This window comes from Glandiceps talaboti, chromosome 18 (assembly GCF_964340395.1).
Source record: "Glandiceps talaboti chromosome 18, keGlaTala1.1, whole genome shotgun sequence".
Lineage (NCBI taxonomy): Eukaryota > Metazoa > Hemichordata > Enteropneusta > Spengelidae > Glandiceps > Glandiceps talaboti.
Genome location: NC_135566.1, coordinates 6,550,484 through 6,612,500, shown reverse-complemented (window position 1 = coordinate 6,612,500; position 62,017 = coordinate 6,550,484). Strand labels below are relative to the sequence as shown.

At 36.0% G+C, this 62,017-nt stretch overlaps 3 protein-coding genes across 3 annotated transcripts; 2 read left to right on the top strand and 1 right to left on the bottom strand.

Annotated features, from left to right (window-relative positions):
* The first annotated feature begins 2,008 nt into the window (after nucleotides 1-2,008).
* LOC144449303 (Na(+)/citrate cotransporter-like) lies at nucleotides 2,009-15,732 on the top strand. Its single transcript, XM_078139821.1, has 13 exons — nucleotides 2,009-2,122; nucleotides 4,904-5,169; nucleotides 8,259-8,406; nucleotides 8,787-8,980; nucleotides 9,405-9,614; nucleotides 10,253-10,375; nucleotides 11,399-11,518; nucleotides 12,194-12,295; nucleotides 12,688-12,785; nucleotides 13,246-13,364; nucleotides 13,572-13,733; nucleotides 14,090-14,227; nucleotides 14,602-15,732. The coding sequence occupies exons 1-13, from the start codon at nucleotides 2,009-2,011 to the stop codon at nucleotides 14,782-14,784; spliced, it is 1,977 nt and encodes a 658-aa protein (XP_077995947.1). The 3' UTR covers nucleotides 14,785-15,732.
* A 7,130-nt stretch (nucleotides 15,733-22,862) lies between these two features.
* LOC144449302 (solute carrier family 13 member 2-like) lies at nucleotides 22,863-31,498 on the bottom strand. The gene is made up of 12 exons (XM_078139820.1): nucleotides 31,248-31,498; nucleotides 29,925-30,078; nucleotides 29,445-29,626; nucleotides 29,019-29,201; nucleotides 28,582-28,695; nucleotides 27,465-27,563; nucleotides 26,671-26,772; nucleotides 25,793-25,890; nucleotides 25,342-25,460; nucleotides 24,591-24,752; nucleotides 23,982-24,119; nucleotides 22,863-23,799 (listed from the first exon to the last, which is right to left on the bottom strand). Exons 1-12 carry the CDS (start codon nucleotides 31,481-31,483, stop codon nucleotides 23,641-23,643), a joined length of 1,746 nt encoding a protein of 581 aa, XP_077995946.1. The 5' UTR covers nucleotides 31,484-31,498; the 3' UTR covers nucleotides 22,863-23,640.
* Nucleotides 31,499-40,471: 8,973 nt separating this feature from the next.
* Nucleotides 40,472-52,297, top strand: LOC144449301 (solute carrier family 13 member 2-like). The gene is made up of 13 exons (XM_078139819.1): nucleotides 40,472-40,582; nucleotides 41,955-42,220; nucleotides 43,643-43,796; nucleotides 44,273-44,448; nucleotides 44,697-44,879; nucleotides 46,200-46,313; nucleotides 46,523-46,621; nucleotides 47,128-47,229; nucleotides 47,841-47,938; nucleotides 48,344-48,462; nucleotides 50,800-50,961; nucleotides 51,707-51,844; nucleotides 52,139-52,297. Exons 2-13 carry the CDS (start codon nucleotides 41,985-41,987, stop codon nucleotides 52,295-52,297), a joined length of 1,740 nt encoding a protein of 579 aa, XP_077995945.1. The 5' UTR covers nucleotides 40,472-40,582; nucleotides 41,955-41,984.
* The last annotated feature ends 9,720 nt before the right edge of the window (nucleotides 52,298-62,017 follow it).

The window sequence follows — 62,017 nt, the reverse complement described above, 5'->3', positions numbered from 1 at the left end:
CGGACCGTATTCAGTACTACGTTAACTTCACACTTATACAATCTAGTCAAGCCAGTGACTCAACGAGTTAATTGTGGTTCAACCCCATGGTCAGCGAAGCGTGAATGGCGCATGTCAGTAGTAATCCATCACAAATTGACGGGCTGATACAGTTGTCCGATGTCCAACCAGGACTGCACCTCCAGTCTGTTTAAACTAAAATCTCGTAGGGACGCGGTGACATCATCATGTTTATATGAGTGCTGTAGGTGGGAGCACACAATTCTGTGTGACTCATGGGCTTGACTAGATGGTATACTATAAGTGTGAATTTAACAGGAACTGGACTATGTGTGTTCCAAAATTTAACAGAACTCGATTGAAGTAGAGAAAGTTTCATGATAACATACTATAGATAACTCATGGTTGGTTCAGATTCGTTGAGTTTGGTTCACAACCACCGACGCCATATTAGGTGATTTCGGTACATACCAGGGATTTTAGAGGTTTATGCTAATTATTTTGGGCAACTGTATGTTTTTCCTTGAAAGGGAATTTGTAACTCGACCTGTAAAATTGTACTTATTAAGATATAGTGTGGTGAATTAATAATTACACATTTTGATAGCGCTCGTTGGTGAATGCTCTTTCGGAGGTACCAATCAAATGTGTATGGGCATGTCCTAAAGGAATATCGCAATAACGTGCGAAAGTTCATTGCGGTAGATTGTTAGTTATCTTTGGGTCAAGACTACCATTTTGTATGGCGGTGTATTTCATACTCGCTGTGAATGCCACGAACAACTCGCGTTAATGAAAACCTTTTTGAATCAGAATGTTCTACCCGTAAAAGTCACTCGGCTTAAAAAAGTTACCAAAATATTGCAAAAGTTAAGTGTTCATAGCTTTGTGACTTCTTGCACCGTTCGACAATGATACCGAAAATGAATTACAACCAGTGAGTACTTGTTAGCTTCTAACATTGTCGCAGTGACAGATACGTTTTCTTGTGTACAAGACGAATGTGTACCCTTTTTGATGAGTGGTTAAAAGTTGGTCTGTTCATGGGAATGTAAAATGAATTCAATAAAGCGATCTGCCGAAATTAAATGTTTGTTTTGTTGTCATTTAGTTGCATTCACATAAGGTAACATGTTGCTGGCGAATAGATATGATACAGAAGAAGGAGTTAACACAACGGGCCGGGTGAAAGATTACAGTACTGTGTGCACATAGATAGATAGCTAGATAGATAGCTAGATAGCTAGATAGATAGATAGATAGATAGATAGATAGATAGATAGATAGATAGATAGATAGATAGATAGATAGATAGATAGATAGATAGATAGATAGATAGATAGATAGATGGGTGGGTGGGTGGGTGGGTGGGTGGGTGGGTGGATGGATGGATGGATGGATGGATGGATGGATAGATAGATAGATAGATAGATAGATAGATAGATAGATAGATAGATACAGACAGACAGACATATACACGTACGTACGTACGTACACACATACGTATATGTACATGTGTATGTATGTATGTATGTATGTATGTATGTATGTATGTATGTATGTATGTATGTATGTATGTATGTATGTATGTATGTATGTATGTGTGCATGTATATGTATCTGTGTGTAAGGAGGGGAGAGATTACTTGCTAAAACTACTATACTATGGTAGACATTTTAAACATTTTGGAATGAGTCAGGCTGCTCATGCATATTTCGGCCCATCTCGATCCCATATCTGAAACATTCCAAATCGTTGCTCGCCAACAAGCTTAGTTGTACGGAGGTGTAGAGAATTGTCAAGTAAATTTTAGTTAATACATACCAAATTATCTCATATATATAGTTACTAATAAACGTTGTAATGATTGGTTCATTCATTCATGCTACACTAGGACTCCTACGTATAAACAAACACAGATTCACAGTAACCCTTGATCAAGTTACATGTGTTGACATTTAACATCGACTTCGTAAGCAGGAGGGTTAGGTGCCGGTTTATGAGCATGATGGGGTCGAGTTGCAAGCAAGTGACGTGCGAATTGTGGTCGTTTTATACCATTATTGTGGTCATTTTAACACCGTTACTATGCCTTCCAATGATTATTGTTATTCCAACACAGGTAAGAATGTCAAAACGATTACTTCACTTTTTTATATATACACTTTATTTTGTTTCTGTATGTTTTCTGTCAAACCAACCAATTACTATCGCCAGAAATTACACATGTTGAAGTTTCCGAAAATGTGATAAATTCGAATCTGAGAAATTGTACATAATATTTGCTTACTACGCACACTATTGTAGTAGATTTACAAACGAATTCAATATCCCGCGTTCAGATATTATCTTGTCTACGAATGTCTCGGCAACGTGGATAAAAATTTATTATGTTTAGAGCAAGAACAAGGTGTAAAAGAAAGTGACTAAAGTCATTGATTATGTTTTGCATGTCATGTTGCTCGAATAATCGTAAGGTGTGGCATGGGTCAACATTTTTACGACTTTTGTAAATTAATATGAACATGGAAAATTCTAAAACATGGCATGCAACAAAAGTTGACGACTTACATGATTACTGAACATAATCTACAACACGCACTTTTTTTCAAACATGGAATAATTCAAACCAACATTTTTTTTTGTAGAATGCAAAATTCATGATTTCACAAACCACAGTGAACACATCTCAACGAATAAATTAATAATGTTGAATCACGTTGTACATGCCGGTGGAAATTTCCACAGAACATGAAGGGGTCCGAGGACACTGTAATTAGCATATGATGACATATTATATACATTAGCATTACACGTGAAAATACATGATGTCACCGTGCTATCATCCGATGGAAAATGTCTTTTTCAACGGTAAACAGGAAGTGTGCCTAAGACGGCGGACTGACAAGCCATTGAATTTCCTCATAATTTTATCATTTGGTGTAATATATCTACTTGTAAGCACTTGACCTACAGGATCATATTTGCTAAAATTGGTTGTATACATGTAGTAATATAGATAAACAGGTACAGTATATTGTAAGGCCAATAGTTTACCTTTTGGGCAAATAATCATGAAAACCAAAGTTGCTGAAGTTGACTTTAGATCTAGAGGCAGACCCAGGAAAATTGAAAGTAACGCAAACAGTATTTGTTCGTCAGTTTATGAGTAAATATTTATGGTATAAATTTTAAAACCTGTGCAGCTTCAAAGAGGACATATACGAAATCGATGTCTGGTAACTCAATCTCCGTCGTTTAAACGTCAATTGATACATTACCAACCAATCATTTACTACATATTTGTATTTTGCTAAGTTACAGCGTCGTACTTGCCAACCACAAGAATCCTAAAACATTGCCAGGGCGGGGTACAAGGTCAAAGGCATAGGGAAGCACAAATATGTGCATTGATAACAAAAAATCACAGTACATGCACAGACCAAGTACAGATCGTGTTCAGGACTTTAGTGTCTAACTAATATATCTCATGGTGTAGTTGATCAAAAGTCGACACATCTCCACGAGGTTAATGGCAAAATTTCTTTTTATTTCGTTACTTTACAGCACAGACAAGTATATAACACAATCTGTGTTTACAGTTATACCTTCGACGAATCGTTATATCTTGTGAAAGTGATTAAATAATCTCAAACATTTCAGCTGAAAGACAATTTTTCATACTTTTGCTTCAATTTATTTTAGCGGATAAACTACTTTGACTACTACACATTACAAGTGTTACAGTACCACATTGCTACTGACAATATTAATTTATGTGTTGATTTTCGATAACCACACCTAGTTTGATAAATCTATCTTTATCACCTGTAGCTACAATTTTACGTTGATTTAATTTGACGCCAACAATGTTTCGGCTAATTTTATGTTTTGGGGCCAAAATACACACATTCACATTATTTTGACGGAAAAATGAGGAATTTACTGAACTCATCGTTAGTTAGAATAATGAAATTTCATACATTTTGATTTGCAATAACAACTGAGACTGCACGTCCATCTTATGTTACATTCTTGGGGAGTTCCACGTGACGTGTATTTAAGACGTATGGCATGACGTCTTTCTCTTGTATGCGGCCTACATGTACATCTTAGAAACACCTTCCTTTCAATCTTCATCAACTCCAAAGCACTGTAATCCGGCCTTCTACCATTCTCTGTAAACACACTTCTTACTACCAACAAACCAGAGTTACTATAGAGTTTCAATTAGGACGCACGGTGCTCACACAACGTTTTTTGCTACGAATTTGATAAACAAAATGTAGACACTGATAACGCTCAGGCATATTAAATGATACATTTAAACACAAAGCAACATCACTGGCGGAAGATTCAAAGACAGAACTGAGATAAAATGTAATGTTCCAATGCCTGTACTTTGTTTTGTGCGTAACTCTAGAGCAAAAAACTCACTGTATGAGATGTAACATTGTGCAGCCTAATTGAAACTCTATAGTCACTCTGGTTTGGTAGTAAACAACACTAGACTTCTCTGAAAGTTTAGTGTTCACTGGTTATGTAGTTATTTTCCCATTCATATCTAGTATTGCAATGCACTACAACATTAGAAACTTATTAAGATTTAAGTTAAAGTGCCCTCTGTTAATAAAGCAGCCGACTTTTGGTTTTAACCCTTCAAACAGACTAAGTCCGAATACTGTTGAAATTGTGTGAGGTAGATATAAAACACACTTTTCTGTTCTGCACGAGCCTAGAATTGATTTAGAACGGGTGCAAACTATCAGAAATTTCTAAACATGAAATGCGTCATCATTGATTCGAAACTACGATATTCACAATATACATTGGAAACGGTAATTAAACTATCTTTAATTACAGATTCAAAAGTAGTAAACTAATTATATTTTCATTTCAACAGGAATCATATTGCGGATATGTGTTAATTGTAATGACTTTGTATTGGGTGTTTGAAGCAATTCCCATGGCAGCCACCAGTCTTATACCTTTGGTTCTCTTCCCATTCCTCGGTGTAATGACGGCAAGTCAAACAGCTGTCAATTACTTCAAAGACACCAGTGCCTTGCTCATGGGAGGTTTGTTGATGGCTATTGCCATAGAAACATGGAATCTCCACAAGAGAATCGCACTTGCTGTACTGATGGTGTGTGGAACTAAACCAAGATGGTGAGTAAATATATTGCGAACTTACAAACAATCAAAGAACTTAGTGAAAATCCACGTAAATTTTTGACAGAATTATGGAATTATGTTGTGTTTGTTAATAGTTTGGAAACTTCGCAAGTTTGAGTTGTGATTTCATTGAATTTACGTACCTTGAATTAATTTTGTCGACATTTTGTCTCTATCGACAGTATCTTGCTGTGGGTGGAAGGTCTAGATGACACGATCAAGATATCGTATCAGTGTTTTTTTTTTTGCTCAATACGACCATGCGTTTGCTTTGCCAAGTTTCCCACAGCTATTGGAATCACCTGCATACCGAAGCTCGTTCACGTGAATGGAAAAATACAGCAATCACTATTTTATTGCATTATCTCTTTAAAATTGAGCTTTAACAAATCCGTACACAAAGTTGAAATCTACGGATGAAAAAATACCCCCCCATGAAAAAAGGAAGGAGACAAAAACAGAAAACCCAACCAAATTCACTACAACAACCTACCGATTAGCTGATGAATAGGTTTCTAAGCCTTTATATACTTGTCTTTGCACATCAAGGAAACCGAATTACATATCCAACTGATCTTTGAAAAGTAAGACAAAACATTTATTTGTGTTGGGTGTAGTGTACCCAGGTATGGTCGATAGTAAACTTTTTACAGGGCTTACATGACTGTAAGAAATGGACAAGACAATTCTAACTATTAAGGTTAAGAGCACATGCTTAAGACATGCGCATTAGAAGCCATATGGTGCGAAAACTTGGTTGAAAAAGAAAATGCAAAAATAGAAGGAAAAATCTAACGAAGGAGGAAAAAATTTCAAATATAAACTTAAGGTTATAGACCACTTTCAATGTCCCTTGTTGATATTTGTTTGCAGTTAAGAAAGTAATGAATATACACATCCATAACTATATATTGCGTGGTCTCAAATCTTAAAAGAATGTTTGAAAAGAAAATTAATTATAGTTTGTAATATTTTGTACATAATTGTGAGGCAAAAATGCTTATTTCAACTGGCAATGCACAAAATATTTGAAATCTGGGCCAGAAACAGTCTGCTTTTTTGTTGAAACAGCTGCTCCGTGGACGTTTGCAAAACAAATAAACCTCTGTATGTACGTATAACTGAAGAAACGATTTTAACGATTTTAAGTATAGAGTTATCTAAAAATGTCATGCTAAAGTAAGATTTAAGTACGTTGTAATATCCTTTGATATGCCTGTGCTATTAATCGATAAGCTTATCATGATCACTTGATGATACTAGGATATATATAGAAATACATTATATACGGAATGTGTCATGACATCAAAGTCTACTAACTGTACTTATGGCTTCATCGTGCGTTCATTTCATTCCCTTTGAAAAACAAGTTATAAAGAATATATAATTGGAACTCGTTTAATAAGAAAAGTATCACACATGCATCGATACAGGATGCAGAGACTGTTTACGTGTACGGGGAGTTTATGACACGGGTTTTGTGTATGATACGTGTATTTGACTATTTGTGTGTGTGGTGGGGTGAGTATGTGTGTGTGTGTGTGGGGGGGGACTTGGGGTTAATGGGCTAGGTGATACATGATTCCACATTGACCAGATTATATTGGAAGAACATTCACAATTATTTTCCTATATAACAAGTTAGGCGTCGTGTTATCTTGTATAACGTGTGTTAGGATCGGGCACACAGTGACTGCCATTGTTTCAAAACGAGTATTAAACGTGATAAATGGGTTATACGTTGATCCTTGCTTACGTGCGCTATACAACGTAATTATAAGCACGATGTCGAGAAATAATTCATTGAAATGCAGGTTAAAAATTAGAAATTACGACAGTGGAAACCAAACTTTCGGCGACATGTTACTACAAGTTATTTTGATGCAGTATACATATTCACAGAAGGGTGGTATTTCTCATGATTTCCACTGTCAATTTTTGGAGACTTCCAGTGTTTACACTATCTATAGATCTTGATTACAGAGTGTATCCGCACAACAAAGGCACTGCTATCACCGACTTCTGTAATATATCACATCGCGAGATTTAGCACAGATGTAGATGTAGATCGCCGGAAAAACAATAAGGTGTTATTAAATAATCTTTATTTATACTGGATAATTCTTTAAGCATATGAACACTTGTCTCCCAAGAAGTCCGGTGAGGGCCATACCTCATGGGTTCAGTGTTAATTTATTAGTGTGTATCTATCTTTAGTAAGCTGACAGTTAAGTTTCCACTGTAGTAACACCAAAAGGGAATCCAGCTGAATACACCAACACTTTATAAGTTTTACTTAAAAGTTAACATGCTAATGGAAAGTCTACGGTTATCAATCATAATACCACGTTGCCTCTGACAACAGAGCAATGTGACCTGGTTTGAGTGTCAAGTTGAATGCAGGTGTATTTATGTGAAAATAAGAGACGGGAATATAATTGCATAATGAATATCATCAACTCATCACCACAAAAGGAGTCGTGGTATCGGTGTTCATACGCCTTGGTGTATATCCTTTATATTACTTGTAGAATGGCCAACAATGTGAGATAATCGTATATCATACATATCACCTCGTGGGATAAGATAAAAAAAATATCACCAGAGTGGCTAATTAAATTGTCATGTAAATTCTAGATTACCTACATCATGTGAGTCTCATTAAGTTACTAACGACAATGTTCATGTTCAAATTAACGATGGTAAGGTTTTAAATATTATGTCACAAATAAGTATTCCTTCTGAACTATTTTCGAGACCGGCTTTGTTGCCACCCTTGCAAAATATATCTGATTTTGCAGAGTTTGGCAATGAAGGTCATTGAGATAAATAGAAAAAAGACAAGCAATTGAACAAGCAAGCCAATTGAACAAGCAAGCAAGTGAACAACCGAGCAAGCTAGCAAACAAACAAACAAACAAACAAACAAACATTTTCATTACCAACATATCCTCCCGTTATACGTTTTCGCTGAGACAGAAGTTCAAAGTATAACTCGTACCTAAACACTTATGGTTGTCTAGACGTTCACTGAAAACGGTGACGTCAAACCGTTTAAATAGTTAAAAACACTTGTCTTATAGGTTGTTGCTGGGTTTTATGTCTGTCACGTGGTTTTTATCGATGTGGATAAGTAACACAGCCACCACGTCAATGATGTTACCAATCGCACAAGCTGTATTATTACGTTTGTCACAAAAACTTACACCGGAAGATGAGGAATCAATACATGTGAGTATACGGAAATCTTGTCGAATTCTTCCTTTTCCTCAGAGTTAACACGGCATTTGGCGGCCATTTTGGATCAAACACGTTAATTTTATACAACTTTGCCTCCTATTTAAATAATTTGTATGGTTATCCCCAACCTCTTCATTTTAAAACAGAATGGTTGGAGCTTACTTGCATATATATTAAAAGTAACATCAAATGTTTACTATTTTAAATCTGAGGCTTACATCGCGTTAAGTGTCTTCTCTGTAGTCGCACATGTAATAAGAGTTTTTGGAGAAAATGTATAGTACTGATTCAAACAATGCATGCATGCATATATTGGAATTCCTATGAAATAAAATAAAATAAAACAAATTTATTCTATTTTCTTTCAATAGCCACCGAGTCATGATACAGTCAATTCAAACCATGTAGACGTTATAGTTAATGACGCTGACTACGTAAAATGTGAAGTCCAGGCTGTCTCTGAAACACCCGGAAAAGATGATGGTGCATGTGTCCCTAATGGTGTAGTACATGACGTAACTATGATAACAAATAATGAGAAAGCTAACCACAAAGAACATACAAGGTATGGCCACCAGTTTGGGTTTCTTTGTTTGAATTTTTTTTTTTTTTTTTTTTTGGGGGGGGGGGGGCTATCGCGATAAGGAAAGATTTAAATCACCCTGTGCTCCAATCAAGCCAGTACAAATGGAGACCTGGTAGGATAAAGACTGCTGCGAGAATGCATTTAAATTACTAATCTTCACTTACAAGGCGGCAATAATTTGTATTCTCCCCTTGGGGTTTAGAAAAACAGAGATCCATTGTGCGTACGCTGAAGTTTCGTGCCAGGGGAATAGTTGTAAAGTGTTTTGTGTTTTTGACTAGTGTGGGAAAGCCTTGAAACTAAACCTATTACACTAGTTGGTACATCAGCAAATGTTGAAAGCCAAAAGTTCAAAGTTGGTGTTGATGTATAATGAACATCCGGGATATGTTTTGACTTTTAGAGATCTAGACAACCTTATCCAAGAGGACTGTGAGATTGAAGAAACGACAGGAGAAAAGAAGAAGGAGACTAATGATAGTGAAATATCGGAGGAATATCGACCAATGGCGAAGGCGTTTATGCTAAGCATATGTTATTCAGCTAGTATCGGTGGAACAGGTACTTTGATTGGTACAACGCCACAACTGGTCTTACTAGGACAACTAGATGAGTAAGCTATATCTATATTTTCTACTCACCTCGGACTCTAACACAATTTGAAATTTTACTGTAAATTTGTTCAAGACAACAAGATGGCGAATCCTAAAATTTCTTCTTTTTTTTCAAAAAGGACTGCAAGTATGACGAAGAAGTTTTCATATGGCAAAGCTTGTAGAGAATTTAAGATATTTGATTTTCGGGGGAAAATTGCCTCCGGGGCGTTTTCTACCTTAATTGGCCATCATACTACCAGCACCAATATTGTGTGGGTTGCATGAGATTAGCCTAAATAAAATAAACATTTCCAACTTAATTTGCCATAATAAAAGGTTGGTAATCAGAAAAATACGCCTGATATCACATAAAAGTATTGCAATGCATTATTTGTCCAAAACGGTCTAACAGTAGATTATAACATACAGCAAAATAGTTATCTTAGACAAAAATTTTTTTTTCAGAGATGAATTTTTTTTCTGTATCCATATAGTCTTCGAGGATAAAATTTTATTCTTAGAAAGGGATAATTGAAATCGTTTAAAAATCTACAGGCTGATCGATTAAATCACTAAATCAAACAGTCATCGCTCTGGATAATTTTAGTTCCTGGCCAAATTTTCCCATCTCATACTTTTTCCCTCCTCTCCACAGTCGTTATGGAAGTGGTGAACATCCACTAAACTTCTTATCTTGGATGATATTTAGTCTTCCAGCTGCCGTCGTATTCCTTATAATAGCCTGGCTATGGCTACTCTTTCTTTATCTGGATTTGAAGTAAGTTATGATTTCCTGTCACCAACACAATACCTTCGTAATAGATAGATGAGGTGTGGAATAAGGGTGGGGGTGGTGTTGCGGTGACCTTGACAGATAGCGCCCACCGATACTATATACTTAGTGGTCTGAGAAACATGTATGAGGTAGTTTATGTTTGGTAAAGCGGACCCCGTACACTTGTACACTCCGTACTTTGAATGATGAACCTTGCCCACTACAGATTTATGCTTGACTATACAAAGTCATGAGATACACACATGTAACAGAGTTGTTCGAAATATTAGACTCCACACTTTGAGGATAAATCACGTGAAAGATTACTTCAATGATATTGGAACAGTAGCGGGAAATTAAAGCAATGAAACGCATCAAGACGAATAAAATGATAATGAAATATTTTTTACCAAGGCAAATTTTACGAAAATGAACGAGTGATTTAAAACGTGTTACAATCTGAATATTTTATGTTCAGAAAAATACACGTCGGATTGACTTATGAAAATACGTAAATAATTATACCGTATCATATCATATCATATCATATCATATCATATCATATCATATCATATCATATCATATCATATCATATCATATCATATCATATCATATCGTATCGTATCGTATCATATCATATATCATATCATATCATATCATATCATACCCTACCCTACCGTACCGTACCGTACCGTACCGTACCATACCATACCATACCATACCATACCATACCATACCATACCATATCATATCATATCATATCATATACCATACCATACCCTACCGTATCGTACCGTACCGTACCGTACCGTACCGTACCATACCATACCATACCATACCATACCATACCATACCATACCATACCATACCATATCATATCATACACACGTTGGGTAAACTGATTATATTCTCATATCTCCCTCTGTATGTTTGTAATGAAAATTGGTATGTCAATTGTATGTTAATTATACGCAAGTATTATGTAAATGAATGCCAATGGGCTAATAATTGTCTTCTTACTTTCAGTCCGAAGACATGGCGGAAAGATGGCAAGTGCGCATGGTCTTGTAGCTGTACAACCACCGAGGAAGAAAAAATTGTCAAAAACGTCATCAAAAATGAATATAAAAAGCTTGGTCCGTGGACGTAAGCAATGCATCATTATCCATAGTTTGCGTTGTATGTCTGTTGGGTGGCCAAGTCTAAGCTTTACGACGACGACAGCCTGGCCATGGGGAACAATTATATTGGTCGTCGGTATGTTTGATGTGCTTTCATGGCCCATAATGATATCTTATCCCAACCGGAAGACAAAAACAATCAAACAGAGCAAATTTATGAAAAAAAATAACAAAAGATGACCAACCGAGCATTTTCTCCACATACTGATATGCCTGTATTTAGAGTTTTTACATGTTATAGAAAATATTTTTTTAGAAAACCGTCTATTTCACTGTAAACGTATACTATGAGAAACACTGAGGTAAAACTCGAATAAACGTACGTAGGAACATGACAAAATACTAACGTTGTAAAATACATGCCTCTTTACGGCAACGTCGCAAAATATTTGATAATTGGAAGATTAGGGTAGGTTGTTGTGAAAAATGTATCCACTACCAGTCATGTGCGAACAAAGACCATCATCAGACGACATTCATAGTTTTTTGAGTATACGACAATAACAACTATCAAGGGGAAATCTTTCGTGTGCCTATTACATTGATTCCCAAGTCCATTGTCAATACACACCTATATCAATTCACTTTAAATTTCTTAAAGGATATTTATTTATTCAAGTTCATATCTTTCTGATTTCAGATGGGCTGAAATGAGTACTTTGGTTCTTTTTATGACACTCTGTGTTCTGTGGATTTTCCGTGACATTGGTGGATATGGTTGGGCGGCTCTCTTTACAGAAGGGTGGGTTATTTATGTTCCCTCCGTATGTCAAATATGTGAATTCAATCAGCACGTTTGCAAAAAACACAATGTGATAGTAATCCGTAGCTATAGTCTTGTGATAAGTCTGTGCTCCAAAGGTTGCAGAACAAAAACCGAAGGATGGGAGTACATGTACTCGGGACCCACAGCCCGATAAGAGTACGCCCTCTATTTCAGGTGCAAAGCAACCCTCGGTCGCTTGTCGTATGAGAAGTAAGTCGGCTCCGAATGTCTACCACCAAAACTAAGACTTATTTGGAAAAAACGTGATTTTCTGTGATCAAACACTTAAATTGATGTGACTGTACTGTCTATCTTATCCAAACGTTTCAGTCAATATTATTATTGTAATATTGATTTTTACCTTCCAGATATATTTCTGACGCAACTCCAGCAATTTTAATTGGATTGATTTTATTTTTTTATCCCGCCGAATTTCCTAATTTCTATGGATTTCGAGTCAAAGAAGGTAAGACAAACCTCCAAAGTCTGAAAAAAATTTGTACAATACATAAGACTTTCGTTTAGAGGACATGTTTAGTCTATCATGAGTACAGCAGTAAATTAAATGCATTGTAAACGTCATATACATTTCAAAACGTTGAGGGCAACCTAAAGAAGAAGAAACCGTTTTTACTCAATTATGATAACATAAACATTCATGAAGTTAAATATGGCATCGACCAACCTAGTCGCAACAACACATACCACTGGCAGAAGCAATTGCTTTTATTCTTGTTTAACTGTTGTCCATCATAGACGTGCCACTCGTGTTTTCATAGCTAATAGTATTGACAATACTTGAGACAGAAAGATTCGTTGGCGCTCATGTTTTATGTAGTCATCGCAAAATGTTTGTAACGGGCGATTGGGGAAACGCCCTCAACGACGAATCATTACATCTAATAATTACACCCTTGTTCTTGCAGATACTTCTCCAATCGGGCCAAAACCATGTTTGCTGAATTGGCCAGTCGTTCAGAAGAAAATGCCATGGGTTTTATTTCTCCTGTTGGGCGGTGGCTTTGCTCTGGCTGAAGGCTGTGAGGTAGTAACTCTTAACTTATCAATGAATACCTTTTCTCGCACAACAAAGTTTGTGATAAACCGTGAGAATATGCAATCTCTCTTAGAATTGGACACGGGAATAGAGGGCTGTTGATGGGACACTGTTATTCCCGTATTACAAATCAGTTGTAATAAAAAATTAAAAATCACATAATTTGATTGATCTGTTTTTAAATTTGCACTACAGGTGTCTGGTTTATCAGAATGGATCGGTGAACAACTATCAGCACTGGACTATCTAAGCGATGCAGTTATAGTTGTCATCTGCACTACCGTTATCTGTTTCTTTACGGAAGTCACCAGTAACACAGCTGTTTCAACCATATTCTTGCCAATTCTTTTAGCATTGGTGAGTATGGTATAGCATTACCCTGACCACTTTGCATTGTCAATCATTCTTAAAAGTTGTTATAAAGCGTTGTCGTAAACCACAGCCTCTTTTACGGCACCGTCCAAGACGCACCGCCAAGTTCGCAGTGTCGCGGAAGAAATAACAGCTCTGACTTGCAAGAATGTGATAACGGTGCTAGTAACAAACAACCACACACACATGGCACATTTGTAGGAAGTTGTGGGGAGTATATTTAAACGTACAAACTTCATGTTCATTGATTCAATTGAAAGGTATAAAACTGGACGAGGCAAGGCTTAGCAGTGACTTATACTAATGAGATCAATACATCTTTTTATCTCATTTTATCTTAGGCTGACAAGATTTGTATGAACCCTATGTATATTAGCATTCCAAGCACTGTTCTTGTGACATACGCTTTTATGTTGCCAGTAGCAACGGCTCCAAATGCCATGGTTTTCGCAAATGGTCAGCTTACGATACCCGACATGGTGAGTAAAATTGAGCAAATGAATGCAACTTTTCAACAACAACAACAACAACAACAACAACAACAACAACAACAACAGCAAAAACAACAGCAAACAAACAAACAAACAAACAAACAAAACTGTATAAGTATGAAACGCAATGTTCAAATTCTTTGTACAGTCAGGTTACTGAGATTATATTAACATATATTATAGACCTGATAAAAAAACAGAAAAGAGAACAGTAAACATTTCCTTATGGGCACAGTACTGTATCAACTTAGAGCCTGTAAATATATCAATTCGTTGGCACCATTTAGACAAAGACAGCGTGGCATATCTAGGAAAAAAGTAAAGTATTAATCAATGGATTTTTATATTTTTTATCCTGCAAGGTTGTGGCTGGTTTTGGACTGAGTTGTATAGGAATTCTATGGATCAATTTATGGACTAATACATACGGTGCCAGCATATTTGACATGAATACATACCCAGATTGGGCTAAAGCGGACAATACTACGTGTACAGTTAACGAAACGATCAATGCACTGTCACTTATAACTGCAGCATCACTTTAGTATTGACTGAGGAACCTTATACAAGCAACATAATATATATAACTGATATAATAGAAAGGAAACCATGCGTGGTTTGAATACATACATGGTTTGACAAGGGTAGCAGTCTATACCCATTCACCTGTTCCGTTTAAAAGTAAGACCGTATATCAGAGATGTTGTCCGAAACCAGTTTTATGAATTCATGAAATGTTTGTCATGAGCTGACATCAGAATGTAGACAGGTCCGAGTATACATAATTAATACCTAATGCTCGTACTGTCGTCAACCAAAATATCAAACTTCAGTGTTGTATATCTACAAATCATACAACACAGGAGAGAGAGAGCGAGAGAGATAGAGAGATAGAGAGAGACAGAGACAGAGACAGAGACACAGAGAGAGATACAGACAGTGACAGAGAGACAGAGGCAGACAGATAGACACACAGAGAGACAGAGGGCCAGACAGACATAGATTCTGACACAGACAGACAGACAGACAGACAGACAGACAGACAGACAGACAGACAGACAGACAGACAGACAGAAAGAAAGAAAGAAAGAAAGAAAAGCAGACATTGACATTCACACCATACATAGAGAGACATAGACATAGAGAAAGACACACAGCGACAAACATACAGCGGGATGACAGACAGACAGAGACTTGGACAGACGGACAGAAAGAGCAGACAGATATACAGAAAGAAAGACAGGCAGAGGCATACATAGACAGAGTGAGGACACAGCGACAAACAGACAGAGAGGGACTGCCAGAGACGGGGAGAAATACGATATTCGTACATTAATCCAATTTATGCGAGAAAATAGTCGTAAGTGGCTAACTTTTGAGTTCAGAGTACATAGTAATTATTTATTACAGCCTAAAGTATTGAGTTTTTCGCTTTTCTATTTGTCGAACAAACTGCGCCAAGTTTTTTTTGTTTCACTTGTTTAAGTGCATTCGCTGACTTTCTAGTCTAGAACTCTAAACTGGTACAGTATTACGTTTTAAAAACTTCATTACTAATACCAGTATTAGTAATGACGTTTTTAAAACGTAATACTGTACTAGTTTAGAATTCTAGACTACTGGCTTTCGGTCGAATGTTCTACTCACAAAGTTAGAAGTGGAAGATGATAATACAGGTATATACAAGTTACTAACTTTGCCAGTAATCCTTGACCATAGTACCGTTATATGACGTATTCTAAAGAAAAGGAAAACTATACATACGTGTACGTGTACGTGTACGAAATCCTGCCACACGTGACACACTGTTATTTCTATCGTTAGCTCAGCACTATGGAGGTGGTATATACCTCAAGACTGCATATTGACATACGCATTGGCATTCAGAAAATAAGGTTTCTGTTGTCACCGTTCAGAAGATTATAGTCTAGAATACATTTCACTTTCCTTTGTTTCTTTGTTTCCCATATTGTCTAATCTTTAAATGTCCCTACATTGCAATAAATATATGCAAAATTACAATCAAACAATATTGCCAATCGCTAACATATAGTGTACTGTCTAAATTGTTTTTAACAAGTGTGTGTGTGTGTGTGTGTGTGTGTGTGTGTGTGTGTGTGTGTGTGTTTGCGGATGACCTACTTATTTGTGAGATATAAAACCACTTATAGACTAGTATAAAGAAGTTTCATTTCCCTGTGTCAGACATGAGTAATCCATTATCTATTTACGATGGAACCGGAATATTTTTATCTAACATCAATACGAGTACCAATCCCAAGCTAACGATAACGGAGACACTAACACAAACAACAGGATCATGTATTTATATAGCTATTCACATTGACAATAAAACATTGTTGATATTCTTTCACAGTGCAGTATAACCATAGACCATACTGTAACCATAGATCCTACAGTAAGGCCTATGGTATAACAGACAGCTGCTCAAATGATTTTAATGGTTTAAATTGTTTACTTCCATGCGGCCCCTAATAACTTTAAATGTTGAGTAAAGAAGTTGTGTATGTTCGTACCAATATGTTGTGAAACGTTATACAACCCCCCCCCCCCCCCCTTTCTGATGTAATGGGTGGGAAGTAGAACTACAACAACGTTACACAACAACGATCGACTGTCTTGTTTCTAATGATGTAACTGCATCGCTGTCCGGTGATCGAGCTATGTAATCGCGATGCAATAAGCTCACACTGTTGCCACGAAATAGTTCCATATACGTCTCTGATGAATGAATACTACATCGTGAATAGTCTTGCTATATTGCGGACGAATCAATTAAAGCTACCAAGTTAGCATGGGCTTAATTTATCCCATATTTGAACTGTTGAGAGCGACCAGTTTTTACAAACGGATCTACAGCAATTTGGGATTCACAAGTGTAATTGAAGACAACAGAAGAAATTACAGGATGAATCATTACACTGTAAAACTAAGTCAAACTATCGCATATGGTTACCAAATAACCACGAAATCAAACTATCAATCCTGACCTTCCGGATCCGGCATTCAAGCTGCATTAGCTGTAACTGCATATTATTAGTTTTTAGATCAGACTTCCAATATTATAATCAATGAAAATATGGTTCATTTAGGGCGTTGGTTTTTGGGTGCGGACCAAAAATTGGATATATTGCACCATATGTGTACCCACACGTGATTCAGTACTGTGCAGGGTATACAATATTACGATAAAGTCATTATATCTGACAAAAACAGTTTCAAAAAATGCCCCAGTTGTGACTAATGCGGCTTTATTGATTCGTGTTCTTTAAGCTTACATAAGTTTTCTTTGTCACTCGGTATCCTGGCATGCCGGGTAACACTCATGGCCGTATGATACAAGAAGCGAAACTCCGTTTCCTAAGACATATCATTTCGCTATTAAATATCTTTACCATTACTAGTTTCAATCATTTTCTAAATGCCAGAACAGTGAAACAAAGATAACAGTGACTCTGGGTAAACACTCTTGTTTCGACATAAACATTGTAAATTTTGAAAAGATGACAGAAACGTCGACCTCCAAAACTTAATAACTGGTTTATTTGCATACTGTTTATCGCTCAAGATAATCGACAGACTACCAAGAATTGTCAATAAATGCGCATGTAAAACTTAACAATGTTCTCTTACCTAGTGATATTCCGTATATATTGTAGTATCATTGCAAGGAGCTTATGCTATTCTGCTTTGTGTGTATATATATCTGTGTGTCTGTGTCTGTGTCTGTGTCTGTGTCTGACTGTGTCTGTATCTATGTCTGTCTCTGTGTCTGTCTGTCTGTCTGTCTGTCTGTCTGTCTGTCTGTCTGTCTGTGTGTCTGTCTATCTGTCTGTCTGTGTCTGTGTCTGACTGTGTCTGTGTCTGTGTCTGTGTCTATGTCTGTGTCTGTGTCTGTGTCTGTGTCTGTGTCTGTGTCTGTGTCAAACGTCTTTTCAAAGTTGAAATCGCGCTCTCGCTAGTAACTTAGGCAAATGTGTTATTTGCGCTCGTAACTTCCATTTGGAAGTCTTGATTCTCACTCATATTTTCTACATGGCAAACCATCACGATATCTCGTTCGCTGGTGGAAAGTCGTTGTACCATGCTAAGATTTTCCTCGGAGGACATGTATTGATCACGGTCCATTGATTGGTTTATCACGGATGTGTTATGCAACTTCTGGACGAAACTCTCCGAATGTTGATATTAAAATCAACCAATGTTCTCATCACGATTCAGTCCACCTTGTCATGTTATCTATTTTATGACAATTAAAACGCTATAAAAGTTGCTTAAAAAGAGCTATATTCGTATTAATCTGATGCCTGTGAAAAACCAAATCACAGGTAACTAGATGATAAGATAAATTGGAACATAGGAATCAGCTGTTCATCGAATTATTCATTATTAAAGCTTCAAATATCTGAATTATTATGGGCAATATAGCTTATATTATTTATAGAATATCAGCATATTTGCGAGAAACGGTAATTCTTAATGTTGAAAAAGTGTTTTGCTCGTCATGATCAATTTCTGAAAACAGCTTGTATTTTACATGCAACCATGCACGAATGAACGCGGTAAAATATACACAGTGGCCACAGTAGGTAAGTGATAATGAACCAGTTTGTTTTTTCGTAAAACCAAGTTTCAATAGGGTTGGTATCTATATAAGGGTTAGCGTCGAAAAAACTATCGTATGTCCATATACCAAAGTTTGCAATTGAAAGGAACTTCAAGATTTCATTCAAACATCTTGAACTTTTACCCTCCACAGGTCGATATTTCAACGCTGTTAGCAGGAATATAGTCTGGAGGAAGATATGTACGTTGTTCACCGTTGAGAAGACGACGATGGTGGTGGACATACCGCTTGGGTATTGACCATCGATGTAATCTGGTGATGCGATTGCTGCAACGTAGTTAAACACGTGAAAGAGAAAAATCCCAGTAGCTGACAATAATAGTAATGTTTCATTTGGTTCAGTTGAGCAGTTTTGGTATCTGTGTTGCTTGATTAGTTTGAATCCGGGTAAGGTTATGACGAGAAGACAGGAATGAAAACATATCTTGTAGATGAAAAATGCATATAAGTAAGTGTCTCTAACCTCATGACCTGGGTCTTTGAGGAGTGCTGCAAGAACGAGCATACCTAACGTAGTCAAACTACCAAGCACAGACCCAACACCAAGACACGATGTAAACCGTCGATAAAAACTGTTCCGGTTATTTGATGCTAGGTCTTTCCGGTTAGCAAATGCCGGTTCTTCTGCGTTTGCATCACATTCAGCATCGACTGGTTGTAAACTGTTATTAACATCTTCGTTCTCGTTTCTGTCACTTAGTGATACATCCTCAGTTTGTCGTTGCTCACCGTCTCTATTTTCTTGGAATGTTCCATACTCGCGACCGACAAGGTCATGGCCATGGAAAGATTGGTTACCATCATCTATACGGCTGTTTGAGCCATTATTGCTCTCTGGTTCGTTTGTCAACAATTGATGGCGACCGTATTCTACATGTCCCTTACAACATGCAGGACACGTCATGAACAAAAAATGTCTTAGTCTATTTAAAGCTGTAGTCCACATCATTAGGTTTTGACTATTCAAATTACACCTTCTGGTTATTGCTGATTTTCGGATGCTGTATATCATAGCTACTGAAAGCAAGGCGAATTCAAGGTGAAATGGTTCGAGAAAGGGCTCTATTTTCTCGATGAGTTTCACCATTGAGTTTTCATACTTGACACACAGTATTGTTGTTTCACTCGTTCCGTTTGTAAAGGCTGGGCTGGTAGTGGGTACCGATGACATATTCTGAGTACCCGGATGGAAATTGGCATTTGTAGTAAAGAAGGTATCAGTAAAATTCAGTAGCCACTGTAGTATGTTAAATGAAAAAATAACAGTGATGGTGTACTGAAACCAGCAAGAATTCAGGAACCGTGCTGCGATGAATCTCTTCAGAAAAATCATTTGGGTGAGGGTGAATACCACTAAGAGTATTTCATACGTCAGTGCTAGATTGAGATTGTGATTGGCATTGATTCTCTCTGAATCTTGGTGGTCATAGTCATGCCAGTTTGTATGCAAACATTCTACATGGCCAATGATGTAGACAACTGTAATGAAAATTTTACCTGTGCCGAACAACACTACACCAATAAGGTTAAGGTATGTATTATGGCAATGAGATGTTACATCTGTACCTTCGCCATGCTGAGAATCACAACTGTCGTTATCAGTTTTTTGGGGTTGTTCCCGCCATTTTCCCGCCAGGAGCAGATACCAAATCATTATACATATTGTAGTCGTGATACAAACTATTTTATACGTCAGACATGCTTGCATGAGCTCATGTTTGAAATCAGTAGCGGCGTGTTGCATGGGTATCCAATACGAAACTTGTAATCCAAACCCACTGGCTATCAAACCAAGCATCAACAGGGATGCTGATATTCTTCCATCTTCTTCAACAAACTCCAGAGTTTCATTGTCTTCATCCCCAGCTGTCTGTATCGCCTCTCCTGCCGTGAAAGGTGTTCTCAGCCATCGGCACGCTGGTCTGTGAAGCGCCATATTTGAGGAGCAGAAGTGTTATGAAAATTATTATTATTGAAATATAGTAGAGGAACTGTGAGTATGGTTGAACCCACTTACTGTAGTCAGATTGAATGGGAAGTTTCGAAGCGTGTGTTGCCTATGATTGTTGTGTTGTAGTGTAGACGATCGCTAAACATGACTCTTGAAAGGACGGTATATCAAATTCCATACATTTTTAATGTGTTGCTTTTAGTTTCATATCATAGTTGGAAAAAACACCAATAAACAATCTCCGACCTGAGGGCGCCCTTCTATATGTACGTTAAATCAATTTGTCCAGTCGTCGACTAACATATTCATAGCACATGGCTAGAGACATATTTTCATTTCCATACTCCTAACGAGTTTCGCCAGAAAGTGTTATCGACAAAGAATATGAGAATTCATTGGAAAATGGTTGTGATGCTTAAATTCATGTCGATAACTCGAACGATATCCCATAATTGTTTATTTATACTGGAACAAATTAATGCATAATTTCATTAAGAAATGTAAGGACTTGACGTCATTATTCCAAAATGTGGTATCTTTGATTTTTAGGAGAAGTAAACCCGGTATCACTTGTAATCGTGACACGTTTATGAATTAATTGATGAAGCAGAATCATTCAGCACCATGGAATGTATTTACCTCGTCGGCTTACCCTTCTAATTTTACAATGTGAGCCAGAAAACCTGAACAAAACGTCATCCGACGTGACAAAATCTTATAGTGCTTCTTTCACAATCATCGCTATATTTTATCGCCTCGGGTGGAGAAATACAATGCTACGTTTTAATATTATGGCTGCAGATCACCTGAAGGGTAGTTTTATCAAAAAACATGCTATGTAGCAAAGATGTTTTTCTATTCGTAGTGGCTTTTTCACGTTAACTGGCGTCTATTGTATAAATATAATAACGGTGAAGTTAGAATGCTTGTAATACACAGTGCAGTCACGTGTGCACTATTTATTTAACCATTACCTTAAAAATTTCATACCCTTTTTGCCACTGTAGATTTGGACATTAAAAGTACACCTTGTTTCTCGTCGAAATAGAATCACCACAAAATGGTTTACTCTATAAAGTTCTTCGTGAATTGTGGATATTTCGACTAACTTTGATCATTATATTCACACTCTTCTTACTTGTCTGTGATTCACACCAGTACTGGTACTGCCACTCCCACTTATCATAAGTAGAACGGTAAGTCACGAACGTATGGGCAAGAGTACACAAACGTGTCAGCTGTGACGTCATATCAGGTTGTCGACATTGTTTTTAAGGGGCTTGTTTCAATCAACTTCTCGTAAAAGTCCATTCCGAGCTAACATAACACTATGCAACACCCAAAAGTAGTTTACACGTGTTTATGTTTTATTTCAAATCGCCCCCCCCCCCTGTTAATCTGCACCAGAAACCAAAATGATCATTTCCGATTAAATGTATTCATAAAAATCAACAACCGAGTCATATAGGGTGACTCTCATATTCATACAGAGAAAAAACATATAACTTTTCTCAGTTGTGACATCGATTTGTCTGTGATTTTCCCCAAGATTTATTACATGTAGTTGTTAGAAATAAACTTCAAGTTATAAGAACTAGTTTGTTTAAGGTGAAGCTACTGCATTCAGCATTCACCTAAATTGATTGACAATTTCACTGATTTATCAGTAGAATCTGTAAGAAAACAAATCTTCACGACAACACACGGAAATATAGAAGTATGCTAATGGAACTTTAAGATTGAGATCTTCTGGCATTGATATCATGATTAACAAGAAATGTAGACAAAGGAAATGTGAGATGTCAGATTAGTAGCATGTCTGGAGTGATATCTACAAATCTGATCCACCAACTAGCTAGGAAATAATAGCATTTGGTAACATTCATGAAACAATTGTCACTGCATATACATGTAATAGACTCAGGAGAGAACTGCATATACATATTACATACGATCCTTAATACTACAGACTTTCTATTTATTGATATCTACAATACATTAAAACGGCTATATTGTCAGCCTCATATATTAAGTAAATTGTGCTTTGTAGACTTAAGCAAGTGTTGATAATCAAGACTTTCTCAGTCTTCGACGTCACTGTGTTTTACTTATAGCTAGATAAAAGTGTCAATCGACGTAAAACAGACCATAGAATGTGACCCGGTCAGATTGTGTTGTGTTGCATAGCATATCGTTCTGTACAATTGAAACTAAGGAGTGTTGAAAACGAAAAGATTCCGAAACAGAAAGACTATTATCTCACTGATGAGTACTCGGCGGTAAAATTGATACTAGGTGGACCACATATACTGATGTAAGTAGTTGCTGAATCTGTTTTTGCAGATGTTGACGAAAACTGTAATTCAACAGTTTGTCTAACATTAAAATTTGAAACCATTCGGGAAATAGCTAACACAATTAATATTGCAATTAGAGGACAATTACACATTGTACGCGTTAATTAGAAGTCAATGTATCTACAAGTAATACGGTAACAAGTTGAAAGTATGATTGCATGGGGAGGCCGATTTTAGGGTGCGGACTCAAAATATATCTGATTGGCTATATTGTACCATACTATGTGTACAGCTACACAACTATATTTACCTACAGGCGCTTCAGTACTGTTCAGCGTTTACAATATTACGAATAACTCATTACATCCAAGAAAACAGTTCTAAAAAATCTTAACTCATATCATGTACAATTTAGGGGTAATCCCCAACAAAGACAGATATGAGATGTATAAAGCTCCCTTTAGCAATAAATCTGGCTATTCCATTGTCTATGTGCTAATCAGTTCTAATTTGTCGTGGAGTTGAGAAATGCGATGCATGTACTGTTTTCACCAGCAGCCCATGTGGGGTATGTCTTCAGATCAAATATGACGTCACCATATATGTTGAGCCACATATTTACCAAAAGGATGCCCAAAATATTCAAGACAAAGCCAACGGTTGCCTAAAAAGAGAAACATAATTCAGTAGTTAAGGTAGGCGGAAAATTTACTTTCATTTTTAAAACACCGTTTGGAGTTTTTTTAATATAAATTTTACGTCCCAATGTTCTGATACTTTTTGATCTGTCTAAAATGACTTGGATGAATGTGATGAAATGTCAGAACTCGTTATGCAACAACATACCATGTCTAACACTTTCAGCTGGCCATACGAGAAAACAATAGCGTTTGGAGGAGTTGCCACGGGTAACATGAAGGCGTAAGAACAGATGATAGTTGATGGTATCATCAGATGAAGAGGATTGACACAGATGCTTTCTCCCTGTAAGATATATAAAAAACAAGACATAATATCTTATGTGTTTCCTATCTTAATGCATAATATGTCAGATGTAATGAAATCTCAGAAGTATCATGAGTTCCTTATAACTGTAATCATATCCAACGCAAGCAAAGTTGAATACATTTGAATGAAAAATATGGAATATATATCTTGATTGTTCTACGTCACAACAATGCTTGTCTACGTCATTTTCCCAATTTATCATAATTATACTTTTAGTTGAATAAGTTTCGTGATGACAGAAAGCATCGTCGCCGCTGCCATGACTGTGGATGACATCAACAGTCCAGACATTTGCTTACTTGCCAAAGAGGGCGCCGTTCCGCAAAATATTAAGGCAGCGAATGGAAATTTCTATAATTTTGACACCGCATTGAAAATGTAGGTCGGTCGGTGCACGGTGATAAGAAATATAAAAAAAACTGGGCTACCATAATATACTATACTAACCAATGAAGCAAGTATTGGTAAAAATATTGTGGCGATTGCCATGTTACTGGTGACTTCTGTGAAGAAGCAAACAATTGTTGTGACTGTTAGAATTATAACTTCGACTGAAAGGTCTCCAAGTACAACCAGCTGATCACCAATCCATTGTGACAGACCTGATGCCTATGGTAAACACAAATATGTATTTATTCATCAAGCAACTTTTGGTAATTTTCCAGTAAGGAAATTAATTTATTTTTGAAATCTGAAAATTAAGATTTAACACTGTGTGACCCAAAACACCGCAACATGATTAATAGACTGTCAAATCGATCTATATGAGTAGCGCTGGAAAGACATCATTAGCATCAACGAATCCAACAAATGACACACAAACAATCAAGCGAATATAACTCTGTTAATACTGTTGTAATCTATTACGCTAATTCAGAAAAAATCAGCTTTCGCTTAGACCTAAACAAGTTGTGTAGTTCCGATAAAGCTCAAAATAGGTGGGTAGGGTAGGTAGATTATATATATATATATATATATATATATATATATATATATATATATATATATATATATATATATATATATATATATATATATATATATATATATATATATATATATATATGAGTGTCTAGTTCAGGTAGTGATGTCATTGTTTTCCGTATGGTCTCATGGTCTGTGTTATTGGTTTCTTCAATTTTTAGGCCTTAGTATTACAAATACGTTATATTTTGGCAAAATATAAACACATTATTACCTTACAGCCTTCAGCAAGAGCAAATCCACCTCCAAACAACAGTACGATACCCCATGGCAGTTTATGGTGAACTATTTTCCAATCTAACAAACCTAGCTGAGGTCCTTTTTTGGAATTATCTATAAAGTCACAGACAACGAATGAAATGAGAAAGGGAGGAGTTTGTATAGCATACACATAATCAGTTCTATAGGAAGATATATTACATTTGATGCAATAGTTCTTGAGATATCGTGTTCACATATACAGACAGACAGACAGACCGACAAGATCATAACATTACCTTACACAAGGTATAAATGGTCAACATTGATACTATTTTGAAATTAATTTGATATTAAGATGATTAATATATTACTAGTCTGATATATGTCAAGTCACTGTCAATTAAATCATACATATTAAGAATTCATTTATGAGGTAAAATGTAATTAATGAATATTAACTTTACCATTTCTTCGTCTACAGCACAGACAATTTGGTGGGTGTGACGGGAAGATGAACAGTGATACGGCAATAAAGATGGCAGGTGTTGAATCCGACACATAACTGTAGGATAGTGATAATAAAGTTATCAGGAATACCAATGGCAAATTATCATATTCTATACTGTTTACACACTATTTTATGTTAAGGGTATTACTAAAATAGGTAACATCTACCTGAGTTCTCAAGGTGTTTTAATTCGGTTACCCACTAAAGTTAAGATACACGATATGGAAATATATGCCTGGTTTGCCTGATTTTTCCCTCAAGAATCGATCTACCTTCATGAGTTTCCCATAATGCACTATTCCGCTCCCATATCTTTGATTCGCATAATGCTTCATTGTCATTTTGACCTCTGTTTCCTAAATTTGTATGAGGTCCAAATAATAATTGTTTGGTTCCGGTTACCCGACCCCACCTAGCTTTTCACTGCTGACCCTAAACTTTTTTTTTACGTATTTGATAAACAAATTAAATCGCAAAAATGTGAAGTCTCACGAGAAATAATGACTGACATCAACTTTAAAAAAAAAAAAATCTAAAACTGTTCTTCCAATCTGTAATGGCTGAAATAGACAAAAATACATCTGAAATAGACAACACAGAGACCATTTTGAAAACAATGGAAAACCTGAACTAGACGTAGAGAAAAAATATGTATAAAATTAAAATAACAAATCTACCTACCCCATCTATTCTAAACTTGGGCGTAATCAGAACCACACACTTTTTTTTATTATGCCTGATGACCCTCCTTTACTATAACTGTGCAAACAATTTGAGTTCTTTGAAAGGCACATACTATGGTAACACAGACAAACATAATTAAATTAGTATTACCCTTCAGTGAATAAATTACCCCATCCGTATCCGCTTATATCTCGTGTCATCCACAATAAAGCCAGCATAATAAAATGTACAAGAACGGCTCCCTCTGCCCAACTGCGATTATGTAGAAAAGCAAAGTGATTATTGGGAGGTAAGATATCTCTGGATAGCCACAAGGGGGTACTGCAGGATACATCAAAGTTAACAAATAAAATATACACAGTTATACTCCTTTCCGACTCGGACAAAATAATGAGCTTTACCTATCTAAGAGTGGTCGATTATTTTCAGTAATAATGGCCTTTGACTTGACCTATACATATAAGTTAACCCGAAACGTCGTCTGTCACGACTACAATCTTATCTAAAACTGGCTTGCAATCTTTTGACTAACAAACCCTAAGTAAAGTTATTACAGTTTAATAACTTTAGGAGTGTGGATCTCCTTAAGACAACTCACGCCGCAGAAAATGCATCAACATTGGTAAGACTTTTGTCGCGCCAGACGATAACATGTCGCAGTGTCAGTAAGTATTTCTGTCAAATCTGACGACGTCCTTTTCAGGTTATTTAGTTTCCGCTTTATCAAATTCTGTGCTAAAGGCTAGGGTTTTAATCCCATGTTTTCGTATAAGTATTGACATATCACTGGAGTCGTAAGGATTACATGGGATGTTCTTTTGTTCTGGTCCAACGTTTTCTACAGTATTGCAAGACAACTGTTTTGTCACACCTAAATGTTAATCCTCGCCAGAAGAGGACCTTTAACCATGTGGGTTTGAATGCAGCTAGATGGGTTTACTTACGTCATTGGTCCCAATTCGTTGTATTGTTGCCTTATGACACGCTTGGCGTTGTCAGCGCGACTAGTGCACGGACAACCTGTATAACACCCACCATTACATCTGTAGGTGCAATGACAAAATGTTGCATCAATCTTGCAAAAGAAATGTTATTTGTGAATTCCAAAGCAAAAATATGGGATTCAGATTATTCACAACCTACGTTTAACCCCATTTTGTTTATCATGATGTATATAGTTCATGAATTAAAGATATTTTGTTCTATAATTGAAAGGCAATTTTACCAATAATGTTCTTAGTATCCTTTATTGACATATGCCGTACGTTACTTTGATAGATATATCAGGGAGGTTACCAACATAACACGCCAAGATCCTAAGATATATCAACAGAGATCTGGACAACGAACTGCCTAACATCTATGCACAGGGAACCTTGCACACTCCTGTAACACTCACATACCTAGGACAGAGGCTGTACCAGCTATATATATAATATCCCTGTAACAGCTTTGGCCAGCACACTAGGTGTAACGTACCTAGATTTGGTGTGCCAATATCAATGTAATATGGTTAAAAATAGCAATGCAGCACAGCCATGTAGTAGCTATGTCAACATTGCTGTAACAGCAGTATTTCCCACAGCCATATAGCTGTGTGAGTAATGCTTGTCATATATGAACGAAAGGGTTCTACAGGGTATTATTCCACCATAGCTGTTACATGTATGTTCACAACTGTGTGCCAGGTGTGCAGTACACATCTATGATATGCAAGCAGTCGTGGCATAGATGCAGTATTCAACATCCATGCAACAAGCATATTTTTCACAACCATGTGTAACAGGGCTGTGGAAACCCTGTAACAGGGATGTGAGACACACAGCTGGTACACGGCTGAGCTCTTCTTCCTAGCACTAGGATGTGGCCACATCCTAGCACTAGGATATGCACATCCTAGTGCTAGAATGTAAATGTTCCCTATGCTGATAATACCACCATCTAGAAGTCAGTTTATAATTCAAACAAGGATTTAGGATTATGTAGACGATATGGTATTTTTAAAGTTTAACTTCATCTATGTTATAACCTTTGCACTTTATTTCACATAGTTAATTTTACCTTAGGAACCAGAACTGCAGCCATAACCACGCAATGAACTCAAATAAAACCATGCCAGGAAAACTATATATGAACCAGGATGCAAAATCTACTCCATGGTCGTTGCCATAGTGACTGAAAGATATGACGATATAAGTATGTTATATGAGACTTTGTTTTACCACAATATTACACACTATTTCCATATATATTTTTCATTCTAAGCAGAGGAAAATATGTTACGTAATTAAGGGGTCCTTATTCTACGAGTCGAAAAGAAAAGAATTAAATTTCGTTAAATTGAACATTTTTGAGAAAACCGAGGACACAGACTTACACATGCACAGACATATACACAGACAGACAGACAGACAGACAGACAGACACATATTTCCATACTATGACCTTCCCTTGGTGAAGGCGAAACTACTGTATCATAAATTATGTGAACGTAATACCCTTCTAAGATGCCGATTAGAACAATGTTGGTCCCAGTTCCAGTCAATGTTGCTGTGCCACCAATATTTGCGGCAAAGGCGATGCAAATAACAAGAGCTTTACTCATCCTCTGGTCAGATGGTGACAATCGATCAAAGTCACTCATTTGGTCATTGCCATCGTGTGAGATTTGGACAGGTTTTCTGTGAAATGAAAACAGTGGCGTTGGTAATGATGGTGTATGATGTATCCGGTATATTGAAGTTTACTACGGTAAAATAATTGGTCATTTTCTGGATTAAAAATTCTCTCTTCTTGCTTAGTACGTTCTTATGCATTTGTCTCTGTGACATGCATTCGACTATGAAGACATATTAATCAAAACTCTTTCTTAAAATAAACACCACACATATGCGTAGTTATATATATTTGTTTGACTTTTTTACCTGTTTGAATTGCTCAGTCCTTCTTTAGAGATTTCTTCACTGCTGCTAGTGGCACCTTCTAGGTCCTCCTCATCTAAAATGTCTTCATGTAATTTGTATTTGCCCCCCACTCTATCGTTGATAGGATCCATTTCAAGGTCTGCATTCATGGTGTGTTGAGTTTGTTCATGTTGTTCCGTTTGCTGAGGTTGTGAATAATTTAAATAAAGAAACTAAATATTTCTAACATGAAATGGAAAAATCACTTAAGCTAAATCAAGGTAAGTAATGTATGCTGTTAACATCGGTTTGTTTTCAATGACGATTTAACTTTTGGGCTCAAGACATAAGTTATAGTTCAGAACATTAATATATATAATCTATAAAATATGACGAGTCCTTCCTCCCTATCAGCAACCACTCACAAGAGAAGGCCGATGAGGGCACAATGCCTCATGTTTTAGTTAAAGGTACAAATTGTACAAACTACTGTCACTTTACCGGGAGGAGCTTTCTGCTAACGCCACCAGCCGCTGGTTTCGTTACCAACTCCGATAATACGGCCTGTGCTATGGGTGTCATCATCGCAGTTGTTGCTGTATTACTGATGAACATTGATAACAATGCTGTTGGAATCATAAATCCTAACATCAACCTGCCAAACATTAAAATATGAAATATTGACATTGGTAACAGATTCTGTCTCCATATTACTGGCAGCTTTATCGTTAATTGGTTGGCTGTTAATTGGTTGGTTGGATAATTACTTTGGATTAGTTCGGCATTTCTTCAATATAATTTGTACCAAACATTCAATTTGAAGCTTGCATTCTTAAGATATAAGCTTAATTTCATTAATGACATGTGGGCCTTGGTTTCGTGAATGCATTTACCAATTTATATAAAACCTGAAGCTAGCACTCTTCAGATATACCATAATTACTCGAAATCATTAATTATGCAAATGACTCATTAAAACTAAAGGCACATCGACAAGTCTTTCAGGACATGTGCTTTGATATGATTGAAGTGTGTACCAAATTATATTGCATTTGAAGCGTGCATTCTTAAGAATAGCCTAATTACTGAATCATTAATTATGCAAATTGTCATTAACCCGAAAGCTACACTATCAAACGTACTTTACATGACACATACACATTGTTGTCATCAAAGTATGTACCAAAATATATCACATTGGAAGCTTACATTCTTAAGCTATAGCATAATTACAGAAAATCGTTAATTATGCAAATGAGTCATTAATGTTCAAAACGAAATCAGTTCTCGCCATTGCCCGAAAGCATATGTACACCAAATTTCGTTTGCATTGAACAAGTCTTTGTTGAGAAAACGATGACACAGAAACAGACAGACAGTCAGACAGACACATACACACAGCACACACATACATCTCATCCCTAAAATACAACCTTCCCTTATTGAATGTAAAAATGCTGTCATAAATGGAAAAAATACAGTAATCCCTGAATCAATGAAATTTAAAAAACTTAATCCAACCCCTGAAACTAAGTTGGAAGGTTTAAAGGCATTGTTCATTTCCCTCTACTACCACGAAGTGAATGTGTGTGAAGGCACTAAATCAGTCAATACCTGGGTTTGGATCTCATTGGTCGAGATGAAGGCCATAACTACCAAAGATTAGATTGACATACTCCCGACCCAACAAGATGTAGCAGCAGTTGGATGTAGAACCGATGGCAGTGGTGGGATGCCCAAGAAACCACACAATAATACAAATAATACTTTTGTCATTCTCCTTGTACATTTTTCTATTTGAATAATTAACATTAATTTGCATACCCTCGTACTCCAGATCCTACCAGGAGAAGAACACGCAGTGCTATTCGTTTATGCAAATTCCAATGTTTGACAGCTACCGCCACCATGACTCCGCCTATGAATAGGACATTGGTATCCTTCAAGTACACTGTGGCTGTTTTACTTGCCGTCAGTACGCCCATTAAGGGGAACAGTACCAATGGCAGTAAAGCTGTTACTGATAAGGGGAATGCTTCCGTTATCCAGAACACCGCCATCACAATCAGGACGTATGCTGCTCTGGACTCCTTGAGAAATAATCAAGTATATTTAATTCATTCAATTTGTTGACAATTTCATGAATATTTTGTAGCAATGGAAAGTTAAGATATACACCTAAAGTTAACAGTCAAAAAATCGTAATATTGGTTACCTTTGACCCCGGATTTTTATGACACCATCCTGTCTATACGTGCATTTCTAAAATTCATCTGGAATTTTGTGGAACTATTCAATTTAAGAATGAGTAGTTTCGGTATATATGTCCAATGTAGTTACCATGGTAACGTGCAGCGCAGGACATATTGGTTCAAATCAAAATAGTGTGACCTCTGCTTTGCTGGGTCAGGTCACTTATAGTTTCTCAAACCAGGCTAGATTCCGGACATGTATGGTCCGAGGTTCCTATATCCTATATCAAATCAGTAAGAATTGAGGTCAACTTGGATCGGGTAAAGTAGTCTGCAGTATGGAGGAAATGACTTAATATTGATAGTCTACCCTAAGGTCAAGGTCAAGATTAAAGGTCAATGTGGTCAAGAAAATGTGCATGTAATTATATGGGGTTAGACATTTGGATGTATTAAAGTTTTGAACTATACACCAAATATGGCCGCCATTCACTAGAAAAGTGATGTGTGCACCGATATATTATACTTGTGTACTACATTTATGTTCTTCTATATTACTTGTGAACATAATTTAAAAGAAATCGCCAGCAAATAAATACTACAAAATGTTCAAGATAGGTATAACAATGGCGTGATTTTGATAATCGACCTTGAAGGTCAAGGTCAGGGTCAATGTTTTACCAAAAAAAGCTTACATCTAATAATATGTGTGTGTGTTAATTTTCAGTCAATTTGCATTTGTCCCAAAATAAATGATTTGCATATGTCCAATATCATGTCACCTTTGTGCCAAGTTTTAAAGAAATCATATGTTGTATGTCTGAGAAATGACATATTAGGGACAGACGGACATACTGATGGACGATGGAAGGACAGAGCCAATTATATTAGTCTCCCCCTTGCGGCACTAAACAACATAACATTGAGAGAAAAGCACTGTGAAGAACGGAAGTTGTGATTGCGCGGAGATTTGTACTTTTGTCCATGGTGCAACATAGAAAGTAATTCAAGCATTAAGTGTGTTGCTTTGTGTGACAGGTATGGATATGAATCATCCTACATGATTCAGTGGTTGATTTTCATGAATATATAATCGGAAACGATCAGTTTGGTTTCTGGTACAGGTGAGTAAGGAGCAATATTTGCAATAAAACATAGACACTTCTACAAAACGCTTGGGTATTGCGTAGTATTACATCGGGTCGGAGTGAACTTTATGAGAAGATAATTAAGCCACACCTTTTTCCAAACAATGTTGACTATCGTATATCACTTTCATTGATTCTAGTTCAACAAATTCGTGACTTACCGTTCCACTGATGAGGAGTGGGAATGGCAGTGCCAGTAGTGGTGTGAAAATAATGATCAAAGTTAGTCGAAATGCCCATAATTCACGAAGAACTTTACGTATAGAGTAAGTCATTTTGTGGTGATTATATGGGGTACAAATTGCATGCAGGTCAGGTCAGGCTACGGGAAGGGGCCATTTCAAGTCATGAAAGGCCATGCCTGAAGTTTTTATTCCGATTCCGATTCAGATCCGAATTTACCATTAACTAATACTCATTACAATGAGATGCTTCTTTGATTCGACTTTTACGTTAATATATTTTTATTAGTTTTCCAATCCACTGTAAGTTATGAATACTTTTTAGTAGTATCTCCAGTATCTCCTGAACTTGGAATAGTATAAATGATTGCATGTTGTGTAAAAACAAACTGCCAAACAATGCCCATCTTTGATGTTAGTAGCATTCACAACATAGATAAAGAGATTCCTTTCACGTGCCTAAACCTGAAATCTCAATAGAAAGCTTTCTTGACCTTTGTCCTTATTTTCAGGGTCACACATTCTAATTTACCGTGGCATGTGCATTGTACCTCCGAGATGAATGTGTCTGGCCTGACCTGCTGTGTGGCTGATTTTACTCAGCTTTCATTATCTTGACCATTTAAGCATGCTGACCCTACTGTCTGACCACTTTAGTGACCTGTGAGGCTCTGTCTACAGGACCTTGTCAAGTAACAAACTGTACTAAAATTAGCAGGAGCCAGGATTGCCATAATCCAATAACGATGTGAGGTGAAAGGTTATTCATGTGATCTCCTTACTCATACTCATTATGTACATAGTCATATACATGTCATCTTTGCAGATATAACACAACCCTTTCTGTATACGTTTAAAGTGTCAGTTTGCATAGACATGTACGCCAATCGCAGTCTTTTTAGTAGTAGACAAACTGTTCCAAAAACAGACACACTCGCTACGAAACCTGCTTAGACGTTGATGCCCATGAATTTACACACGAATCAGTTCGAGAGTACACTGTGAAATTAGCGCTACGGTAAGTAAATGTGCTGCTTATTGTGATGGCCTTCCACCATAATTTTAGGGTTGATATACAAAAAAGACAACATGGTGGGTGTGTTATATCAAGTCTCATATGTTAACCTGGAGTGGACCACTTTGACACCCCAACCTTAATTTATGGTCTAGGATAAAGTTAAAACTGGTTTAACGTATTGCCAGCACGCACGCACGCACGCACGCACGCACGCACACACACACACACACACACACACACATCCTCTCTTTGTTTAACGTTATAGAAGATGAATTTAGAATGTCTAAAAAAATTATGTAAATTAATTCAAACTAATTCAAGCAATTGGTTACAGAATGGATAAAATGAGTCAAAACTGATATTTGTCCTCAACTAAATTCATATTACAAATATCGCAGCATCTATCTACTCTTGGTGTGTGTGTGTGTGTGTGTGTGTGTGTCATTACGACCTTTGTTAACAAAGTTTTCATTATTATATTTTGTTGATCTCACATGTGTCCAAAACCCTATAGATCTGAAGCCGCTCTGTCAAATTTCTGACCCCAAAAGATCCTTATCTTTATTTATTTATTTTGTTGGAAATTATAACATTCATGCATGTACAAGTCAGTGTCAATTTTCAAAATTCTCAACCACATTTAATATTATAATCCTACAATATCTATTGAAAGTTACCTAATTCCAAGTTGTTTGTTATTTCATGGAGCAGGTATTGTGAATACACAATCTTGTTTTTAGTGTAATGAACACTATCATGAACAATGAGAAAGAAGAAGAGGTAAGTTACAGTTATGACACTACCTTTATATACAGTTAGGTAAGAATTAAGTTACAGGTATACCACTCACCTTATATATACAGTTAGTTCGAGGTATCTCGATGTAGAATAATTCTCAGCAGGGTGATCCCATAATTGATATGCAAGTTATTTTAGAAATTCTATTGAGGTCAAAGGACTTCAAGTCAAAAGCGCTTGGCTGATTGCCAAGGACTTAAAAGAAATGGACTTTTTACATTGGATTGGAGTAAATAATCCAGATCAAATGATTAGGTGAATGATCCGTAAATGTGCAAATTTGGAGATTTGTAACATTTGCACAAAATTATATAAAAATTGGGGATCGCATACAATTGAGTCTAAACCGAATAAGATTGTTTTATTGAGGCCAAATGGAGTAAGAGTAAATAGTGATAATGACAACTGCAAACTGCCTCTCTCATGGTACCAGACTGTAGTTCGATATACATTGTTTATCATAATATGGTGCCATTTTCTCTACATGTTTTCCTTTCTTCTTAACTATGTTTTCCCATCCCTGATCTCAATTTGACACCACCACCAACGCCGCCGCCACCACCATCATCATCATCATCATCATCATCATAATCATCATCATCATCATCATAATCATCATCATCATCATCATCATCATCATCATCATCATCATCATCACCACGGCCACCATCACCATCACCACCACCATCAAGTACTGTAAGATAAAATACTCTTTGCAATTGAACGTTTACAGAAGCAACCTCTACTAGAGAAAGAGCATGCTTCAACCACAACAGTCGATGATAAACCATTGAAGACTATATCCAAACTTTGCTATGGTATCGGTGGAATTACATTTTTGATGACAGCGAGTATAATCAGTTCCTACTTGACCCTGTTTTTGTTGGAGGTTGCAATGGTAATGTAGAGACATGTTTCGTCTTTTTTGCTTCAGGCTACTAATTTACTTTCCATTTATTTACAACTATTTATTTACATATCACAAAAAAAAAACGTTTAATCTAGAAGCGAGGCATATGGGTAATTTTTTAATACACTGTTCATTTCCAATCTCTATCCGTCTCGTTACTAAAGTATGTATTGTAAATGCCAGTGCGAGGCGGGCTTATCACATGGGTAACACTACAGGATTGAACACCGGATATGAATGACTATACAGAACAATCAATGTTCTACATGTACTTTCTTGAAAATAGTTTTATTATGATTCTTTATGTGTTCAGGTTGCAAACGCAATGTGTCCAATTAACTGTTACATATGGGTTGACATTTTTGATGCCATATATATGTTATACAACTGGCCATAATGTCATTATGCCTTAATTATTTCAATAATGAATACTTCCATTGTCATGTGAGAATGGTTGTAGCCGATGTGGTATTCGACTATACGAGATAAGTCAAATTTATCATAGATGGTGTTTTCAATTCTATGACACATTTTCACAGTACAATGGTAAGCATTACAGTTGTGTGGTTGTTTTATCTTGTGTACAGATACCGCCTACCTACGCCAGTATTGTGATGTTCGGTGGCAGGGCATGGGAAGCCGTGGCTTATCCAACTGTAGGTGTTATCATCAGTAGATTTGGTAATTTAAAAACGAAACCATGGTAAGATTAAAATGTATGTTACAGTTACATAAAATACAAATGGATATCTGATGATTATTACATCTGCTAAATATTTAGGTTTATAATTTAATGAATTCATACAAGCCCAAAATACTCACATTCAACTCGAACATATAATTTGATACTTCCAACTATGGATAACGTATCAACACCTCCATTATGTGGTCCCCATTTACCAAGACATGAATGATTTCCTCCGAATATACTCCAACGTGACAACCAATAGAAACCAGGGCTTTTTAAGGTATAATTTGCATACATTCATATTTATATTATCTTTATTCCTCATATTTTCCTATTGCAGTTTGTTGTAATTTGATACTCAGGTAATAAATATATATATTATACAATGTATAGAATATTATAAGAATATTATACTACTCAGAAGTATAGGGATATTACATAATTTTTCCATTTACTCTGTTCATTTCTTCTTCTGTTCAGGATAGTTTGCTCACTTCCGTTTGCTATGTTTTCTTACTTCCTTCTTTGGGTTGTGCCAGATATCAGCGATGATCTTAAATTTGTCTTCTACCTTTTTCTATACATTGCTTTCCTGACATCTATGACGGTTAGTGGATTGAATAGTAATAATTGACAACAATGATAACATTTTAATTTATGTCAATCTATACAGTGTTTTATCAGTTAAGGTTTATACTACTAGCAAGAAATAATAAATAACAATATAACGTGATGTCCCAACTAAAATAGGAAAACAAAATTTAATATGAAAATGGGTGAACCTTTGGCAAACAGACATAAACTGAACATATATTGCGATATGCTGATAATAGCTACCAATGTACGCTGATGTAATACTTCCAGTAGAGTAGCATATTTGGCCTAGTTTTAGATAATGGTGACGCCTTATACCTCCTTCAGTGTTTACACTACCTTGGTTTCAAGGTGATCATATCTAGATAACAAAGACAACGGTGTCATTCATTTGTGTGATTTGCCACACGCAGCAACAATAGTGTGTGTCTATCTTAGTTTGCCGATAGCATCTTTTCCGTAGTGCATGAAGTAAGATAACTGTCATACGTTGCACGCCGTTATATGGATTTTGCAGACACATTTGGCTTTCCTGCGTCTGAACAAAATGTATCCTATAGAAATGTCATCTTCCGCTTTGTTTTCTTTAATTAGTGTTACTATCTTCCCTATATATCCCTCACTATGTATCTGAGTAATGACCAACATGAACGCGATTCAGCCACAGCATACCGTAAGTAATACAGATGATGGTTTAGACTGATGTCAGCTTTTTCCATACACCCTGAGAAATCATTTGTAATTCTTATATGTTGTTGTATCAATAATGGCGGACAGGAAGCCGTAACTGAATGTTATATTACAGATTTGCTGGGTATGAAACAGGTGCATCTGTACAACCCGACTCAATTGATTTTACAATGAGGATTTTGATGTCTGTTGTACCAATTGGCATGACACTGGTATCTATGATATTCCTTTGGCTTTACCCCATAACAGAGTCTAGAAGAAATGTAAATAAGGTTACACTTGCAAAAAGAAGGTGACTATTTAACTGTTGTATGTCGTTCTGTTTTAATGTACATGTATTTTTATTTTTTCTCTCGTGTCTTGTTGTGTAAAGCAGTTCCAATTGACTAAACGAACAATTCAACATGATATGGTGGCATATAATATATATCCGTTAAAACAACCGACCAAACAAACGATTTGAATTCATCATTTGATTATTACCTCTAGACATTCATTTTGTACATGTTGCTTTGACTTGTCATTCTTTACAAAGTACTACTAACTTATCAATTTCAAGTAGCTAGCATTACATCCGTCAACAGAATGGAGGACAAAACAAGACAAGACAATACCACACAAGGTTATACTTTTATGTAATTATTTACAAGCTGTAGACACCGACAAATCATTTTGATTGTTACAGGGAACAACAAATATCAAGGCTAGATGACCTTGGACATGGCGACGAAGAATAAAAATTGAAATGATATACCTGGAAATGATAAACCTCGAAATGATATACCTCGGGTGTCTCAAATGCTTGAAAGTTAAGAACATTTTCAAAATTTTGAATTCATAAGTCGACCTAAACAAAGCGGACTAATTTCAAATCGGGCTGATTGCATGATAGTGGTATAAATCTCATCTATATTTGCCTTCTAATTAAATCAAAAGTATTTCTTGTCGTAAGCAGAGATTTCACTGCAGACACCATTGGTGACCGGTTGTTATATATACCTACACTTTAAGTATATAAGGTCTCATTTGTGTTTCAATGCCAAGCATTTTATACTTGTATTCACTGTAATTTCTCCATGCAATATCCGGCTTGATTACATTGGTAAGATCTTTCTTTGTTTCTCGAGAGAAAAATAATCTAATCGTGAATAAATTAATGAATTAATGAATAAAGAATATATTGATGTGATGAGGTGATCCGTCTCTATACATTACTGTTTTAAATGTATAATAGCACAATTTTTTTTTTAATTTTCAAAATGTTCATGAAGGTGTAGATCCATGTGTTTATTCAAAAAATACATTATTTCAGTTAACTATATAAATTTCGCAAAAGAGCATATAATTAAAAATATTGTATTTCAGTTAAATTATTTTTGGTTTGTAGATATCCTAGCAAAAATAATTTAAATCTTACCATCATCTACATTTGTGTTTAGCCTATGTATATTCTTATTCTCTAAATTGGTTTTCAGTTTTGCAGCATTGATGTATGCAAATCTCTGTTACAAATTATGTTTTATCTTTTCTATTGAATAATTATGTGGAGAAAATCCAATATGTCAAAAAGTGTCATAAAGTGCGTAATTCACTAAAATTATTTCGATTATGTCAAACTGATTTATAACCGTGTCATTTATGGTGATATTATGGGCAAATTTTCATTTTGGTTTGGATTCAAAATTTAAAAACAATCTTATATTGACAGAAATAATGATATTCAATTACTATATTTTCACAAGAAAAACACATTTTATGGCGGTAGTATAGTAATCATTGACTTCAAATGCAGGCATATAGATTTTTCACTATTAATTCACAGGAAATATAAACTGCATGGAATCAATAATTATACCTTCAAATTCAGACCTACGAAATGTTCTTGAGGAATTATGGACATTTCGATTAAGTTTGATCATAGTATTTACTCCAGTACTGGTACTGCCACTCCCATTTTTCATCAGTGGAACGGTAAGTCTTTTGGTGCATAAGAATCAACAAAAGTGACATATCCTCATGTAATGTCGCATACGATACATTGTATTGAAAGGGGTGTGTTTTAATGAAGTCAAACTGAGCAAACACAATACTACGCAATGTAACATTGAAAAGGAGAGTACACATGTATGTGTGTATTTCAAAACGTTCCTCATTCCATCTGCTCTAGTAACCAAAATGACCTTTTCCTATTATATATGTATGAAAATCAACCACGTGCAAAGATGGTCATGCAAAGAATGTAACACGTAAGCTTCTCTGAAAATGAGCAGAATTTATGGCAATGGATGGAGGTGAAAATATTTTGACGAAAATATTTTTAGCAGCAACCTCCTCCCCCCCCCCTCCCCCTTTGCCTATACCCTAACAATGGAAAACATCTCTGATAAATATTCAGTTTTCAACTTGAATACGTTATTTCTGTTGACTCGAATGATGCAGTAGCCCATAGCAAAGATACCCTATAAAGGCACAAAATCAACCTAATGTCACATTGTAATCTATTTTATGGGTGCAGATCACCTAAATGGTAGGATTGCAAAGGAAATGTAGCAACATATTTTTGTCTCTTTAGAAGACGTTGTGTTTCAGTTTTGCTGACTTCTGTTGTTACAGTATTATATTTCTATAATCTCAGCAAATAAAAGTTAGGACACTGCTCGTGACCCCAATACACAGTCTGTGTACTCAAGTGTATATTCAGATCGTTAATTATTAATCTCAAATTTTATACACTTACACCACTATATTGACCATCGTAAATTAGGGCGGAGATAACAAGGGTTTGATGTTGTTAAAGAACGCCTTGCGTCGTGTCTAACCACAAAATGGCTTACTCCGTACGAAAAGTTATTCGTGAATTATGGGCATTTCGACCAACTTTGATCATTATATTTACACCACTGCTAGCACTGCCGCTCCCGCTTATCATAAATGGAACGGTAAGTTACGAATTTGTTAATCAAGAATCCACAAAAGAGTGACAATCGGATTATTGCTTTGGAAGGGGTGTGTGTCGATTCACTGCTCGTAAAAGTTCATTCCCAGCCAACAAAACACTACTACCTATACCCTACCTGTAATGACTGTCTTGAAGGACTCACGCTACAACACTTTCGGGCTGTCATTACTGCCATTTTTATTTCCCATGCAGTGAAAGCAACAGTTTTCTCTGTCTTGGCAGCGTTTCATCTTTTAAGTTTAGTAAGTCAGGAATTCGGTGAAGCTTGTTTCATAGAAAAATTTAGTAATGATTTATCGAATGACATTGTCCAACCACAGACACTTGTGTCCTGATATATGGTTCAGAATATGTTAAAATATTGACATATTGATGTATTTGGCCGATAATATGTGAGGGGTATAAAATAACACTGGTTCCTAGGATCACGTAAGTCCACACACTGCTTACACCTCGTATCCGCGGTGTGTGGACTTACGTGATCTTAGAAACCCGTATTAATTTACCCCTTTCATATATTATTTGGCAAGTATGAAAATATTTACGATACTTTATTGTATTCTGAAACATATCTTGGGAAACAAGTGCCTGTGTGTCCAAACTTATGTCTCTGGGATAGTTTGTCGTAGGTGAATCTGGGTTAATGTACAACATCTACAATAATAACGATTTATGATATGATTACCACTACCACTACAGCCTTGATATTTATTGTTATTATACTACTGACACCGTAAAACGTCCATATTGTTTATATAAGGCAACCTTTGTATTCAGTCTCATATATTTAGAACTATACTCAGACGTGTACAAAAAATTATATGCCATGCCATGTCTGTTTTGAATCAAGACTATCTAAGTATAATCTGCTTAATTGGCACAATTTTGGCATATCGCTACCTCCAAACGCCAAACTAGTAAATATGCTAACATGTACTAAATTAAGCATCAGACCCGATCAGTTCGTGTTACATGTAACACCACCCTGTAATAAATATTGCAGTTGAAAAAAAAGAAGGGAGACTCGGTAGTAAGATTGACAGGAGGTAGATCATACATCAATTTGATACAAAGTCAAACATATTCAAACATTATTTGCTGATATTAATTCTAACGAACGTTGTATTAATATTACATACGAAAACTATTCGGAAAATAGTAGCTGACTTGAACTAATACAATTTTAACCTTGAATTATCAATATTTGTTGAGGGTAGTGTTAAGCAATTGAATTGACAGGGGCTTGTATAACAATAAATGCGTCAATGTGTGATGTAAGAAAACAGCCGCAAATTATTGTCACAAAACATTACTGAAATGGTGGAAAATTTTATTTATTATAATTTCTCCAGGAGTCCAGAGCAGCATATGTCTTGATAGTGATGGCGGTGTTCTGGGTGACCGAAGCACTCCCTCTACCTGTAACGGCTTTACTGCCATTGGTACTGTTCCCATTAATGGGCGTACTGACGGCAAGTAAAACAGCCATCGTGTACTTAAAGGATACCAATGCCCTGTTCATAGGTGGACTCATGGTGGCGGTAGCTATCGAACATTGGAATTTGCATAAACGAATAGCACTAAGTATTCTTCGACTGGTAGGATCTGGAGTACGAGGGTATGCAAATTAAATTTTAAATGCCGCGGCCACTTTCATTACTTTGATCTTATATAGTCTTAGATGTATCATTGTTTGGATTATTGAAGAAGCTTGTTGAACAGGTACGATTGTACCCGAGCCAGAGAACTGCACACCAATTAAGAAGTCATAACCTCGCAAAACTTTCAACACTTCACTTACTAGTATGTTGGTCACCCAAGAGTTTTTTTAACTTGTGATTAATTTTACGACGATGATTTCAAGCTTTAGTTCATTTTACATGACAGGGCACGACGTCACATAATGAACGACAAATTCATACAATTTTCGACTCGAAGTAAATACAACAATTTTGACCCTAAAAACAATTCATGTTCAGATGCGGGGGATGGTTTATGTTCATCTTCCATTCCCTGGGTTCATTTTTACTATAGCCGGGTCAATACACCATTATTGTTATTTAGGAAATGACAAACGTTTTTATTTCAGTATTCCATATTCTAATCCATTTTCTTTACACTTAAAGTTCCTGCACCATATAAGTTCCATTATTCCATGGCAGTCGTATGTCTAAACTTGTATTACTTGTGTTACCGACTTGTCTTTGGTGTTGATAGCTATTGGCCAAATTCAAGTTGTAACTTCAGACGCACACAGTCAATCTCAGAGGTACCAGAATCTCAGGATACGTATTCAGTGGATAAACTCACAAGCACTCAAAATATTACTTTTGGTGAAGAAGATGTATGCTTAAACCAACAATACGAGAGCTTTGGATTCGTTTTCCTTCTTCACTTACAGCAGGTCAAACTAGATAGAAACAATTAGTTCTCCGTAGTATTCCTACTACGACGCAGATCAGTTACCGTAAAGTAAGGACGTGTTGCTCTCTTCTGCCCCGCAAGATCTCTCTTCGTATCAGTTGGCCTTTTGCATATCCCTACATTCACATTTTATTCAAATTCAAAGCTTCATTCCGTAATACAAATATGGTTAGTAAATAACATGTTTACAGTAAACTTCAATTCTTTTCCTTATATAGGAAGTGTTTATGAACTACAGTTAATTTAATTCAGAGATAAACTATTTTGAAAATACCCTTTTCTACTATAGCTGAATTCATTAAAAGTTGTGATTTATCACTTGTAGTGACACTTGCAACATTCACTTAATTATTAGTAATAACATGGCCTATCTCGCATTACTATCTCATTAATCAATTAGACCTCACACGGTCGGGTAACCTAGACACAATTACTGTGTTTATAATACAATTATATACTTTGTAACACTTGCAAACGAGCTAGAAACCAAGCAACAACATATCAGCCAACCGAACAACCAGCCATAAGGCTTGCACTGACTCGAAAATTTCAAATCTGTTACCAATGTCAATATTTGATACTTATTAACATTATTTACTGTTTTGTTGTGTGCCAGGTTGATGTTAGGTTTTATGATACCAACAGCATTGTTATCAATGTTCATCAGTAATACAGCAACAACTGCGATGATGACACCCATAGCACAGGCCGTGTTATCACAGTTGGTAACGAAACCAGCAGATGATGACGTCCATGAAGAACCTCGACCGGTAAGGTGACATGTAGTTGGTACAATTTGTACCTTTGACTGATAATCATTATAATGTAAGACACCTCGTGTCGTTGCGCCCTCATCGGCCTTCTCATGTGAGTGGTTGCTGATAAGGCTGTAGGACACGTCGTATTTTACAGACTATAGATAGTGAACGATTTGTCAGTTTAGAAACATCAAGTTAATGCATCATTTTGAGGTGTGATGAATATTGCATCACTTTACAATTCGATTTATGATCTGCCAAACGTTATGGGAATTCGAATCACATATAAAGATAAAGGCAAGTGGCTGGCGTCTAGGTAAGACAGTTCACAGACAGATAATTACAACATGTAGACGGGAGTGTGTTTCCAAATATAATTATGCATATGGAGATAACAAGTCACTGTGAAAACAAAATGACATTGCTCAACCTGTATTTACCTTTCACTAGCGAAGCTTTTATTTCATTCGTTATATTATTACCAAAAGAAACATGAACAAATTCAACACATAGTGAATACAGACGTTGAAATGGATTCAATCAATGATAGAACGGACGGTAAATACAAATTATATGAAGAGATTTCGAACGAGAAGGATGTGGAAGGCGCCATCAACGGCGCTCTAGAGATCGTAGAAGAACCAATTGCAAGCAAGTCAACCAGGTAAAGTTTCACAAACTTAAAATAACTACGAATACATGTTGTGTATTTGAGAGATAACATTTGCTTCTTCAGGTGTGTCTTCATATATATCGAATTCATTTAACGAGAAAATGAAAATGTACTAACAGAGGAGAGACTTATTCGTGGAAATCCTAGTGGTTTTCAGGTAAAAAGTAAGCTTAAAAATAGATCGGTCGACCACACGTCATCTTTCCACCATCGCTTACCACAACATTCTTATCTAACAGGAAATCCACCGAAATCTCGCAAGATGACAATGACCAGATGGGTGACTTTGACCGATTGTCACCAGCTGACAAGAGGATGAGTAAAGCTCTTGTTATTTGCATTGCCTATGCCGCTAATATTGGTGGCACAGCAACATTGACTGGAACTGGGACCAATCTTGTCTTCACCGGAGTCTTAGAAGGGTATACCTAATTGATGTTATTCACGATAAAATTTTTCTTATTTATACAGTGGATGCCAATAAACGTAACCTAGAATGTCGTCTGGCTTGATAAAAAACCTAACATTTTTACATTTCATCGTGACGGTCGTCTTGCTCGACCGTGACAACAAGCTAATTACAATATTTGTTACATTTTAATATTTTGTTAATGGCGTGGATCATCAACATCTGTGTATCTCATGCAAAGAAAATGTGAATAATGATTTTGTTCATCCAGATGATCATGAAATGTATCAGTGATAGTAATATTTTTGTCAAGGCAGACGATAAAATGTAAAGCGGGATTTTTGTAGCAGACCAGGATCTCTTTCAAGTTTACTAGCATCTAAATTTAGTAAAATGTCACTGTTATTTTTTGAAATATTCCAACACACAAAAACGCGAATACATTGAAGCTGGGGAGATGTAGATTATTCGGTCAAACTACGTTTCTCAACCTCGCTAGCCTGTTTTTCCACAGGCGTAGCAAAAATTGCGTGACTATGTGTTGCCGTAAAGAGGACTTGATTGACGACTATGGCTGCATAACGAATTTATTTTAACTTTATTTAGTTAAGTCACATAATAACTGATTCAATTTTGATTTACAACAATGTTGCATTAATACTTTAGTATTGCATTTCAAGTATTGCATATGAATTTTTAGATTCATGGTTTTTACAATTCACTTTCTTTACTTTATATTTTCTTAGTTAGGCTAAATGGTTTACGATCATGACATTCATGTTGATTGACGACTATGGCTGCATAGTTTACGATCATGACATTCATATTGATTTGACGACTTAGTATGGCTGCATGGTTTACGATTGTGACATTCCTATATATGAACGTTAATGTTACTTCAAAAGCATTTTGCTATACTTATTCTAATGTTCTGCCGAAGAAAATGATTCAACTCGGAGAGCATACAATTGATATTGTACGATAAGGTTATACACAGAAAGGTATGATGTACTAGTAAACACATGAAAGTTAGTTAGGAAGATGTCTTTATTTGTCATGAAATAGAAGTCAGCTAAGTTGGGAAAAACTGTCTTCTGGTTGAACACTTATCCTTGTAATATTACTTAATCTTGTCGTCTGCATTGACAAATATCTTGCTAAAGTATTAAACTGTACCAACCTCATCGTCTGCCTTGGCAAAATTGTTATTAAGATTGCTACGTGTTATCGTCTCACTGATACGATACAAAGTTGGAGACGATCTTACCCTTTACATTGCGAATAAAACAAATGCCACCTATAACTAACCAAATGTATTCATCTATCTTTTCAGTCTCTATGGCAACGATCCTGGCGTGGATTTCGCATCCTGGTTCATCTATTCTTTTCCTGGCATGGTTTTATTTGAGTTCCTGGGGTGGTTATGGCTGCAGTTCTGGTTCCTAAGGTAATATTAACTTTGTCCCAAAGATATTTTCAGTACTACATACATATTCGCCGACAAAGATTTTAAGAAAGAAATGCATTTTCCGACAGCTAATATGGTAATATATAAACAATTAATGGGGGTGATTAAATGTACATGTAATGTTGTCTATGATTAAATTTAAAGTGATAACCAAGATTATTTTTTGAAAATTCACATTGTATCTACAGGTGTCATGGTGGATGTTGCACAGGTTGTCCGTGCACTAGTCGTGATGAAAACGCCAAGCGTGTCATAAGACAGCAATACAAAGCATTAGGAACAATAACGTAAGTGATGTAAATCCACATTTTGCAGTTATTGTCGAAAGTTGTGTCAAAAGAGGGTGCCCGATGAGGCAAAATAGAGGCTAAATCACATGTTGCAATCATCAAAGTGCTAAAGTTACTTGATTTGAAACAAAGCTAGCAGGAGCTTTGTTAATTGTGAAAGCCTCCAGCTTTTGCCATGAAATACTGGGAAATGATATTTTTCTAAAAGCAAAAATCATTGCCTTCATTTTTGTGTGTCCAAATTCTCGTCCCGAACAGCTCTTTTTGTGGCCAAATTATACAATCTTTTATCTTTCTGATAACATGGATATGACGTATTTAGTGTGCATCTGGATTAACACAAGATTTCAATATAGATGATCTGTTAAAACTTCGATGTATCGTGCACGCCCTGTTGCTATGGCACAGTGCCCCCTGTTGTTATGGCACATTACCCCCTGTTGCTATCCAGCCTTATGTTTTCTCTTTATCATAACGATTTTACTTTTCTATATTACTCACAGTTGGGCAGAGGCAGCTGTTCTTGTTCATTTTATTATTCTGGCTTTATTGTGGATGACTCGAGATATAAGTGGATACGGATGGGGCAATTTATTCCCTGAAGGGTAAACTATTATTTAATTCAGTTAGAGTCTATGATAAAATGTCATTCTAACCGCCATGCTATTTTGAAATTCCTGAGACACATCTACAATGGCAGTCAGTTGAGTAGAAACAAGTCGTCGTATTATATGGTTCGACAAAGATCTTACTAACACTGCTACATTTTATCTGTCTGGCTTGACAAAAATCTTTAGTTTACACAGCATTGCTAAATCCTATCTTCTGGTGAGACAAAGTTCTTATTAACATTGCTACATTTTATCGTCTAGCATGACAAAAACTGAAGCACAATTGTTACATTTTAATCAATTGACCTGTCTGGAAGTACATGAGCTGTTGTGACAATGGTAGGTAACGCATGGAGGAATCAGTTGCAATACGTATTTCCAACAGTTACCCTACCTTGATTGTGTTTTGGAACTCCGTACACCGCTTGGAGAACTCAAGTAGATTATATCTACATATACTTGACTACCCTTAACAAAAAGCACTGTACCTTAATTTTGGCGGGAAACCCCATACAACAATTGAAGAATCCAGGTACATTTTACCTAATTACCTACATTGTGTAACACCGGGTATCATTAATAAGTTTATTATTATCATATTACAGATATGTGTCGGATGCAACTGCTGCCATCTTTATTGCTGTATTACTGTTCATCTTTCCATCACAACCACCAAATTTCCTGTGCTTCAGACGACATAATGGTAAAGTTAATATGCATGAATTACACTTTAATTACGTCATAAACAAATTCTTGATATGATTTAATTGGCTTTGTTGGCGATATCATGATTTATTGACAGTGATTTGACAGATGTCAGATTAGTCATATATATAATCAGCTGTTAGATTCAGAACATAAATCTAAAATTAAAGTCGGAACATTATCAGAGTTGGTCATTTCCATACACTATTTAGTACAGAGCTGAAGGCCAGAACTCCTAAAGACTAGATTGTCGGGGCTGAGGTTAACATTACCTTTCAAGTACAATATCCCCAATATCTTACCACACTGTGCCACCTTTTGAGATTTATTCTACTGTAACATATTTATGTTGTGCAGTCTAATTTTTCCCATTCCATTCGTTGTTTTCTTTGCTGCTTTCTAGACAAGTCTAAAATAGGACCTCGGAAAGGACTGTTGGATTGGAAAACAGTTCACCATAAACTACCATGGGGTATCGTGTTGTTGCTTGGAGGGGGGTTTGCTCTTGCTGAAGGCTGTCAGGTATTGGTATATTTTATTGTGACAAAAATACCATGGCAAGTATAAGGAAAAATTAACACTAATCGATCACCAACAACTAGTCATTTATCTAAGTTTGACCTGGAGAGTACGACAAGGCATACACTCGGATGAGACGACGACATTATTCCTTGTCTTCTATGTATCTTTTTAAGCCCTAGAATCTTTTTCACTACTTTACATTAAGTTTTGTCTATTTAAAGCGGACATCAAAACTTGTCAAGAAACAGTTCAACCCTTCTCCTGTATTAAGAACCACGTATGCTTATCTACTCGTCGTTGATTGCACTCTGTATACTGGTTTGATAGCCAAGTGTTAAAAGTACGAGTAAACGGCCGCATGCTGTACTATACATCAATCATTTATGAACAAATTGTGGGTTTCTGATAATGACTGCTCAATGGGCAATCATTCATCATACTCAGGAAATACACCAACACTGAAAGGTTTGTCATTGTCGACATTCCTGTAAAAGGAAAAGTCTAGCTAGTCGTATTATAATTTCTAATGGTTAGAACATTACATTGTTCAATTTTTCTTATGCATATATAATTTTCTAATATGATATAAAACCTTGCTCATGTATTCCACCATATTCTGACTAAAGCGTCCCTCAAGTGTACAACTTGGGTACATGGGAAAATGTAATTAAAAATGAGGCTTTGGCAAATTTAAAGAAAGCCCTCTCAGAACGAGGCCAGGGGCAAGAACAACTTTACCCATGACACCCCATTAGCCAAAATGGCGGAAGCTAACATTTCAAACTTGTCACTGAGGAGCGCGAAAGATTTTGAGAAAATCTTTGACAGAATTGAAGTTGATAAAGGTGAGCAATGTCAACATAAAAAGTGAGAAATATACTCTGTCAGACCTTTATTTTGAGTATTACATAGAATGAGTGTCCTCAATAACGTAACTCTCAGTCTATAAAGCAACTTATAGAAATCGACACAAGAAAAACATTTCAAAAATAGTTTCAATTGCAGCTACTGGGGATGAGCTACTGAATAAGATTGACATCTGCATGTACATCTGTTGTGAAAATTTAGGTCGATCAGTGACTGTCAACAGGACACATCGAATTCAACTAATAGTTAAAGGGACTCGGCATGTAACTTTATGGCGATGATGAAATATCCCTCCACTTACCCCAACTTAAACAACGCACGTAAAATGACCTTTAAATTAGCTACCAGTAGAGCTCTCACGAGGTATTAAGATATCTCGAAATTGTTTGATTACCAAGGTAACAGAATTCTCTATTACAAAGTCTCATTCTACAAACCCATGCTATACTTATTTCTGTTCGCACCTCACATTATCAGTGTATATTATATGGCCTAATATTGCAGCCCCCATATAAACTGTCTTTGTTTTCTGTGATTACAAAGTGAAACCCTTGAGTGATGTTAACAATTGGAGCCTATTAAATGTTAGGACTGGCGATTATCCTTCAATATTTCCTTATTTTAATGGTCCCCCGTGTGCAGGGGTCTTCGGTGTCAAGCAAAGAAAAACATTAAGTGCAGCTCTAGATCTGTTGTACAGCTTTTGCTATTCGGTTACTTAATCAACAAAATTGCTCTACCATAGGTTACGATAGGTCATGTTTTACGGCCGTATCATCACTAGCTCACATGATGTGAATTTATATGTGCTATTGAAGTAGAAAGTGTCAACCTTGTTGGATATACAGTAATGTCGTATATTAATAATTTATTGAAAAGTGAATTTTTTCAGTAAATATTTGAGTGTCTAATCATTGAAAGGATCTTATCCGCATCTTGTTTATCACCCCATCCCTTGTTTTGAAGTTCCTGTAATCTGCATATTTATGAATTATATTCGCGATAATATTTTACGAGAAAGAACCTTCCATCTTTTATCGATCGGCGGGTTAGCCTTGAATATATCTGCAATTATTATGCTTGTGTGGGAATACAACTTTTAATAAATTTGTATTAGAATCCATTCAACCGTTGCAATAACAACTTTAAATGTAGCGTGCAATTCGTAATGTACACAATCATGGTAATATTTACTATTGTCACGGGAAACAACTGTTCTACAGGGGCTTAGCGTGAAAGCTTTCGCATAGTACATCAGTCAATGTATCGTTGGTGACGGCAAAATAAACCCATGCGAAGTAGCGGCTGATGATTTAGTATTGTAGCACTTAACGAAATGCGATTGTCATTCTATGAGACTGACACATATGCATATGCTCTGCTGAATACTGTATGAGGCGAGATAAAGAAACACACGTCGTGAATACTAAAGGCATAACGGATGTTCTATATTTATGTCTACCATATTAGGCATCAGGTCTGTCACAATGGATTGGAGACCAACTGGTTGTACTTGGAGACCTTCGAGTCGAAGTTATAATTCTAATAGTCACAACGATCGTTTGCTTCTTCACAGAGGTCACCAGTAATGTGGCAATCGCTACAATATTTTTACCAATTCTCGCTGCATTGGTTAGTATGTTATACACTCCCTCCTAAGGCTCATTAAAAGTGTTTTAAAGAACCATGCATCCTCCGAGTTTTCGAAACTATATACTAATATAATTTGAGTGTAAGGATAGCTATCTGTGTTTTAATTTAATTTAATTTGATTTAATTTAATTTATTTTATTTTATTTCACTTCATTTCATTTCATTCATATTTACCGGTGTCATCTCCATTGTCTGTTGCGTGTTATGCCATATGTATATTGCATGTAAACCAAGTTATGGCCTTCAAACTGAAAAATATACGGACTATGGTCTGGTCGTTCTACACTGTGTAACGTGGAGTGTTTCATCACTTTTCAATTTCTTGAAACAGCAAAAATGATTCATATTAAGACGAATATGCTTGCTTAAATTTAGGCCAAGTATTGCAATCATTTCTGAACAGTGTACAAACCCAATTCGTGCCATGTTATCACACTATGTCATTTAGTTCAAACATTCGTGTAGGGATACAAGTGACTTAAAGGGTCTGCATCTCACCTCGTCTACGACTCGAGGTGACAAGGCTCCTTGGGTCACTCTTAATTTACTACAATACAAATACTGACGACTAATATTTTAACAGCAAAATAATGCTTTTAAAAAACGCTTGAGTTTATTATCTCTAGTTAGTCATCTTGCAATCAATAAATACGTTTACTACGTTACACTAATCATTCAGATATAATGTTTTTGTTTTGTTTTTATCTATATGTATGTCTTACAGGGTGAAAGTATCTGTGTCAATCCTCTTTATCTGATGATACCATCAACTATCGTCTGTTCTTATGCCTTCATGTTGCCCGTGGCAACTCCTCCAAATGCTATTGTTTTCTCGTATGGCCAACTGAAAGTGTTAGACATGGTATGTTGTTACATTATGACTTTTGTCCTTTCTCGTCAAGTTCATCCAAATCGAGTAAACAATTCTTATCACATTTTGAGTTTTCCATTTTGGATAGCAAAATGGTACTCTGATAACATTAAAATTGGGCAAAGCCCGTGATATGACTCAAGGTTTACATTTGAACACTGTAATACACGAGAGGCACAAACACTAATGTACTGAATCTTGCAAACATTTTGAAAATCTATCAAAAAGAGAAGAAAACAAACCTAATCTGAGCTAACGAATTACGCTATTTTTTTTTCATTTTAGGCAAGCGTTGGTTTTGTCCTGAATATTTTTGGCATTCTTTTGACTAGTATGTGGATCAACACATATGGTGACATCATATTTGATGTGAAGACATATCCCACATGGGCTGCTAGTGGAAACAGTACATGCATTGCATTTCTAAACTCAACAGCAAATTAGAACTGATAGCATAAACAATGAAACAGACTGATCAATTGCTAACGGATGCTACCACAAATGATATATCAGTTTTATAACTCTCAGTTGTGTACCATATATATATAAATTGTTTCACTACTGCGCTCTGCCACTCCGGTATAGAGCACTGTCTTAGCAGATTGATACTCACCGAGTTATATATATATATATATATATATATATATATATATATATATATATATATATATATATATATATATAACTTGGTGAGTATCAATCTGCTAAGACAGTGCTCTATACCGCAGTGGCAGAGCGTAATATATATATATATATATATATATATATATATATATATATATATATATATATATATATATATATATATATATATATATATATATATATATATATGTATATATGTCACAGGTGCAGATCACGTAATTTAACTGTGTATGAGGAAACCTTTTTCTTTTACATGGTATATATCAATTTGGTCAGATTTCAGACCTGTATCAGATATGTAACAGGTTTCTTGGTACATGTATATATACAGGTGTATGATGACTAACTTTATACACTGTTGTGATCGCATGAATGAAGTAGTGATGTATACATAATATATATATATCCAGAGTTATGTGCTGTTAGGTACTATTACAGGGGTGTATATCTATGAATCCGGAAGAACTACGTCATCTCCGGACAGTTGGCAACATTGTTGCCAGTTTGAGCGGGAAATATCCCAGTTTGCAAATGCTTTGTTTAGGGTGAACCGTCGAGTAGTACGGACCGGTTGCGTTGCATGGTCCGGTGTTAGTTGTCGTATGCGGACCGAAGCGTGTAGGTCTGGTATTACAAACATGTGAACTGTTCTGCTTTGGTGGTGATGGAGAGCAAAATACGGCTGACGTGTTGAATTGCAGACGAATTTTGTTATTGTTTTATTCGCATCCTGTGGGAGCATGCAGCGGGAATCCAAGGTAAACTTGCATATAGGTCTCTGTTTACAGTCGATGGTCCATCTGCTGGAGGGAAGAGACGGGGATCGTGACATCAGTAAATAGAACTGAGCTTTCCATCCTATCATAATCGACTCTATCTGCACATCAAACATTGACATTGACACTATGACACTGTGTATGTAACCAATATGCCCGTTCGCTTCTGAAATCATCTGCATGTATTAAGTAGATCAATGCGTAATTGGTATCGTGACCCCAAAGTGGGTCCTCACTTCAAGACTGCCACCTTCAACTTGCAGTGAACCATTTGATTGGCCTACTGCAGCATCGATTATGTTCTAGAAGGCTATTGTTCACGTACATGTGCATATTATATACAAAACAAAAAAACAAAAACAAAAAAAACTTAAGTTAGCTTAGTTTAAGGTTACCTTATATATTGTGAACATATTGCAGCCCAGTATACAGTATTGAATGTTGTGCTTAAACATGGAATCCTTGGATATTAAAGAAAGGAATGGACAGTACACTAAAATGAGTCATTCTGTGATTCAATATTTTGAAATATTCCCCTATGGGCAGAGCTCTTCAGTGCCAAGCAAAGAAAAACATTGAACGCAGCTCAGCTATACATCTTTTGTTATCGGGTTACTCTATCAACAGCCATGAATATGTTATGGTTTACGGCAGTAGAGGCTATCAGTACTGAACCACATAATGTGAATTTATAGGTAATTTGTGAGTCCCAGCTACTGAAGAAGAAATTTATTAACATTGCTGGATGTAGAATAATATCATTTATTATTCAGTTATTGACAAAGTGAATATTTCATCTGAGTGTCCAACCATCGATATGATAATAACACAATCATCTTCCTGATTCCTAACTCTGTTTATATTGATTCTGTAATATTCACATTATGAATTTCTGATCGTAGTAATACATTTTAAGAAAGACGTTTATCTTGTAGCTATCGGAGGGTCAACCTTGAAAGTAACTGCAATTATTCTGCTTGTGTGGTATCACTGAAGTTTAATAATCATTTTGTATTAGAATGCAATCAACCGTTGCAATAACAGATTTAAATGTAGCATGGTTTCGTAAAATTCACATGGTAAATGTTTGCGGTTGTCACGGGAAAACAAATCCTCCGTTGGGGCTTAGCGTAAAAGCATTCTAAAATTGTCACCTGAGACACCAATCAGTATATCGTTGATGGCGGCCATAGGAATCCATCTTTCCTTGTCACACTTGTCTAAATCCAATTGTTATTCCATGACGCAGCCATATATGTATATGCTCTGGTGACTACAGTATGAGGTGGCGTATAAAACACATATCGTGAATAATAAAACATCACAAAATAGATGTTACATTTTTATGTTTACCATAGGAATCAGGTCTGTCACAATAGACTGGAGAATGATCAACTGGTTGTACTTGGAGACCTTTCAGTCGAACTTATAATTTAATAGTCACAACAATTGTTTATTTCTTCACGGAGGTCACTAGTAACAGTGCAATCGCCAGAACATTGGTGAGTACTGAACATCGTATAAACGTATAATCTTCATAGTGTATCCTGATATTTTAAGCATTCATGCAGGGAATACAGGAGACTTAATGGGTCTACATGTACGTCGCAACTCGTTTATAACTCGCGCGGATTAGGTTCCCTAAAATCGCTCTTGTTGCACTGAACTACAACTATTGAGGAATATTTTAGAAACATGACTGCTTTCAAAAACGCATGAGTTTGTTAACTCTGTGGTTATTATTTTAAATCGTCAAATATGTATAGCTAGCATTGGTTTGAGAATAAAGTGGATGTGACAGAGGTTCTACTGAGAATGACCAGTGGTGTTACCTTTCAGAAAAAACCCAAGGCATAAATATTTAGACACCATTTCCCTGTATTATCTTCGTTCAGGTAAGGCAATAAAAGTTACAACTGTATCATTTAAAGAGAAGAGTGACAAAATCACGAATGTGTTCCAGTCGAATGACGAAAATATTAGGAATGACATAATTATACCTTCGCAAGTATAAAATATGAATACAATGACATCATTTAGTTTCATTAATGAACGAATTTTGATAAGAACCACTATGAACAGTGAATGTGAACTTCCCATGACCCAGCTCAAGTTTATAGAATATCTGAATGCGTCCACTCATTGTGGTTTGTAACTTATTGCAAATACGTTATTTATCCTTGCTGATGTTACTGTTGGAGGCAGGTTTTTGCTGGTGTTACCTGGTTGTGTTGGTTGAGTGTGGCCCAATCACACGTTTATAATTTTCGCACGCAGTTATAATTTTCGCTGAACAGTTATAGTTATAAGAACTCTCGAGACTTCCAAGATTTCATTAACATCTAACGTAAATTTATAAGATATGATTTGTCTTGTTTGTATATTTATTACAGGGTGAAAGCCTCTGTTTCAATCCTCATTATCTGATGATGCAGTCCAATGCTGTTTGTTCTTATGCCTGGATGTTACCCGTGGCAACTCCTCCAGATTCTATAGTTTTCTCGTATCCATAGATGGCCATCTGAAAGTATCAGACAAGGTATGTTGTTACATTGAGTTCTGGCATTTCATCCTGTTCATTGAAAATAATTCAAACATATCAAAGCGCTTAGAATTAATCCAGGGATGAAATGATAATTTTGAACATGGTAATGAATAACCAATGGTAATCTTGTACACGACGTACTAAATGAGAAGATTCTGCCAAAAATCATAGGCACGAAGATAGGTATATTAACACTATTGATAATAAAAGAAAACACGCGCGATTTATTTTCTATTTGCCCAGCGATACAACCTACCTTTTGCAGTACTACCAGTATTTGCAAATTTAAGCTTCAGTAACGGTGTAATTCCTATATAGTAAATATATGTTGACTATAAATCTAATTTGAAAAACAAACACATTGGAGATGCAAAAACAAACATATTGGAGATGTGAAATTGTGTAATGTCTCCTTCATTGTCTATTTCTTTCGTAAACATGGGGATAAAACTGATTGTTGCAAGGTCACCGACACGTTGCGCTCGTAAACAACATATATATATAGAGCTTCATACGTTGGTTTGAAAAAAAAATGTTCAGGAAACCTATTGTTAGAGATTTACTGGACAAAATCACCCTTGGTGGTATGTTTGTGTTTTGATCGTATTAGATAAGGTATCAAGATGTAAACATGTTTGTGTGAATTTAAATTTCAATCCGCCGTGACGTCACCTCAAGCCAATGCTGAAAAATAGAATTAAAAATTGCATTCTTGAAGTCAAATTACAAGACTAGTGAATGCTAATTAAAGGTAAGAAACCCCAGGTTTACATGTTGGTATTTTTCGAAGTATGCCATGTACATGTTTTGTACAATCATTTTCTGCAAGACATGTTACTCTACAGATTCTTGTATCTCTCAGTTGTAACGTTAACTTGTACGTGAAACAGCATAGCAGCATCATATTTGTACTACATTTTTTGTAAAATTTCCGTTGGATTTGTGTTCATAATGTGTAAATCCATCAGTCATTATGCTTCTATTTTAATACACGATGAGATATTAAATGTTTGTCTCTGCTGGCTTGACATCTTCTTCATGATGATGTTTAATAAATGGTTGAAGGGTTTGCACGAGAAAATGTGATTCGATTCAACCGCTCCAAGTAGTACTAAGTACATAGATGTTACGGTAATATTATAGCTTGTGCACGTAGGTCTACCCTTAGCTTCGGGCGTAATTAATTTGAGTTAACAATTGTAACATTTTTAATTGGAACCAAATACATACAAATGTACGTTTTGACATGATAATACATATTATGCGTAAACAACCATGGTTTATTTGGCAAAGGTCGAAACATGATATTATGGATTCACATCCATAAATATCCATAATGTTGTGTAAGACCCTCAATGTGGCGGCATATTTGTTTCAGCCTTGTTCTGACGAACGGTGACGTCACCTTATCATCTAAAGGCTGTGATTTTCTGTTTAACCAATGCAAACGTCACATTTAAAAAGTGAGCCCTGGCATTACCCATAACGTTGTAATCGGTGCAGTATTGCGCGACACCTGAACAAATACTATAGTAAGTCCTTCATACGAGGAAAGCTGCAATTGATATTAAAGTCCTCGTCTTTCACAGTATACATATTTGTTCCTGCACAATGGAAGGCAGTTGACTTGAAATAAAATATCGTCTAGCTCAACAACACTCTTACCAATATTGCTCTGAGCTACCATAATCCTTTAGCAGACATCACCAAGTAACATACATTGTAAGAAAATATATTGTTAAGGCATGTCAAATTATTAAAATGTAACAATTTTACTTGACAATTTGTCTTCTAAGGCGATAGTCATGTTAATCACATTTTTAGTCGAATCAGAGAATAATATTTAGCAATGTCGGTAATGGACCTGTTGCCGGTTCCAAGGTGCATTGCGCGTCTCTCCATACAACGCCATGTATTGCGTACGCGCTGAGGGGTTTGCACACGCTACTCATGGAGTGGTTGAAGTGGTTGTCACCTGACTGTACCCAGGATTCACCCGTAAAATCCCTCTCGATCATTTATGTCGTTTAGTCTTTCTTACATAAAATCACTCATAATCAAAGTCAACATGTCTTTCCATCATTTCCTGATAAAAATAGTATTTCAAAGGTAATAAAGACAAAACAAGACTAACTGTACAACATAAAAACCTTCTTCTCGCGCAATGCATCTTGGAACCGGAAACTCGACTATAAAGATATTTGTCGAGATAGACAATAAAACGTAGCAAGATTAGTAAGGTTTATGTTGATTCAGACGACGATTAGTTTAAACTGGCTTTAATAATATATTGGGCACTACAGGTATGAGGCAGGTTGATAGAGGTCTGATGGGCTAAAAACAAATTAAAGAATTTCAAAGTCAAATACAAGTAGAAAGAAAAGCAAGGAAAATATATTGAGTGGCGGGTTGGCACATTCATTGATTGCTAGATGAAAAGCAATCACAACAATGATGGAATAAAGACAAATAGGTGGACTGGAAGACCGATTAGATGCATAGATAAATGGAAGGGTACTGCAGGTAGGTGGTGAAAATGCTATGCAAATCGAAAGGTACAACAACATACACGTACACGATGAATGAATATTATATGGTGATTTTTTTGATATGCCTGATTTTATATGACAAGTTTAAACCACGTGATTGAATATCCGAAGGCAGTAGAGTATATGAAATTTCATTTAATAAATCACATATTATACATGGTACTCAACATACAACAGATATAACATTAAAACGACATGAATAATAAATATAACAACAGTATAGTATTACTAACTTACAGATACAGTTCTTGATTGAGGAAAACAAATTTAATATCTATGAATTGTAATTTTTAAAATACTCCTCCATAGGAGATATAGACTGAATGCGATCAGTTTGCTCAATTAATTGTAAGCAACTGAGTACAGCATAATTATGTCATTATATTAACAATAATTTGAATAAAAAAAGCTTCGTATAATGAAGCCTACACTAACACTAAGCCTACACTTCATTGGTGAGCTATTAAAACATAGAATTACGGAGTACTTTGGAGAATACTGTTCGCTCTCTGTTTGATAGGCATGTTAAACCAACAAAAACTGCACATTCGAAACTTTAAGATAGCTAGATTGAATGAATACGTACAGTTTCTTGATACAGTTAGTCTGAATGAAATAAACCACTGAAACGTACATAGATGTTTGGTGTCTGCATTTGAACATAAATTCAGTTCATCTTGACAAAATGTAAAAAGAAACTGTATTCTTGCTTAAAGTGCAGCATGTACCGTTTCTGATTACTTTCTATGTGGTTTTAGCAAATAGAGACAGTGAACATTAACCTGCAATGGGCCGTGATGCAACCGGTACAATTATTTATAGCGTTCACACAACATGTAAAGTATATACTCCCTGAAGTCCTGTTTCCGTATACAACAAAAACTGGTGATCGCCTGTAGTTGGACTTGTTCTGCTTACAGACCCGTAAAGTATACTCTGTCAATTGTTTGAACTATGAGTCCAGTATACAATCATAGCTGTATATACAATCAAGCTGTAAGCAAAGTTACACATTGTATACCAGTGCAAAGCATGTAAACAGTCAATGACTAGAGTCGCAGCAAATATGCCATATAACATTGTCTAGATCTCATTGAGAGCTAAAATAATAACAACGTGGTGCTAACGTTCAATTCACTGTACTCAAATCAGCTTTTCATTAGCTAGCAACACTATTTTACAAATTTACTATGAAATGGACAAATACTAGGCTTACAAAGTGAATCAACTGGGGCAATATCATTTCATACTTGGTATTGATACAGACGCCATAAACGATTACCGTCCTAAAAGCAAGACGTCAAAATACCCCGGATGTAATTTCGTAAGTTGAATTTGAAGCCAAGAGTGCAGTGCCATGCAATAAATCGCTTGATCTGTATCTTGAATTAATCATATGAAATGATATTTACGAGTAAGCTGCACATGCAATCGTTTCACCCTTACCTGAAGGAATTATGGAGTAAATAGACAAATTGTATAAACTTACAGACGTTTCAATATTATCTGATTGAACTGCTGAAAGCATTATGGGACAAAAATATACAATATTGTGTTCGACATCGAATGCTGTATTAAAAGCAAACTGACATGACATCTGAATAAAGTCATATGCGTCATTTAGGTTGTTAGTATTATACATGTATATACTGCTTGTCATGGTAAGATGACCTTGCGCAAATATTTCACCTTCCTGTTTGAAAGGTAGAATTAATCACTATAAATAGTAACTACACGAGTAACGAGCGAGTGGTCGAAAAAAGGACACATCTAACGAGTGGAGCATGAAATTATGCTTTCGAAGGGATAATTTCTAGACCCATATGTAGATATTGGTCCTTTGTAAATTTCTTTTTAAAAATAATATTGGACTGTCATTAACTGTCGTATGAGAAGTGTTGTTTTTCAGTCCCATGGCCAAGAAAAGGTTGTAATTGTAGATAATGGGGCTGAAACAGCTTTGGTCTTCGGAAAGGCATGAATAAATGCTTTTATGGACAAGGTATTCTTATGAACTGGTTTTGGTTGTTCTTTCACTCACAGGACAATTCCCATCAACATTTTCTTTTAAAAGTAACATATAAAACGTTGTGAATCACAATTCAATGTTGTCACGTATAAATTATTCATGAGCATACATATCTCCTACCACTCTGGAGACTTTGGTCGTGCAATTCGTATAAGAATTTCGCACAGCAACTATATACGAATCTCCATTAACTATTGATGATTATCTGCGACTCACGACTTTCATGAATAGGTTACCTTCAGATTGTGAATAGGCGGTTTCAACAAGTCAATCATGCCCACACTATGTTTACCATTCTTTTTAAATCTAATATAGAACGCATACCGTTGCTAAAAGCGCAGCAGTCGTCTCCTTCACACGCATATCTTGGGATCCCACACTCACTACGAAAATCTAGCCAGTGACTAGGGACGAACATTTGATTCCGAGCAGAAATTACATGATTTTACCAATGAAAAACGTTTTTTTTTTTAACAAGTGAATCCTGGCATGACACAAATAACATGAGCAAAGTTCAATGTGGTGGTCTTAACTTGTCGGAATATAGGAGATCACGACGCGATGTATCATCATAGTTCTCAACAGACACTTCACCTGCACTTGTGTATCGGACGACCATATGATATAGGTGTTTAAATGGCATGCATTCTACCTGTGTTTGTATCTCATGTGAACCTCCGTGCAATTTATAGGTATAAACTGCATATCTTTACGGTTCTCACATTTTTTAAGACTGTAAAGTTGTATCGCCATATCAACTGTTTGTTTGTAGATCTCCAATGTTTCTCTCATTTCTGGTGTAAATGGATCGAATTCGTGGATTTTCCTCTCAGGTCTCTTAAATTTGCCCCGTGAATTCCTTAGAGTGCAGTTCATTCGTTCGTTGGAGACGGTGAAATTTAAAAATTTGAGAATACGGTGAAGTTCTCCCCTCAGATCTGTCTTCAGGTTTTCATATCTGATCACAAGCAGTGGATTTGGAATTTTCAACCATTCCATGACAGTGTTTGTCCACGACTGTGCTTTTCCATACACGAAATCCTGCCAAACTAGGGAAGAACAAGAAACATGGAATGTGTTCCTGCATGCTAACCGGCAATAATCTTTTGTTATCATTTTTTTTGTTAAAAATGCCATTAAAATGTAAATTACTATGAATTACTGGTACATATTTATACAGACTAGAGTCTAATCTATTAAAGGGAATGTACTTAAATGAACCAATTGCCTTGAAAATCAATATTCTTACATATTCTTCTCTCAACCTTTCCACATTAAAGCTTGTTCCTGTTGTATTTGAGGGGTTCATCGCATTGTTTTCTTAGTATTAATACATCATTGGGGCCATTTTGGATTCTAAAATGGGTTAATTTGAATATTTGAATATTCAATTAAGAAATTGCGCATGTGAGGCCTGATTTTTTCTTGATTTTAGCTGGAAATGGATTGGACTTCAGTTTTACAAAAGAACATAAACTTTAGGACTTTCCATGGTACATTACAGCATTTGGCACAAGTTGACTTGACGGTAGTAAAGTGCTTCAATTGATAACTGATTGTTTCAAAACAAGATTTGGTGATAATCACGATACAAAAATCAAACACCATTATCGATATTGT

Bases quoted from the DNA above. Each gene is read 5' to 3' on its own strand.
- LOC144449301 (XM_078139819.1), top strand. From the start codon at position 41,985: ATGGCGGTGTTCTGGGTGACCGAAGCACTCCCTCTACCTGTAACGGCT. The intron at 44,880-46,199 runs GTATACCTAATT...CTATCTTTTCAG, and splicing joins TTCACCGGAGTCTTAGAAGG to TCTCTATGGCAACGATCCTG. The intron at 46,314-46,522 runs GTAATATTAACT...TTGTATCTACAG, and splicing joins CTGCAGTTCTGGTTCCTAAG to GTGTCATGGTGGATGTTGCA.
- LOC144449302 (XM_078139820.1), bottom strand. From the start codon at position 31,483: ATGGCGGTGTTCTGGATAACGGAAGCATTCCCCTTATCAGTAACAGCT. The intron at 25,461-25,792 runs GTAAAGTTAATA...GTGACTTTATAG, and splicing joins GTGCTGTAGACGAAGAAATG to ATAATTCCAAAAAAGGACCT. The intron at 24,753-25,341 runs GTAATAATGTGT...TGTTTACCATAG, and splicing joins CTCTTGCTGAAGGCTGTAAG to GCATCAGGTCTGTCACAATG.
- LOC144449303 (XM_078139821.1), top strand. From the start codon at position 2,009: ATGGGGTCGAGTTGCAAGCAAGTGACGTGCGAATTGTGGTCGTTTTAT. The intron at 2,123-4,903 runs GTAAGAATGTCA...TCATTTCAACAG, and splicing joins TTATTGTTATTCCAACACAG to GAATCATATTGCGGATATGT. The intron at 10,376-11,398 runs GTAAGTTATGAT...TCTTACTTTCAG, and splicing joins TTTCTTTATCTGGATTTGAA to TCCGAAGACATGGCGGAAAG.